Source organism: Sinocyclocheilus grahami, unplaced genomic scaffold (assembly GCF_001515645.1).
Source record: "Sinocyclocheilus grahami isolate Dianchi unplaced genomic scaffold, SAMN03320097.WGS_v1.1 scaffold594.1, whole genome shotgun sequence".
Lineage (NCBI taxonomy): Eukaryota > Metazoa > Chordata > Actinopteri > Cypriniformes > Cyprinidae > Sinocyclocheilus > Sinocyclocheilus grahami.
The window spans coordinates 514,567-586,655 of NW_015505773.1; the positions used below are offsets into that span (position 1 = coordinate 514,567).

The window sequence follows — 72,089 nt, forward strand, 5'->3', positions numbered from 1 at the left end:
ACTGCTGTGTGTGTGCACTTTGGATGGGTTAAATGCAGAGCACTAATTCTGAGTATGGGTCACCATACTTGGCCACATGTCACGTCACACTTCACACTTATTAACCATATGGGCAATTGGGCAAGTGCCCAGGGGCACCACGTCCAGGGGGGCACCACGCAAATACATGTACTGCGGTAAAACAAGCGATTCTCAAACGTCTATCAAAAACTCGTTTAAAACTAAAAATTGTGTTATCATTGGGCAAATAACAAACTGAAACAACTAAATAGTCTTTATTCACACATAATAACCGAAAACTAATAAACCAAAAAATATAAATAGGCTATTTTATTTTTAATTTTGTATGGCCTCCTTTGGCCTTGATAAAAGCTTGCATTCTTGCTGGCATCATTTTCATGCACTTTTCCACAGTCTCTGTTGTTACTGATTCCAAATAGTTTCTAGTTGTTCCCAAAGACTTGCTTTTAAATTAAACAATATGGCATAAGATGTGGTAACAGGGGCATAACATGTTGGAAATAATACAGCCATAGGCGGATCAGGAATTGTAGGTGGGGGGAGTGAATGTACAGCGCTCTCTCCCACCTTCAATACCACGACTGAGGTGCCCTTGAGCAAGGCGCCGAACCCCCAACTGCTCCCCGGGCGCTGCAGCATAAATGGCTGCCCACTGCTCCGGGTGTGTGTTCACGGTTTGTGTGTGTTCACTGCTGTGTGTGTGCACTTTGGATGGGTTAAATGCAGAGCACTAATTCTGAGTATGGGTCACCATACTTGGCCACATGTCACGTCACACTTCACACTTATTAACCATATGGGCAATTGGGCAAGTGCCCAGGGGCACCACGTCCAGGGGGGCACCATGCAAATACATGTTCTGCGGTAAAACAAGCGATTCTCAAACTCGTTTAAAACTAAAAATTGTGTTATCATTGGGCAAATAACAAACTGAAACAACTAAATAGTCTTTATTCATAACCGAAAACTAATAAACCAAAAAATATAAACAGGCTATTTTATTTTTAATTTTGTATGGCCTCCTTTGGCCTTGATAAAAGCTTGCATTCTTACTGGCATCATTTTCATGCACTTTTCCACAGTCTCTGTTGTTACTGATTCCAAATAGTTTCTAGTTGTTCCCAAAGACTTGCTTTTAAATTAAACTTTTGATAGTTCTTTAAAGGTTCTTTAACTCTCTGAATAAAAGGGATTCGAAACAGCATTTGCCATTGTAGTAAATTCCCATTCATAGCAAACATATGAGAGTGGAGTGAGATATCAAAAATCTAAGGAGGAGAATGGGGTTCCTCTTATGGTTCTACATAGCACCATTTGACACAAATCAGTGCTATATAGCACTTAAAGTGGTTCCCGTATGATTTTGAAGCAATTAACCACTTTTAGTGCTATTTAGCACCATTTCATTTTAGTGTACACTGTTGACCCCACCTGTACCCCTTAAACCTAACTACACCACCAAACGTGCACCAACCTTACCCGTATTCTGCCTAAATAGCAGCAAATGCAATTCAACATGAATACAATACATACACTTTACCTAACAATTTATTAGTTTATAATAAGTACATAGTATTTATAGACAGCTAATATAAAGTGGGACCATGAAGTGTAACCAAATTATCTTTCCAACTCCAGGAGAACTGCTGAAGACACAACTTTTCAATCAGCATATTGCACCCTAAGCCTAGCCTAACAGTCTTTTCTAGTTAGTTGACATGTAGACCTAGTTGTAAAGTTACTTATAGTTAGTAGAATGTCTAAAGTGGAATATTGAAATAAAGTTGATATAGGCTATATGTATATATATATATATATATATATATATATATAGCAATTTAAAAATAGCCACTATATAATATAATCTGATATTCTTTTAAATGGTATGGAGGTGATGACAGTTCTGTAGATTCATATTTTATATTTATGGAACTAATGTTTCACTGAAATACCATCCCAAAGTTCCAGTTCAAAGTCCTGCAGATAAGTTATCATGAGTTATTGTGAGTTATAATAAGATCTTACTGTAATGGGTTTGACATTCTAATCATCTTTTAACCCATTTGTGCCCAATTTTTTTCTGAATGGTTTCATGCATATAGTCATGTTAATAGTGTCCTATGTGAACATCTTCTGCATTTATTTTCCCCAGGTTTTTTATTTCTTTTCTTTTCTTGAAAATCGTTGTATGCACCCCTTCAATGTCAAATTTGAATAGGAGGAGAGCATTTGGCATCTAACTCAAAATAACTGCTTTCAACAGATCAATCTTTATTCATAAACAAATTTATTATGTATAAAAGTCAAAGAACATTCGATGCAAACCCCAAAAAAGTTGCATCTAGCTTATAATCTCTTGAATATGAAAACACAACAAATCCATTTGTCTTAAAGCGGTGGAACATAGTGCAGAACTAAGTGCGGCCATTAAGTAAATACCCAACAGGGTATTGTGTATCAAAAAGTTAAATGGAAAAATAAATAAATAAATAAATAGAATGAAGAAAATATTACATCTAAAAGAAACTACCTGAAAGAAAATTACGCATTTAACTGTTTGGTTACCAACATTCTGCAAAATATCTTCTTTTGTGCTCAACAGAAGAAAGAATCTCATAGGTTTGCAACTTGAGGGTGACTAACTGATGACACAATTTCCATTTTTGGGTGAACGTTCCCTTACATAAGCAGTTTTAGTATATGTAGCCTACAAGGAGTACTGCAGTGAATGTACAAGTAGTTTTATAAATGTACATAGGCATATTTGCATACTATACTTTGTGATGTAAATATGTAAAATATCACATATTTTATGAATAGGCACATATTGATTAGGTCAAATTTAACCCTGGATTAACCCTGACAAAAGTCCTTGATATTCATGAAATTAATGATATTCTTTTTTTAAATAAATGATTATTTAAATACTTATCATGTGTAGGCTACACCCATGATTGTTTGTTTATTTATTTACTTATTATTGAACATGTAGGTATTTCCATTCTTAGAGGTGTGTTAGTTAAATGAAAATAAATAATTAAAAATAAATAGAATGAAGAAAATATTACATCTATATAATAAAAAAGGTATACCTGAAAGAAAATTATGCTTTTTTTTAGGTCCATATTATTCAATGGCTGACTGTAGTAGGTGATTTCATATAATAATGTAAATGTAAACTCATTACTTGTCTGAATTTCAACATTATAATGGAATCATAAGCTACTAGTCATAAAAAGAATTAGGGTCCTTGACCAGTTAGAATGAAACGCATCCAAACTGGATAAAGGGGACTCAATAGTGTGCCCCTTACAAGACATAATGTCATAAAGGGAGAAAAAGATAATCTACAGCAATTAATCCCATGCTTTATCTTTCCATTCTTCCTTTTGTGTGACTGACGGAAGTTTGTAAACTGCTGCTGTCACTTGAAAACTGGAAACCCCCCCCCCCACACACACACCCATGGCAAAAGCAGACACAGAAGTGGGGCAGTAGAGCTGTGGAAAGATTGCTCTCTCATCTCCTCCTTTTGACAGATTTATTCCCTATCAAATTAAGGTCTACTGTACAGTTGATATGTCAGTTAAAGGGGTAAGTTATGTTTTAGGTGGGATATTATGTAAGGAAAAAGCACTAAACAAGACCAATAACCTTGATTTATTAACTTATTAACACAGTATACCCCATTTCCCCATGATATGTACTTACAAGTAATTTGCGCTTGGACTTTTGATTAAGTATACAAAAAACTATAGATCTCCTGGAAGATTTCTTTTGTGTGGATGATTCTAGAGACCTTCATGATTATGTAGATATATATATGTCAACAAAAAATACTTATTAGTAACATGAACATTAAATTTCTTTGGGAGGGTTTGCCTTCACCATGCTTCCTGGAAGTAGGGGTAGGATCTTGACTTTTTTTTTTTTAAATCCTTTATTTGGTTGTTTGCTTGCATGTCATTGAGAAATAAAACAATAAAGTATCTAGAAAAATACTTACAAAAGGAAAATGACAACTATAAACTGTGGCAACTATAGTTGCCGGTGGGCTTAAATGGGTTCAATAAGACATACTTTAAGCACACAAAGAACTAAAACTAAATAAATCAATCAATCACGTTGCATAGTATATTTTCTATTGTTGGCCCTTCTGAAACAGGTTGTTGAATAGTGAAGCCAATGTCTAGCATTAGAAGAACTCTTTCAATATTTTTTTTAAAAGACATCCCGTGATGCACCTCACGAAGCTGGAAGATTCATGAAGAGAATAACTAAGTTTGGAAAGGGAGGCTGCTTTGAAGAAGCTAAAGAGTTTTATTTGTGTGTGTGTGTTTACCTGGTATTCCCACATTATGGTGACCAAATGTCTCCACAAGGATAGTAATACCAGTAATTTGCATAGTATAAAAACCATTGTGTCTATGGAATGTCCCCATCAAACATGGAAACCAGTGTGTGTGTGCATTTGTGTGGGTACTTGTTATTCCCTACTTACTGTACTAATGTAATGTGGACCATTTTTGACATTGTGGAATTGTTTTGGTCACCATGAGAAAAACAGCTTATAAACTAGACAAGTAAAGTTTGTGAACAAACTTTGAAGTTGGCTTGAGAAAGCCTATTTGAAGTGGTTTTAAAAGTTTGTAGCTTAAAGGTGTTCAGTTGAAGTTTGAATAAACAATAGATTTGAGAGATAGATAGATAGATAGATAGATAGATAGATAGATAGATAGATGATAGATGGATAGATGGATAGATGGATGTTAGGGTACTCATGGTGGTTGCTAGGGTGTTGCTATGCAGTTGCTAGGGTATTCTGTGTGGTTGCTAGGGTGTTGCCATGCAATTGCTAGGGTATTCTGTATGGTTGCTAGTGTGTTATATATGGTTGTTAGGCAGTTGCTAGGGTGTTGCTAGTGGACTTATGGTGGTTGCTAGGTGATTGCTAGGGTGTGATAGGTGGTTGCTAGGAAATTGCTAGGGTGTTGTTAGGTAGTTGTTATGGTACTCGGGGTGGTTGCTAGGGTTCTCAGGGTGGTTGCTAGGTTGTTGCTAGTTGGTTGCAAGGGTATTATAGGTGGTTGTTAGGTTGTTTCTAGTTGGTTATTAGGGTACTCTGTGTCATTACTAGGGTGTTGCTATGCTGTTGTTAGGGTACTCTGTGTGGTTGCAAGGGTGGTTTCTATGGTGTTGCTATGTGGTTGCTAGGGTACCCGGGGTGGTTGCTAGGATGTTGCTATTTGGTTGATAGGGTACTCAGAGTGGTTGCTAAGACATTGCTATGCGGTTGCTAGGGTATTTGCAGTGGTTGCTAGGGTGTTGCTCTGCAGTTGCTAGAGTACTTGGGGGGGTTGCTATGCAGTTGCTAGAGTACTCAGGTGGTTGTTATGGTGTTGCTAGGGTACTCAGGGTGGTTGCTGGGTTGGTTTGGATGGTTGCTATGAAGTTGCTGGTAAGTATCATCACATTGTTAGTGCTGTGTTACAGAGGCTGTGTTTATTGTAGTGTGTTTTTTTGTTGTTGTCATTTTAGCAGCCATTGTGCAGCTAAATTCAGTATTTTATAATACAGCAGCAGCCTATATGCGCAAGAGGCAAGCTGTGCTTAGAGCAATCGGCAACAAAGACGTACTTGCTATTCCTCAACATCGTGCTCATTCTTGTACCTGCCAGTGACTAGCAACCAATTTCCTATTTACACTTTTACGCGCATACCCAGTGTGCATGAATGGTCATGTGACATGCGTTTTCGTTTGCGTAGTGTGGACGGAGATCGTTTCTGAAATGCAGTGAAAACGCCAGTGTAGACGAGGATCGTTTTCATTTTAAAATGCAGTTTTAAAACGAAAACGCACTAGTGTAAACAGGCCGTGAATGGCTTAGAAATAGTACATAGAATGGCAGCTTAACTGAGTCTAATGGGCTTCAGTTGTGTTTACATTTGAATGTTTGTCACAGTTAGTACAGTAAAAAAATCATTAAGTCTATGAAATGTTCCCATAAAGCATGGAAACCAGTGTGTCTACACAAGTGTCCTACATTTCCACTTTTTTGTAATATGTAGAAAAATAGTAATACTATATTGAATGAGAAGAGGCGACTAAACTTTGGACTGGTAGTTTTGCCCTTTGTGTTTTATACAAGCTGCCAGATTTTCATCATTCAGTATTTCCTTGTTTGTTGTGTCAACAGCTTTCCTATCAATCCATATGCAGTTTTATTCCACCTTACGGTAACTTGTCCAAGAGAATCATTCACTAGAGTAATCATACATTTTTTTCATTGGATGTCCAGATAGGTGGTGACTTTTACTTTTTATACAGCACACATTCTTGAAATGTCAAATGGAAAAAGGGATGTTTAGTATTGTTGATAAGCCATTGATAATATATTATGCAAATATATTTTACTGTAGTTTATTTGTCATGCCACTGTGTGCATTTGTGTAACTCAGCGTCATAAAATTCAAAATTATACATCATTCACACAGTGGCTTTTGTGTTTGAGTTTACATGTTAATCATTTTAATTGTATTTCAATTTGCATCTGCCTCAAACTAATTCATACATCATCCATCTAGATCAGTTTCGATCTGAACATCGTGTTTGTAATACATATCATAGTAAATGACCTAAATGAACTATGGTAAAAAGTTCAGGCATGAAAAGATAACGATAAAGTCATCATAGTTATCTTTATAGTTATTGTCCTAGGTATGAACTGGCCTTAAATTTGAAGAGCAACTGCCTTAGCAGTTTTTAGTCAAGTTCTCACTGAAAAGTTGTGTCTTCAGCAGTTCTCTTTTTGGGAATATAATTTATTTTTATAGTCCACTTTAGACATTCTACTAATTATAAGTAGCTTTGCAACTACATGTCAACTAAATCTCATTAGAGTATTAGTAGACTGTAGGGTTAGGTTTAGCGTTAGTAGAATAAGCTGACATGTACTTGTAAAGTCACTTATAGTCAATAGAATGTCTGTTGGGGGACTATCAAAATAAAGTGGTAGGAGTTATTAAGCAGACAGTCAATATTCTGATGACTGGTACTGTATTTGACATGTAGCTACTTATAGTTAGTAGAATGTCTAATGTGGACTATCAAGATAAAGTGTTACCGATAACTGCACCACTGTAGTACACTAAATATAAAAGAAGAGTAATTTTGTGACTTTTTGCTGTTCACTCACTTACCACAGACTTCTGGAGTTTCTGAATTAATGTAGACTGTAGATCAAGTGTCAGTTCTACATGCAAGCCTCAGTGACTTAATCCAAAGTCCCTTTTAAGGAAATTCAGTTTACTAGTCAGGTGTACAAGACCAACTCCTACCTACGTGAAATATCAAAATCAAAAACTGCTTTCCAAACTCAAATCAGCAATAAAAACTGACATGAACAGTCTTACAAATGTTGTTTCTTATGCTCAAACACCATTAAAAAAGCATATACTTCAGGTGGGTCCAGCCAATTATGTTTATGTGCATTCCTATAAGCTTCAGGTTTATAGCCAATGGAAAATGGTGTTGTGACAAAATATGTAAACAATTGCTTACTATACAGTGCATAATAAAACAAATTGGACATAATATAATTTCCTTCACTTAATAACGGTTAATTAATAAATGAATAACCAAACCTAATTATTTTGTAATAACTGAAATAGTTGGACATTTTACACATATTTTTATATTTATTTATATAGAATATTATTGAAGTGCAAATGTGTGATGTATATGCTAAGCTATCATGCTAATTGTGCTATTCTAGTATGTAAGCTAACTAAAACAGACATTTATAAAGCAATAAGCCCCAAGGAGTTGTGGTTTGCAGGGTATTTAGAACAGTTAATAGGCATTGTTAGGCACGAGGCTGAGCAGCAGCTGAAGTGATGCAATGACTGGCAATTAACTCTTTTATTTATGTATATTATTATTACTAGAGCCACCATATCATTTCTCCCATTCACATGATGTTTTTCAGTCAGAAGGCTGCATCCTTCCTGACTTCTGAGGCTTGTAGGCTAGAGTCCTCCTCAGCAATGAATGCTAGAATAAGACAGTGGTTACAGACAGTTTAGCATTATGTGAATAATTTACAGGAAAAAAACAAACAAAACCTAAACAAAACCAACAAAAAATAAACGTAATGCTTTCATCTGCTCATTTTTTTGTCTTGCGTTACATAATGAAATTAGAAAAGCTCAGTGCCGATTCGTTTTCTGCTAATTCTTTTGCATTAATTGGAGTGCTTGCAAAGGATTGTGGGTTATTGGCAGACATAAAGGATACACTTGATGAATCCTTTAAAAAATGCTGAATGAAGGATGCTAATCGAAGGCTGCTTTTCAAGGATCGTTCAAACTGAAATGAAGACATGGAAGCCAAGATATGTAGCCTTACTAGGATGTAACATTTCAGATTAAGAAGCAATCCATTGTAATACTACGCGTTGTTCACTTATATAATAAGTGAACCATATTTGTAATATACAGTCTTTGATTAAACTTGGCAGCTATTGCAGAGATTCACAACAAGGTGTAATATGGGTTCATTGAAGTCTTACAGATGTTTGATTGCACATGATGAAGGATGGCTTAAGAGCAGTAGTGACAAGAGCCTGGGAAAAGACTTGTGCAGCATGCTAAGATAAAATGGGATTTTCCTGATGTTTTAGAGCAAATCTGTACGACTGAGAGATCTTTGCAATATCTTTCAAATTAAGCTGGTCGTCAAACATATCTGTTGTGATTGTTATGGAGTCCTGCTGTTTTATAGAACATTTGATTATTTCAGTTAATGTAATTTCTTCCCTCAGGCACAAATCCCTGATGTTGAGAATGTTACAGTAATTGGTCGAACAGAAACTGAATTAACACTTCAATGGGAAGTTAAAAACAGCAATTACATTTATATACTGAAGACAACTGGCAAAGAGGAGTTGGAGATCAACCCAACAGAAACTGATTCTTTAGTAAATATAACAGTCTCGCCTCTGTCTCCTGGGACTAAATACTTTTTCACACTCTACACTTTGTTTGAGAATGAGACGAGCAAAGGATTTAACTTATCTCAAGTAACTGGTAAGTGAGTCATTGAGGTTTAACCATATATACATTTTTTTTCTTCTAAAGAAGCTTGTAGAGCAACTTAATAATTTTGGCAATATAAATTTCAAATTCCTCTTTCATTAAAATTAAATTACACTATAAATGGACTGTAAATGTTATGTAATTTTCATTCCTAACATTTAATGTGAGTTAATTGTTGGCTCAGTGAAATGAATTAATGATCTTTCTCAAAATCTAGTATGTTCTACACAATTTCATTGAAGTTGACTAATTGCAAACAGCAAGCAGAACTAACTAAAACCTGCAATTAGGCCTCAAATTTATTTACTTAAAAACATAACAAGTATTTAAACATTAATGCACATACAAACGTATGAGAACATTCTTGGGTTTACTTCTTTGGGATATACTGTTAAAATACCAAGTATTCAAATATGTTTACCTTTAGAATAGAGTGACAACAACCACAATAACACTATAATAATGCAGGTAGTACGATGGAAAGCCACATGTTGAATAAAATTAATCACAAGTAGCCTTTCCATAATTCAAGGCAAATACCAATATAATAGTGTAACACAACACTAAAATAATCCATTAAACATTAACACTTTAACACAAGATGTAACATTTAACTCTGATGTGCATAACTGATAACAACCATAAGAAGAAATTCAAATTAAATGTACAGTTTATGGTAACACTTTATTTCGATAGTCCACTTTAGACATTCTATTAACAGTAAGTAACTTTGTAACTACATGTCAACTAGCAGTTAGTAGAGTATTAGTAAACTGTCTGCTTAAAATCTTCTTACACTTTCTTTGTCAACATTCTACTAACCCTAAACCTACCCTCACAGTCTACTCTGAGAGTTAGCCGACATGTAGTTGCAAATGAATGAGAATTAGTTGACATGTAGTTGACATGTAGTTACAAAGTTACTTACTGTTAATAGAATGTCTAAAGTGGACTATCGAAATAAAGTGTAACCCAGTTTATTTTCCAGTTTACAGTTTTCCACCATTTATTAAAAAAAAATTCTTACTTAGGAAAAAAGTATTTGCATTGCCTTGTAGATAATAATATAGAATTTCACATTAAATGTTATGGTCATTTATAAATTTGACTTATTTGACTTACTTTACCATGTATAGTGCTCCAGTATTTAGAAACAAGTAGCATACAGAAATGTTAGTTCAGACATCTAGTTTATCACATTACCTATCAACATGATCCACTAACAATTCACAAACCCAAAGTGACTGTATTTTTGACTGTGCTATTCAATATGTGCAGTCTTTCTTTAAAATAAGTGTAGCTTTCTTGATAATTTTCTAACGCAAAGACATTCAGACATGTATAGATTTACAACTACTTTCTAGGAGAACTGTACATTAACTGGTCAGTCTTTGAAGGAACTGAATGGCAGATGAATTAATGTACATGTGAATAGTAGCAGGAGCAATGGAAATACAATTTATGTTTCTGTCTTCTTTAGTTCCATCTCCTGTTGACAGTGTTTCGGTCATCACACGGAAAGAGAATGAGATACAATTACAGTGGTATAAAGTCAACGACAGCAATGATTACAGTTATAAGCTGAAATACAGGAACGAAGAAGTGCCTTCAATATTTGGATCTACCGATTCTACAGTGGAACATAATGTCACGTCTCTGAATGCTGGGACTGAATACTTCTTTACGCTCTACACTGTGTTTGAAAATGAAACGAGCAGTGGATACAACTTCTCCAATGTAACCAGTGAGTACATAATTTTAGTCAACCTACAGGGACACAGGCTACTGATTTAGGTTGAGGGTGTCACATCTACTGTTATGCTGAAATCTTGTCCCATTCTGTCAGAGGTCTGTCACACTTACCAATTAAGAAAGAAAGAGGTGTAAAAGACAACACAACTGCCTCTGACATTTCTCTCCAATTTCTGTTCATGTGCAGGAATAAGAACAGAACTACAGCTAAAATTCTAATTGAATTAGGATGCAATTCATACAGTGTATACTTCTACTGGATTTTTACTTGCCCTCCAAATATTTTCACTGGTCCCACCACAAAAACGGATACATTTCTATTGTTTTAGTAACTGTTGGATTAAGTTTTCAGAATCAGCTGAATTTGCAAAAACAGTGTAAATACACCAAGTTCGTAAATTTTTCCATGGCAGTGCAGCGCTGACCCAAAAACGGTCACAAACCTGGCAGTTGGTGTCATAGAGTTAACAGGTCCATTACTGCACTTACTCCCTCTGACTTTCTAATAACTGCTGTGTGTAAACGGCAAGCTCATTTTATAACACACTTCTCACTATATCTGCATTTGTTTCAGTGCCATCTAATGTTGAAAAGGTGACGGCGAAGCTCAATGACACCGACATGATCTTACAATGGAATATTGTATCAAACATAGACAACAACACTTACAACTATGCTCTTGAATACAGAGATGAACCGGTGAATTGCATTAATTGCATTGCAGAAAGAAATGAGGTAACATGTCATATATCAGCTTTGATTCCTGGAACAAATTACAGCTTCACTCTGTACACAATGTTTGCTGATCTGAGAAGTACTGGATTGAACTTCTACAACATGACGAGTAAGTGGCTCTTTTTAATTAGTTTAATACTAATACGTAATTCAAATCAAAAGTTGTCTCTGTTAATATTAATTAATTGACTTAACTATAACTATAACTATATGACTTAGCTAAAACGAAGCTGTATTTTTTTACATTTAACATTAACAAAGGTTTATAAATACTGTAACAAATGTATTGCTTATTGTATTAACTAACGAAACACAGAGGGATTTCATTAGTCCAACACAAGAGCAAATATTTACAAGAACATAATTTCTAATCTTTTTTTCTTCTTCTGCTGATTTAACATCATTCTCTAAGTTTAAAGCAGATTTTAATTTAGCATACACAGCATTACAAAATGTCTACTATATTATTTTAATATAACGTAATATAAGTCAGCTTCTTGGAAGGTAATGGGTTAAGGTTAGGCAAGGTTTAGTATAGTTATTATACATTATATTAGTACAAACTGTGCATGTAGAATAGGACTTTAAAATAAAGTACTACTCATCATGATCTAGTTGAGTAAAGCAAATTTCTATAGATGGCATTTTAAAAATCAATCTATCAATCAATCTGATGTTTCAACCCAAATGTAGTATGAAACATGTTTATGAATGACATTATTGCAAATTCTGACAGCACTCTTTCAGTTGAATTGAATTGGTTTGAATTGAATTGGAAAATAAAATTAAAATGTTTCTTCTGGTTTGTCTCAGTTCAAATTCAGATTGAATTGAAATGAATTATCAACCCTGCTACATACCATCTCAATGATGAATTTGTGAAGAATGTGCTGCAGTATTTGTATTAATTACTAACAGCTCTTGTTGAAAATGAATCTCTCTTTACAGCTCTATCCGACATAACTGAAGTTTCAGTCACTCGGTCACAGACGGATTTGATTATCTCATGGAATAAGTTAAACAATAATGACATCTACAACTACACTTTGAAAATGCAGGGAGAGGAGAAACATTTCACTGGATCTGTTGATAAGTTAACACATACTTACCGATCTCTCACACCGGGGACTGAACACAGTTTTAGTCTCTTCACTGTGGTGAACAATGTCATAAGTACAGGATACAGCTTTAAGAATGTCACTAGTAAGTTTTGATAACATTACTTTGATTCATCTATCTATTTAAAAAGCAAATGTATGAGTTTTAATTGAGTTTTGACAGCTTGCTAGTCATGGGAAAAAAAAGTGGTTTTGAATACTTGAACTCTTTAAACAATATTTTGGTAAAGTTCCATTTGTTAACTACATTAGTTAAAACGAACTAACAATGAAAAATACTTTTTAGTTATTTATTAATCTTGGATCATGTTAATTAGTTTAATACTAATACGTAATTCAAATCAAAAGTTGTCTCTGTTAATATTAATTAATTGACTTAACTATAACTATAACTATATGACTTAGCTAAAACGAAGCTGTATTTTTTACATTTAACATTAACAAAGATTTATAAATACTGTAACAAATGTATTGCTTATTGTATTAACTAACGTTAACTATAGTGTTAGCAATATTTTTAGCACATTTGGTAACACATACAGTATTCTGAAAAAAATAAGGAATCCACAGCATAATCAACCAACATATGTTTGATATGGGCCAAGACCAGATCCAGATCAGGAAGTTAAGTGATATTAAGTGATATTAATTAACAATGTGTATTTACTAGAACGTTAGGGTAAGGATTTGGGGTTATTTGCATCTAATTATGCATAATTTACTGTTATTTCTATGGTAAATACAACGTGTAACAACGACGCTGGAAAATAAAGTGTTACCTAAAGTCCTGTATCACTTATGCCAAGATTAAGGCCCCAAGAGTAAGACTCCAACTCAGTTTGAAATTGACATTCATATGTTTGTTTATTTTCTGCAGCTCTTGACTGTGCGTCCTTTAACTGGATAGTTACCAACTCATCAATAGAGGCTCAAGTGAATGGTTCCACATATGTGACAGCTCAAAACAGCACCGGAAGTGGTCAAAGTGGCTCTGTAGATGGCAACAGGGTGAATCTGCGAGACCTATATCCTGGAGAAAGCTACACTGTCTCACTGTTTTATGACTTAGAGTCACAGAGGCTGCCACAGTGCTCACACCGCTTGACGTTAGGTGAGTTTACAAGCTCTGTTCTGACTGTGCCGCTGAGAAGCTGACACTCAATACAATTACTTTGTTTTTTTGTCCATCTGCTTCTCTCTCAAACTAGTTCCAAATAGTGTATCTCACCTCCGCTGTAAATATCATTCTGGAGGGTATGGCCTGGCTGTAATTTGGGATCTTCCATATGGAGTTGTGAATATGGTGCAGGTAGATGTAGGCAAACAAAGTTTTAACCAATCACATAGTTCAGAAAATCCAATAAAGTTAGAGGTAAAAGGCCTGCAAGCTGCCCAGTGGTACGAAGTGACAGCAACATCATTCTCTGGAGCCATGACGAGTCAAAAAGTATCAGTCAACTGCCAAACAGATCCAGCAGGTAAACTAATGTCTAGATATCTGTAATAAAAGATCCAGGAATATTCCAAGTTAAATTACAACTTAAAGCAATAATGAATCTTAAAAAGGACAGTTCTGTCATTATTACTCAACTTCATGTTGTTCCAAACCTGTATGAACCCTGCTTCACTCATGAGCTGTCATGGAAAAACCAAGGAGAGCTTTGATGTACAACCTGTTTGCACATTCTTCTCTTGTACATTCCTGCTCATCTACATATTTATTAAGTTTACAGTACATTGTCCTGCGCATTTTATTTTTATTCTTATTTTTTTATCTTACTTTTTCCATACCTATATTTATATATAATTTTCTTGTGTTTGTATTCTTTAATAATTGCACTGTCCATGGAGCGGACCTGACTTACATTTCACTGCTGGTCAAATATTCTCTATATAACCATGTATGTGACAAATAAAACTCTTGAATCTTGAATGGATAAGATGGCCTGTTCCACACACAATTGCTATTATGTGACTTCAGAAGATTTGCAATATATTGTAAAATAATGTTTATTATTTTCATCAGTGTTGAGAACTGTTTTGCTGGTTATTATTTTTGTGGAAGCCCTGATACTTTTTTTCCAGGATTATTTTTTTAAAAGAAAAGTCAAACAACATCATTTAAAGGGGTCATATGATGCGATTTCAAGTTTTCCTTTCTCTTTGGAGTGTTACAAGCTGATTGTGCATAGATAAGATCCCTGAAGTTGCAAAGACTAAAGTCTCAAAACCAAAGAGATATTCTTTATAAAAGTTAAGACTCTGCCACCCCCCTCAAAAACGGCTCGTTCTAACATGCCCCCACATATCTACCTCACTATGTGGAAATATTAGCATAATGCCGCCCAAATGTTCACGCAAAGAAAGAAGGTGTGGTTTCAGTAACCGCAGTTAGTGTTGAAGCAGCCATGTCAGGGAGACGCTGTGTGTTTCTAGGCGAAAGCGAAAGCACTTTATTTGGCCTTCCGAAAGTAGATGCATTTAGGAATCTTTAAGATTACTTACTTACTTACTGTGTCTGTCACGCGACTCTGTTCCCCTTTCGGGCTCTGTCTTTACATTTATTTTGAAAGATGAAGCTCGCGATTATGATAAGGGGCATTACATTTCCGACAAGTGCTTGCGGTGTTCGGTCAATCACAATGCACTGGGTCAGCTGGCCAATCAGAGCAGACTGCGCTTGTCGGAAGGAGGGACTTTGTAGAAAACGAAGCGTTTGAGAGAGGCGGGGCATAGAGGACCTACAATGATGTACAGTATTTGAAAAATAATGTGTTTTTTGAACATTAAAGCATGTCAACATATTCTGTTACACCAACTACACCAAATAATGATCTTTAAAAAAGCATCATATGACCCCTTTAATTAAAACAGAAATCTTTATTGTCTTACTGAACTTATTGTGATCATTTTATTTGATCAATTTAATGCATCCCTGCATTAAATTTAAATTGCATTGTTTTTTTGTACTTTTGTATGGTAATATATCATGGTTTCCACAATATATTATTTAGAAAAAACAGTTTTCATCACTGATAATAATATAACCATATTACAACAATGATGGATGTTTCTGGAGCAGCAAATTAGCACATTAAAATGATTTCTGAGGAATCATGTGACACTGAAGACTGGAGTAATAATACTGAAAACTAAGCTTTGCATCACAGGAATAAATGACATTTTAAAATACATTAAAATAGAAAACAGTTATTTTAAATGTGAATTCTGTTTCACAATATTATTGTTTTTATTGTATTTTTGACTAAATAAATGTAGCCTTGGTGAGCATAAGAGATCTCTTTTACAACCATTAAAATATCGTAATTATTCCAAACTTTTGACCAGTAGTGTGTAAAGTGTTTTACAATGGCATACAATGTGGTTCAGAAAATAAAGGACAAAAATTACCTATTTTATACAACTTGAAATGTTAAAGAACATATTATATACATGCAATATTAACATTAATCAAGATTATTAAATGCTACAGTATTCATGATACCAATAAGTCAAACCACTTATTGACATAATGTGATGGCAGTGCTAAGAAAGTCTCCTTGGTAACACACAGTATTTAACAGTGACCAATGATATGCTGCCATGAGTGAAACAGCCTCACAAACTAATATTTGAGTTAGTTACTGCATGAGTTGATTTGGTACAGTATGACAAAGCCTAGAGGCCTGTGGTGGGTAACAGAAAATACTGGATATTGTTTATTGGTCCTCTGCATTTCGTCATTCTGATGATGTGCCCATATATGAAAATGTCTGCCTTTAAACCCCCATAGGCTTCAGCTGCATAGAGCTTAACCTTGTATTTATTTATACTAGTTGAACATTGCATTGACATGTTCAGTGTTTGTTTGTTTTTTGCAGGTGTTATAGCAGGTGTTCTTGTGTTTTTTCTCTTGGTCATCATTATTTGTGTTGCTGTTTTTGTATGGCACCGCTATGGTTCTGCAAAGCATAATAAGTATGATTTTTATTTATTTATTTATTTATTGTCTGGGTTTTTTTCATAATATAATGCAATATGAGCTATATTGTTTATATATATATATATATATATATATATATATATATATATATATATATATATATATATATATATATATATATATATAAATATATATATCTAATGTCTTTTTCTCATCTTTAGAATGCCCAAACCATCTGTGGAGTCAAAAGTGCCTAATAAAAACTACAAGTATGTGTGAGTCCATTATATGAGAAAATTGGAAAATAAAGTGGCCCAAAGCATTTAGAAGTTCACCTTAAAATTTCTCCCCTATGTCATTTCCAAACCTGTGTGTCTGTCTTATGTGGAACATAATAAATATAAGATATAAGAAGATATTTTGAGAAATGTTTTTCTCTGTACAATTGAGGTCAGTGATCACCAAATCTGTCTGGTTAACCAACATTCTTCATAATATATTCTGTTGTACACTCTTAAAAACGATGCCATAGAAGAACCTTTTTGTCTAAATGGTTCCATAAAGAACCTTTAACATCTGAAGAACCTTCTGTTTCACAAAAGGTTCTTTGTGGCGAAATAAGGTTCTTCAGATTACAAAAAGGTAAGAAAGAGATGGTTATTTAAATAACCTTTGACTGAATGGTTCTTTGTGGAACCAAAAACGGTTCTTCTATGGCATCGCTTGAAGAACCTTTTGAAGCACCTTTATTTTTAAGAGTGTATTCTTCAGAAGAAAGAAAAGCACACAGGTTTGAAATGATGTGAGGGTGAGTAAACAATGACAGAATATTCAGTTTTATGTGAACTTTAGGTGAAACTGCATGTTTGATTAGATATACAAATGTGAAAGTGTCATGTGCAGTAGTTTTTATACAAAAATGCACTTACAGTGGGTACGGAAAGTATTCAGACCCCCTTAAATTTTTCACTCTTTGTTATATTGCAGCCATTTGCTAAAATCATTTAAGTTAATTTTTTTTCCTCATTAATGTACACACAGCACCCCATATTGACAGAAAAACACAGAATTGTTGACATTTTTGCAGATTTATTAAAAAAGAAAAACTGAAATAACACATGGTCCTAACTATGTCATTCAGACATTTTTTTTTAGGTGTGCCACTGGTGTCATATTAGTGACTTATATAACCGTAAACAAATGCAAAATCTTTTTCAGATTGATTCCCTTGGATAAATTTCCTGAACATTTTCTAAACATGATTCGTGATGAGAATAGAGGTTTCAGTGAGGAATATGAGGTAGGGTTTATCAAATATGAAATTTAATTTTTAATATTTTTATCTCTGTCTGAATTTTGAGTGGCATTAAAACAGAACGAGGCCTAGTTGGGACTGTTGCAAAAAATTTATACGCTGAAAATGCCAACCTGCTTTTATGTTAGAATCATCAAGTTAAGTCTCGATATTCAGAGCGTTTGTTGAGTATGTTTTTACTTAATATGTTTTAACAGGACTTGAGTTCAGTGGGTATAGAACAGTCCAGTGTTGCAGCTCTTCTGCCTGAAAACAAGGACAAAAACCGATTTTCCAATGTTTTAGCCTGTGAGTGTTTACACACACACACACACACACACAGGTTTGTTTTTATGGTTTATGGGGACTCTCCATAGGCGTAATGGTTTTTATACTGTACAACCCTACACCTAAACCTACCCCTCACAGGAAACTTTCTGCATTTTTAGATTTTCAAAAAAACTCATTCTGAATTATTTATAAGCCTTTTGAATTACGGGGACACTGAAAATGTCCTCATAAATCACCTTCTCTTTGTAATACCTATATCGTACCCATGTTATTATACACATTTGTGTCCTCATAAACCACATAAACATGCACACACACACACACACACACTGATTTGTGTGGGATTTTCCATAGATGTAATAGTTATACTGTCCAAACTTTATTTTCTATCTCCTTACCCTAACCCTGCCCCTAAACATAGATCACACACAATTTTCTGCATTTTTAGATGTTCAAAACACTTGGTATTACTATCCTTGTGGGGACATTTGGTCCCCATAATGTAGGGAATACCAGGACCACATAAACACACACACACACGCACGCACGCACGCACACACACACACACACACACCCACACAGTGTTTGTCTAAAAATGTCATTTTATCCTCCTCTCTCTGTCTTTAAGATGACTCCTCTAGAGTGCATCTCACCACAAATGATGAGGGTGATTCTGATTATATAAATGCTAACTACATGCCTGTAAGTACATTAAATAGTAGTGAACATCAGCTGCAATTCATTACACAAGGCATTACCTTGCTTGTATCTCCAGAGAAAATGTTCCTGGTGGATTGACATTCGTTTATTGTTTATGTGCATATCAGGGCTACACCAATGCAAGCAGACAGTATATCGCTGCTCAAGGTCCACTGCCATCCACTGTCAATGACTTCTGGAGAATGGTTTGGGAGAAAAGGTCACAGGTCATCGTCATGGTAACCAACTGCACTGAGAGTGGAAGGGTAAGGCAATGTTCAGAATAGAAGACTGCTTACTGTTGTATGAAGTGTTTACTGAATTCCATTCATTTAATAATCACTACAGTATATGGAACTATACATTATGTAGTGATGTATGAAACAGTGTTATGCTACATTATTGTTGCATGATGTTTAATTAAATTATCAGGGCTGAAAAAAATGTTTGTTTGACATTTTTATTCCAGTTTTGTGTAAAACACCATATTCAGAGTGGTCTGGTTGCATAATTTCTGTAATAACATTGTTAACACTACAGCAGATTTGTCCTCTGCACTTGGTGCAGCTATTTGAACATACTATATATATATAATTATTTTTTTTCCTGATTTAACTTCTCCAGGTCAAGTGTGAGCAATACTGGCCACTGGACTACATGCCGTGTCTTTATGGACACCTGCTTGTCTCAGTGAAATCGGAGGATAAATTTCCAAGTTGGACTCTGCGAGAATTTAATGTCAAAAATGTGAGCTGAGATATTTCTATCCCTGTTTCAAAAATAGATGTAACTTGTAAGATGCTACACACAGTCAGAAATAGCAGAAGCTTTGACAGACTTAATCACATTTTACTTGTATCATCAGTTACTGTTCACCAAATGTGAACTTGTCAAGGTTCAAAAACGCGTTTTTTTTATATATATATATTGAACTCATTTCAAAAGATCAAGAAAAACCTTATTCCTCCTGATATGAGTCATTTAACTTGAATATGAATATATTAACACATTACTGGTCACATTAGCATAAGATTTATTTCTGTCTATATTTGCATATAACAGAAAACCACCTCTGAGACACGAACAGTGAGGCACTTCCACTTCACAGCATGGCCGGATCATGGCGTACCCACTGGCACAGAGGAGCTGATCCAATTCAGAGGACGCATCCGTCAGCACGTAGAAAGCTCTTTCTCTGCAGGGCCAACAATTGTACACTGCAGGTGACCACTGCTCACTTTGAAATCCACCTCAAACATTAACTTAACATGAATAATGACAGTCAATCAACTGCTAAAAGCTGACAGCAAAGCAATATGAAAGTGAGCATTAATAAATAACTACATTGACTAAATAAATAAAGCAACATTTGAATCCTTCTGTATTTGTCACCATCTCTGTACTCTAGTGCCGGAGTGGGCCGGACAGGTACCCTGATTGCGCTCGATGTTCTGCTGCAGCAGCTGGACAAAGATAAGGCAGTGGGAATTTCAGCATTTGTCCAGCAAATGAGACTCAGCCGGCCACTAATGGTGCAAACTGAGGTAACAGTTTCAATCCATTATTTTAAAAAGCATTTATTGTGATAGGTTTACTGGCAATTTAGCATAGAATTGGGTTCTCTGTGTTGTTATTATCATAGTGGTGATTATTTTGATGATGAATATAGCCTATTTGTGTTATGGCTAACTTTTTCCTGGAGGATCCAAATAATATATATAATATATATATATATATATATATACACACACACACACACACACACACATACACACACACACACAGGCTGCTGTGGTCAAGTGAATTTTACTGTAAAAAAGGGTGGCATTTGGGAGACTGTATATTTTCCAGTAGCTAACCATATATCAAATAATAATGTTAAAATATCAAACTACTTAAACGTTTATGTACTAACAACCAGTGTGCTGTTGGAAGTTTATTCACTGCATTCAAGCAAATGAGTAAAGTATATATACAATAAAATACAGAAATAACTAAGCAACATTAAATGAAAACACTGCAATTTATATAACTAACAGCAATAAAATAAAAACATATAAGAAATATAATTTTACTGTTTTTTCCCCCATTATTCCATATATACATACAGTGATATTACTGCTAATTCTACAATTAGGTATTAAGACTTGACAGCAGCTTCCAGAATTAATAGCAAAGTACAATAACATGTAGTAAATATTTATAACAGCACTTCCTATCAGCAAGTTATCAAGGTATGCTTCTTTTGAGTTCAAAGGACATTTCAAAACTCTTTGGTCAAACAGGGTGGCATCTGTATTTTTTATGATTACTACATATTATTTAATTACAGGTAATAATTTTATCACTAGGAAATAAGGAAATGCATATTCCTGGCAGACACTCTTTACTTTCATGTGTGTTATGCTTATCTCTCTGTCTCTTACAGTCTCAGTATGTGTTCCTGCACCAGTGCATCATTGATACTCTACAACCCAAAAGTGTGCCCAAGTCAGAGCCTCTCTATGAAAACTCAGACATGATTTATGTCAACGCAATAGCATTAAGAGAATATGAAAAATAAAGTCAAATATGAGCAGAAATATAAGCCATATCATATGGTCCAATGGCCCATACACAGCCTTCTATAAATAAACACTGAAAGCCTGGATTATACGGGTATTATATACACTAAAATGCTGTTATTGTTATTATTTTATTTAAACACAGTCTTCTGCTAATAAGACTGAAAGATACTGGCCATGGTATTTTGAGCCTAAGCTATAAAGCACTAAAGGTTTACCATTTAAACTTAACTGCCAGTCTTTATTTAACTAAATAGCTGTGTATAGGCTTGTTTTTAATGTTCAATTTTTGCTTGATAAGCTGTGCTCTCTGAAAGGAAACTTTCCTTTGAGCTGTACTTAGTGCTGCTTATTTTGCACATTGCTTTTAAATGAGATTTTTGTTGTTGTTGTTAAAATTGAAATAAGAGCTGGTCTATTTAATATCAGTTGAATTCAATTTGTTTTAGATTAATAGAGAAGAAAAGTATTTTTCCATTATTTTTTTTTTCTATTTCGCCAGTGTCATGTATTCTCAGCTGCCTGTCGTTTAACATGCTTTAAAGGAACAGTTCATTTAAAGACGATAATTATTTACATCAGGACTGGGTACCCTGATTTAAATCATTTCAAATCTGTATGCAAAATAGAGAATGATTTTTCAGAGCTGCCAAGAAGTGATAAATTATAAAGCTTCACAGATATGGTTTCTGCAAACTGTTGTTATATGGAAAGAGCTGTGTAAACATTCTTCAAACATTTTGTATTTCTTAAATTACCAATCAGAGTTTAAGATTAAGTTGCGGTCACATTAGTGAAAATTCAGTCAAATTTAAGTAATTTTCACATTCGCCTTCACATATTTGGGTAAATACTGTTGTGTGTTACCTGCTTTGGTATTTGCTGGTCATGTAATTTTTTTGCACTTTAGTAAGAACAGAAATGTAACTGAACTTTAAATTTTGAATACATTTGCATCATGTCCTAACCAGGCATAACATATGTTTCCATCCACAAGCAATTTGTAATTAATTAACTTAAAAAATATATATATATTACCGGCTATTAACATCTGGACATGGTACCATGGTAATACATGTGTTCAACTCTTTTGGTGTATATATAAATATGATAATCATTCACTATTTTGTTGTATTTGAAAGCACTATGGTATTAACTGCTGATAGCATCACTGAGACATGGTACCGCTCCAATACCATTTCTTATAACAGACTTGTATTATTAAGAGAGTGCCATTTAAAGTCTTTCATACATATTTTGTTTTTATTCACATCACTTGACAAATATTACTGTATTAGCATTAACTTATTTCGATCAATTATTGATTAATTGAATAAACTATGTGAAGAATCAACTGGCATTGGCATGCATTTGTCTGTGTTCATTTCATAACCTCTAATGGTTTCTGGCTTTTTGCAATCACAACTGTTCTTTTACATATCTGGTCACATCTTGGCCTTCATCTTCTGCAATATTAAAAAACGTTTCTATCATTTCATCTTTAGTGTCTTCCATGTAGTCAAATGGCTGCTCTGCCATTATGTTCACCACCTCAGATGGTGGATGGAGTGGCTCTACGCTAAAATCCAAGGGTAACGGAACGGAGAACTTCTTGCAGATGTTGTGCAGGACACAGCAGGCTTTGATGGTACATTCCACTGACTCAGGTGACTGAATGGATCCAATGTCACGCAGGCACTGGAAACGGCTTTTCAAACTGCCAAAGACCTGTTGTGCTCGGCCGTGTAGCTGAGCATGTGCTTTGTTAAATCGCAGCGCTGCGTTGCTTTTGATGCGAAAAGCCTCGGCAGGTGTCAACACATGTCCACAACCGTGCAGACTTCTGCTACCTGTGGGACACAAAGACAAAAAGATAAGAGGGGGAAGAGGCATTTCCTGACTGGAGTTTATTTTAAATCATGATTTTATTCATTTTACAGCATAGTATTGCAGGTCAGTTATGTTTATTATTCAGAAGTGTTTGATAGCTGAATTCCATAACTGACCCACAAGAAGTATTACAGAAAGCAATGTAGTAAACAACGTAATATTAAAAAAAAAGAACATTATGGTCAATATATTTTATTTAAAAGGATTTAACTAATTAATTAACTAATAATAGAGCACATTACAATGTCTCATGCTAACTAAGAAAACAGCATTTATTTGATCAGAAATGCAGTAAAAAAAAAAACAATTACATTGTGAAATATTACAATTTAAAATAACTATTTTCTATTTGAATTTAAAATGTCATTCAAAAAGCTGAATTTTCAGAAGCCATTACTCCAGTCTTCAGTGTCAGTGTCTTCAGAAATTAATCTAATATGCTGATTTGCTGCTCAAGAAAAAGGTATTATTATTATCAATGTTCAAAACGGTTGTGCTGCATATATATATATATACAGTGGGTACGGAAAGTATTCAGACCCCCTTAAAATTTTCACTCTTTGTTATATTGCAGCCATTTGCTAAAATCATTTAAGTTAATTTTTTTTCCTCATTAATGTACACACAGCACCCCATATTGACAGAAAAACACAGAATTGTTGACATTTTTGCAGATTTATTAAAAAAGAAAAACTGAAATATCACATGGTTATATATATATACATACATACCTTCTCCTTCCCCCCTATATATCTCCATCAAATTCTTTCACTTATCCCAGTATTTTTCAAATAATTCATTAGGAGACTATGTATTTCCCTAGACATTGTTTTCCTAGCAGATTTCCCACTGTTATGTTTTGTTTTCCAACTTGTGTTTCTAACTCCCTTCTTTCTTCTTCATACCTTTTACAATCTAATAAAATATGTTTTACTGTCTCTTGTGTGTTGCAGTGGTTGCAAAGACCAGTGGGGTGTTTTTACATCGAAACGTGCCTGAGTTGATCGTGTTTAGACATCCGGGTCATGGGGTTTTCATTTCATAATAAAAGTCCTAATAGCAGCGAAATGCGAATGAAGAAAATACAGCACAACAACATAAAACCAAAATAGATTTATTACCGAGACCGAAATCAATTTATTGAAGCTAAACACGATTTACCTTGGCAAATATTAGTTTCAGTCACATATTTGCATACACAGTAGGCAGCTTCATTTTTCATTTTTTTTATTAAAATGCATTTTGAATAATGTGTTAACATTGCGTGTGTTTAGAGAAAATACAAGAAATTATATCCTGTGTAATAAAACCTGGCCTTTTTTAAAGGTAGATTTTACACTTGGTTAAAATATTTGGTTCAGCCAGGCAGATTTGAGAGTTTGTATATAGGCTAATATATTAATTTATTTGTGAAGAGAGTGTTTCTCTAATTTGTAGAAATATTGAGCATATTTTAGTTTTCTGGGAAAGAAGTGGAATTCTATTTGGATCCAATGCGAGGTCTATCATTTACCGTTTGGAAACGTTTGGTGTCATTTCTTATTAAGGGTTAGAATAGAGGGGGTGAGTGTGGCTATGCACGAGTTTGTAATTTATTAGCGTTTTCTGGGTGGGTTTTTACCAAAGACTATAGAATACTCTTGCAAGAGTAATAAAGGGACTTTGATTTTTACTTTGGTATCCTGAACCACTGATTGTTATTTCGTTTTATGGCAACGTAAAACAGTGAAGTTTGACACAATCTACCACTGTAAACTAAAACAAAACAACAGATTAAAGGCGCATTAATATTTTCCCCTAAATTATGGCTTTAACTTTAAGAAGAATATCAGTTAATAATAGCTTTAGGAGGGCAATTCACCACGTGACTTTAAACTCAGTGAAAGGGCAAAGATTGTACAGCAACATGTCAAAAGAAGAAAGAAAAGGCGCTGACCCAGGTAAGAGTTTCTCTGTGAGCTGTAAGTTGGACTTCAGAAACGGGTGAAGCCTTTTATCATAGTTTATTTTTGACAGAAATCCAGTTTTACACATAATGTCAGCGTTCACAGTGTGTGTATGGTTAGAAACGACATGTCGCACACATCCAGTGCAAGTGTGAGACTTTGTCATATTTATTAATTATCTGTGAAACATGTATTACCCTTATTAATTACAAGAAACATTTATTATTATAAAATTTATTGGTGAGCATAAGAGACTTCTTTCAAAAACATACATAATAATAATAACAATATAATAATAATAATAATAATAACATTAATAATAAATGTTTTTAAGCAACACAAACATTTATTAGACTGATTTATGAAGGCTCATGTGACGCTAAAGACAGCTTTGCCATCACGGGAATAAATTACATTTTAAAAATATATGAAAATAAAATTTCAAAAACATCGTTTTTTACATTGTAATAATATTTCTCAATATTGCTGTTTTTACTGTATTTTTGATCAAATAAATTCGTGCTAAGTGTGCATAAGAAACTTAATTCAGTAATTCAATTATTCCAAACTTTCCCCAAAAAGCATTTGGACAAACAAATAAATAAATAAATATTATCTATTGTATTGTACCTGTCAACTGATTCATTCAATGTTCATGCATTTCCTGATTGTGGAAGGTGCTGGTGGGACAGTGATTTCTGAGAGAAGGGGTACGGTGATGGTTATTGGGATTAACCGTCCTGAAGCGCGTAATGCAGTAAATCAAGAGACTGCTCAGAGACTGACTGAGGAGCTGTCAGCCTTTGACCAGGACAACAGCCTTAATGTGGCAGTGCTTTATGGAGTCGGTAAGTTTACTCACGCACTACTATTGATGTGAACTTTGGTGCACTTTGATGGTTAGTGAAAAGAATAAATATGTCATCTGATTGAGCGGTAAAGCAAATAAATAGTTTATACATGCACTACCCCCCCCCCCCCCCCCCCCCCATGAAATATATACTTGGTTATGTCTAAAGCTTAATAACATTTTCTTCAAATTTGCCTATATTCTAAAAGCTGTTAAATATTTGACTAAGTGGGCAGCATATGGCTACAAGAGTTCTGTGTTATGTCAAAGCCTGTAATGACAATATTACCACATTGAAAACAATTATCCCAGGCCATCAAATTGCACACCCTCAATAGAAATAATTTGTTCTACCTGGATCAACCATCGCTGCTCAAATTTCCTAAATCACCTTTATCATGGTCTAATGAGAGGTTTTGCTCTCTCTCACACTCTAAACCTGGAGCTCAGCCAGAGGACTGTCTGCAGGTGAACTGAACACAGTAGATAACAATACATAGACAGCAACATAAAGAATGTGTGATGACAGTAATTGCTTAAGCTTTGAAGAGGTGACAAGAACACAAGAACTCCCTTATTTCACCAGAACACAATTTCAGGTCTGTGTTAACATCTACTATATCTTAGATGTTTAAATGGACATTAAAATGTAATTGAGCACTCCCAATCTCACTTACTAGTCTATATTTTACTAGTCCATTAGGAAGTCATTATGAAAATATGCTCACATTTCAGCTAAATTATGAATAATTGCTATTTTATTGCTTAGTTCAAGCTGTGATTTGTTAAAGTACACTGAAGGACTGGTAACTTTTCTCTGGAAAAAAATATCATTTGAAAGTTTAAAATGACTCTTGTAATTAGTATGTTTTCCCATCCCTTGTGAAAAAGAAGTGTGCTTAATTGTGGTAAACATGCATTTGTAGTGTACTTTTAAAGTATATAAAGAAACTGTAATATATATATAATATTAATTTTGATCAAATAAAATAAAGACATAATGTATTTAAAGAGAGAACACTTTAATAACTATTTTTCTTTACACACTTAAGTACACAAAAGTGCTCTTTGTAGTAATGTCAAATCAAAAGTTCTACTTTAAAATGAATTTTAAATCATTGTTTTAATAATATTTTGTTGTGCTTTACAGAAGTACACTTATTTTTAATTTGACTAACATAAGCACATGGAAAGTACTTGTTGTGTAATTTTGCATAATTGACTTTTGCTACTTTAGTAAATCCATGTAACATCTTTAACAATTAAAGATTAAAATAAAGGTGTACCGTAAAGTTAATAGATTTTTTTATGTATTAAATTGCAACTTCATCATTACAAATTAAAACAACATTTAAGTACAGGTTTCATTAGAAATTACATTAAAGTATATTTTAGTTAAATGCCTGTAATACACGGAAAATAACTTTTCTGTTTGAATATTTTTGAAAATGTAATTTTAATTTCCTGTGATCGCAAAGCTAAATTTTAAACAGGCATTACTCCAGTCTTCAGTGTCACATGATCCTTCAGAAATCATTCTTATATGCTGATTTCTGAAGGTTCAGATATTTTGAAGAATGTATGCTGCTTCCCCATTGACTTCCATACCGTTTTTTTTTCTCCATACTATGGAAGTTAATGGGGACCAGCAACTGTTTGGTTACCCACGTTCTTCAAAAATCTTCTTTTATGTTCAACAGAGGAAAGAAACTCATACAGGTTTGTAACAACATGTTGCCTTCTCAGTTAAATAATCAAGTTGTTTGTTTCAGGAGGGAATTTCTGTGCTGGTTTTGATCTGAAGGAGTTGGCCCAGAGCTCTGGTTCTCTCAAACTGGAGGAAGATGTCTCCTGTTGTCCTAGTCCCATGGTACGGAGTGGTCCTTCTTAGATGCAGTATTGCACAGTAATACTAGAGGAGTCATTTAATACATTACTTTTAAGTCTTCTATAATGTTATAAACATTTCTTGTGCCAAAAATTGTTTTCATGACTATTTCCCACCATTTCTATGACCCTTCATGCATTAACAGACACATTAACAGCCATTAATTAAAATTAAAATGTCTACCAAAATGTTCATAATGAAGCAAACATTGCAGTCATTGCAACAATTTTTCCCCCTTTGCATTGCGAAAATGCTGGCCAGCCAAAAAGATTTGTGCTTTTGTGCTGTTACATAAAACGTCTCCAGGTTACGTATGTAACCATGGTTCACCGAAGGGAACGAGACGCTGCATCGAAACGCTTTGGGAACGCCCCCGGCTGAAGCATGTATGAAATCAGTCCAATAGAGAAGCGAGACGTCATGAGCGGGGTGACATGAGCAACCAGGAAGTATAAAAGCGCATCCTGCCAACGCACATGTTAGCTTCTGCGGAAGCGAGTGCCTGCAGTGATGCAGGGAGTATGGCAGAAAGACGCAGCGTCTCGTTCCCTTCGGGGAACCATGGTTACATACGTAACCCGGAGACGTTCTCCTTCAGGAACTTGAGCTGCGTAGAAACGTTTTTGGAATACCCACTGCACCATATGAGCAAATCCCTGTCAAGTGTGTATCTGGTGACCACATCAAGACGAGCTTGGGACCCTGGAGTAGATGTCAGGTCCAAATTGTAAAACGGACAAATGTGTGTGGAGAGGACCAGCCCGCTGCAGCACAAATATCTTGAAGGGCCACGCCCACTGATAAGGCCTTGGAGGCAGCCATACTCCTAGTCGAGTGCGCTCTGACCCCGACAGGTGACTGGAGGCCAGAGGACTCGTAGGCCAGTGTGATCGTCTCAACCACCCACCTACTCAAAGTTTGCTTGGTCGTTGGAGCCCCTTTCTTAGGTGGACCAAGCAAACAAATAACTGATCTGCCTTACGCCACTGGGCAGCTCTGTGAACATAAGCGTGCTCGCACTGGACAAAGCAAATTGAGTCTTTCCTGGCCTGCTTTCTGGAAGGGAGGAGGACAAACCTTAGGGACATACCCGGACCTCGGGTAAAGGAACGCCCTAACCATGCCTGGGGCAAACTCCAGGCACAATACAGCGAGTGCCTGAAGATCCCCTATACTCTTTAGCGAGGATATGGCGAGTAAGAAGATCGTCTTCAGCGTGAGGAGCTTGTCAGAGATATCTTCAATGGGTTTGAAAGGAGCACTGCACAAAGCCTCCAGAACCACCACCAGGTCCCATAAGGGCACCTTGGTGTGCTGTACTAGCTTTAGCCTCCGAGTGCCACGGAGGAAACGTGTAACTAACGGGTATCTTCCCAATGACTGACCATCTAGAAGGGTGTGGTAAGCAGCTATGGCTGCCATGTATACCTTCAGACTGGAGGGCGATAACCCTGCGGAGAAATGCACCTGCAGAAACTCCAGAACTTTACCAACTCGGCAGTTGACTGGGACTTGCAGTCGCTGTCCGCACCAAGAAGTGAAAAGTCTCCACTTCAATGCATACAGTTTCCTCATGGCAGGAGCTCTGGACTGGAGTATGGTCTCAACAACCTCAGTAGAGACACTGGATGCTAGGAGCTGTGCCCCCTCAGGGGCCACGCCCCCAGGATCCATAACTCCAAGCGGGGGTGAAGAATGGTGAGAGGAGCCTGAGAGAGGAGATCGTAAGCAGCTATGGCCACCACGTATACCTTCATAGTGGAGGGAGATAACCCTGCAGAGAAGTGCTCCTTCAGAAACTCCAGAACTGTACCAACTGGGCTGTTAACTGGGTCACGCAGTCGCTATCCGCACCAAGAAGTGAAAAGTTTCCACTTCAAGGCATACAGTTTCCTCGTAGCGGGAGCTCTGGGCTCTGACCCCCCCCCCCCCCCGGCCCCCCCCCCCCCCCCTTCTTTTTTTTTACACAATTTCCTTATTTGTATATTGTATAGGTTGTATTTTATATATATTTAAACTGTATTTATCTGTATTATGTCTACTGTTAGTGTTAAGTGTTAACTGTATGCACCAAGGGTCTGAGAGTAACGCAATTTCAATTCTCTGTATGTATGTGCTGTACATGTGGCAGAATTGACAATAAAGCAGACTTTGACTTTGACTTTGACTCTGGACTGGAGTATGGTCTCAACAACCTCAGTTGAGCGACCGGATGCTAGGAGCTGTGCCCCCTCAGGGGCCACGCCCACAGTTTCCATAACTCCGGGCGGGGGTGAAGGATGGTGCCCCATGCCTGAGAGAGGAGATCCCTCCTGATCGGAATCTCCAGCGGAGAGCCGTTGAGGAGTGACACAAGGTCCGAGAACCGGCCAGAATGGGGCTACTAACAGAAGATGGACCCCGTCCCGACATATTCCAGAACTCCCGGGAGCAGAGCGATCGGGGGAAAAGTGTACAGACAGTTCCTCGGCCACGTCTGCACCATGGCGTCCAGCCCAAGTGGATCTGGATGCGTGAGGGAAAACCAGAGTGGACAGTGTGTCGTTTCCTGCGACGCAAATAGATCCACTTCCGCCTTGCCAAACTCCCTCCATAGGAGCTCCACCACCTCTGGGTGGAGCCTCCATTCCCCGGGCCTCAGCCCCTGTCTAGACAGGATGTCTGCTTCCTGATTGAGGTGCCCAGGGATGTAGACTGCTCTGATTGAGAGGAGCTTTCCCTGAGCCCACAGGAGGATCTGGTGCGCTAGCCTGTAAAGTGCATGACCACTCATGACCGCTCCCCAGCCTGTGAGGGAGGCGTCCGTTGTTAGCGACAAGGAGCCCCCAATATTGGGCCTTGAGACAGGAACCAAGGTTTCTTTCACATGTCTAAGGCACGTAAGCATTGATCATGCAAAGCGGATTCCCCCTTGGGGAAAACCCCTTGGTCCTGAGCCACTACTGCAAGGGTCTCATGTACAGCAGGCCAAGAGGTATCACATTGGATGCAGCTGCCATCAGACCCAACAGTCTCTGAAACTGTTTGACAGTGAGCGACTGGCCTTCTCTCACTCCTCTTATGGCTGTAAGAATTGCTTCAATACGAGCAGGAGACAACTGTGCCTGCATCGTTATCGAATTCCACACCACACACAGATAAGTGGTCCTCTGAAGTGGAGAAAGCACACTTTTCTTGGCGTTGAGCCGTAACCCCAGCTTTTTCATATGGGGGAGGACGACATCTCGATGCCGAGCTGCCAACTGCTCCGATTGAGCTAGTTTCAACCCATCATCGATGTAGTTGAGTATGCGGATGTCCTGGAGTCGCAGCGGAGCCAGAGCAGCATCCACACACTTGGTGAAAGTGCGGGGTGAGAGTGACAGACCAAACGGAAGAACCCGATACTGGTATGTTTCGCCCCCGAAAGCAAACCTCAGGAACCTTCTGTGTTGAGGAAGAATGGATACGTGGAAGTATGCATCCTTGAGATCTATCGTGCCAAACCAGTCCTCGGACCTGATTTGAGACACTATCTGTTTGATAGTGAGCATCTTGAACCGAAACCGTTTGATAGCACGGTTCAAAATACGTAGATCTATGATTGGACGCAACCCTCCATCCTTCTTCAGAACGATGAAGTAACGGTTGTAGAACCCTGACTCTCTCGAGAGACAAGGGACACATTCTAAGGCCTCCCTTCTCAAGAGAGTGTCTACTTCCTGTTCCAATACCAGAGCCTGCTCGGGGCCTACTAATGTAGGAATGATCCCGTTGAAGTGAGGTGGTAGAGAACCGAACTGAATTCTGTAACCTCTCTCTACAGTGTGCAGGACCAATTTGGCATTTGGCAGAAGTGTCCACACTGTCAGAAAGTCTACTAAGGGAAACGGTCTCTCGAGACTGGCCTCTGGTGTTGCTAGAGGAGCCACTTCGGTGCCCTGGAGCAGATGACTGGCAGGGAACGACCGACCTGACTGCTCTAGCGCCCTCACTTGAAGGCACAAGCTTTCCTGTGCTGTACCATCGCCTGGCGGCAGCTGGTAAGTTCGCTCGTCAGAGCTCACTGAGCCCTGAAGCACCGGGGGTGTGAGGGGTATCAGTGAAACTCCCTGAGGGCACTGAGGAGGATCGGGCACCGTATACCGAGGTGTGTACCTCTCCTCTCCAGGGTGGGCTGACCTCGGGGTCCTGACGATGGAATTGTCAGGGCCGCTTCTCCGAGGTCCTCTTCGATAGAATAACGGTCCGCAGATCCGCTTTCTGTTTAGAAGACCCTGACCGAGAGCGCCGCCCTGCCCCCTGCTCTCTCTGCGATGGGGTACGGGTCGAAACGTTCTGTTTCTGGGTCTGGCAATATAAGGAGAGGAACGGCTGGGACTGCTCCCGCTCAGCAGTCCCAAAGACCTAGGAGAGGCAATGGAGGAAAACGCTGGAATGCCACCACATGATTATTTGCCTCCTGAAACCTCTCGACGACAGTATCTACTGTATCGGAGCGGGAGAAGCTCACAATCATGTACAGTAGAGAGTATCTACTGAGGCTAGAAGGCAATAGCAGGGCACCAAGCAGAAAGAATCTGTCCTTATCTTGTAGCTCAGACAGATTCAACCACAGGTGCCGCTCCGTGGCCACCAATGCTGCCATTGAACGGCCAATGGCTCTGGCCGATTCTTTGGTGGCCCGAAGCGACAGGTCTGTGGCCCGACGTAGTTCGGCGACTACGTTGGATTCTCCTTCCTCCCTTTTATCCAGGTATTTTAGCAGGTCGGCCTGGTACGCCTGCAACACCGTCATAGTGTGCAGACACTGACCTGCTGCCATGTATGCTTTCTCAACCAGGCTGGATGTCAGCCTTACTGGCCTGGTGGGAAGCTTCGGGGCCTTCAGGGACAATGCTGAGGACAGGGAGAGATAGCCCCATATCCCTTCTCATTCAGCCCCGAGATGTCAGAGTAATTTGACACAGTGGGGCTGAAGAGTCGGGACGAATATGGTTTCTCCCACGATCTCAATACCTCAGCATGGAGATCAGGGAAAAACGGAAGGCCCCGTTGTGAAGGCTGTTATTTTGATCTTAGGAAACGCTTGTCCAATTGGCTTTTGGGAAGAGCGTCCTGTTTCTCGGCTGGCCACTTAATATTTAATTTGGCTACAGCGCAAGTCACAACCTTCACAAGCTCCTCATATGCAAGGGACTGTGGTGATGAGTCCACAGTCTCCTCCGTGTTGACGCTCATCACGTCAACCTCCTCAGAGGAAGACAGATGAAGCGTTTGGCTCTCTCTCCGGGTGGAAGAAACCATGGGGCGGGCTTCCAATCCCTGAGAGAGAGCCGTAGATCTAGCGGGTGAAGACCGAGATAAGGATGAGCCCGTCTCGGATCCCTTAGCTAAATCCACTTGCGACCCTCACGATAACAGCTCGGGCAAAAGCGGGGCCGGACCCAGCAGGATTGCGAACCTGGCCACTTTCATCGAGGACGGCCAGGCAGGAGCGGAGCACACAGAACGAGTAGAAGCTCACAATCATGAAAACCAGCCTCCTCAAGAGCTGACCGTGCATGCTCCGCTCCCAAACAGACGACGCACAAATTTTTATTTGTAAATGAGCTTTGTTGTTATTGATCATCTTCTTTACATGTGAAATGAGTAACATATACCACATAAGCGAATTGGTACAAACTATTGACAACTATCAACAGTAGAGCAAACTGTGAAGCTCATGCGATCTACCATATGATACAGTTGGATGATATACCCACTAGTAAAGATTAAGTCACTTTGAGTGTACATGTTCTGCATAATGGACATCTGACACTCATGTTTGCAGACCTACAGCTTGGTTCACAGGGTAGAACAGCAATATACTGATGTGTGTTGTTTGCTGTAGGGTCCGTCTCGTATGAGGCTCTCAAAACCATTGATCGCAGCAGTCAGTGGGTATGCTGTGGCTGGGGGTCTTGAGCTGGCCCTGCTGGCTGACCTGAGGGTGGTCGAGGAGAGCTCCATCATGGGTGTATTCTGCCGCAGATTTGGTAGGTATTGTTTTCGCTTTTATTGTACTTAGATGTGTTATTTTGCTTAAAGTTGAGGTAGGAGTTAGTGATGTCCGGTTCGCGAATGAATTGTTCTATTTAACCGGATCTTCGAGTCTCCAGTACGCATTAATCCACAAATTACTTAAATTATTCGGTCTACAAACGTGCCTGACACTCCCTCTGATGCGAAATAAACCAATATCCAGAGTTATTCAGTAACTCCAACAGTACATTGACTGAACTGCTGTGAAAAGAGAACCGATGATGGGATGAGCATGAGCAGAGCAGCTGAGTGCAGCGAACGTACACGCCCACTGCTAGTGGTTCTCGTTCTCGAGTCAAGAACCGGTTGCATTGGTTTTCGGATCACCGTTACACTCAACCGAGAACCGTTTCTTTTGGACATGTCAGATTTGAGAACCGATGAGCTGATGATACTGCGCATGCATATAATTTTTCAAGAGGATGAAAAGTATGTTTTTTGTTAAACATCAGAAAGTGTGATAATATAAATATATATATATTTTTTTAAATGATTGTATCTAATCTGTGTACGTACTTTGTTCAAGTGATCTGTTAGGTAATAGGCCAAAGGGGTTTGTCAGGGATGTTGGACCATAATTAAGACTCTTTCTTTAATAGGAATAAGGGATGATTTATGAAATACCTGTACTGTAATTATAGTTAACGATGACACATTCACAAATTGAGTTTGTAGTAAATAGAAAGTGTGATAATATAAATATATATATATTTTTTTAAATGATTGTATCTAATCTGTGTACTTTGTTCAGTTGAGGATTCTGTTAGGTAATAGGCCAAAGGGGTTTGTCAGGGATGTTGGACCATAATTAAGACTCTTTCTTTAATAGGAATAAGGGATGATTTATGAAATACCTGTACTGTAATTATAGTTAACGATGACACATTCACAAATTGAGTTTGTAGTAAATAGAACTGATGAACACGAGTAGAGCAGCTGCAGAGTGCCGGTTAGAGCGGTTCTCATTCTCGGTTGCATCGGTTTTCGGATCACCGGTACACTGAACCGAGAACCGTTTCTTTCGGACACGTCCGATTTGGGAACCGATGAGCTGATGATACTACGCATGCGTGATTCAGCGTGAAGCTACCGAACAGTACATGATTGCCTACCAGGGCCGGATTTACCTCTTTTTATGACATAGGCAAAACAAATTTTTGGGCCCCCCTTCCCTATTAATATAATAGGCCTAATATTTCCACCCACACTCTTAAAAATAAAGGTGCTTCAAAAGGTTCTTCAAGCGATGCCATAGAAGAACCATTTTTGGTTCCACAAAGAACTATTCAGTCAAAGGTTCTTTAAAGAACCATCTCTTTCTTACTTTTTTATAATCTGAATAACCTTTTTTCGCCCCATAGAAACTTTTGTGAAACAGAAAGGTTCTTCAGATGTTAAAGGTTCTTTATGGAACCATTTAGACAAAAAGGTTCTTCTATGGCATCGTGAAGCACCTTTATTTTTAAGAGTGCAAGCAAACAAAAATATTTCTTAACCAGTGGAAATCGTTTACAGTGTTTACTATCGCAATAAGCGCTTGCGTTGAATGTAGTTCTTAATTTGTTTGAGAACTGAGAAAGACCATTCCATTGATAGGCGCGGTGACGTGGCCACATAACCACTTCGGGAGTGCATTATTTCTCTAATAATTTTAACGGCCTGGAGACACAATCACACATCAATTGTTCAGACGATTTGTTTCAAGACATTTGACATGTTTCTCTCCTGAAATCTCATGTGTGTTGAACTAGATTATTTTTACGCACCTCATCCCAAACCTTCCATTGCAAATTCCAAAACTTCATTTTAGAGCTAATAACAGAGGCTTTAGCCATTGATATGCAGGCTAACGAAGTTATTAATGCAGTCAAACACAGTTAATAGAGAGAGAAAGCAAAAGAGAGAGAGGGAGAGAGAGATTAAGTGCGTGTGAATACGTGCGTCTGTGTGTCTCTCAGCAGTACTCAGCAGCAGTGTCTACTAATTAGCGTATCTTTAAGTTGAACTGCTTCAAGAACCTCGCTACTGAGAAATGTCATGTATAGCTTTCAGCTGTGAAACTATTTTATTGATAAATTCGCAGGCAGCCGCAGCTCTAACAACGAGTTTCTGTTCACGTCTCCGCGTGTGTGCGCGAGTGTGTGTCTGTACTCTGTGTGCGTCTGTGGGAGAGAACGGGAGAAAGAAAGCGTGATTGCCGTACATAAAAAAAGGTTGAAGACATGGAAATACATTGTCATTTTTACCCTATTGTTTGTAATATTTATTTGCTCAATGTCTTCTGGGGTTTTGGTTCTTTTACTGTTGCCCCCCTGGACGAGCGAGCATAGGCATGTGCCTATAATGCCTATGCGTAAATCCGGCCCTGTTGCCTACTATGAGTGACACAGCATGTCTGAACCGAACTGGTTCTTTTGGACAACTCATTCTGTGCTAATGTTATGAGCTTGAGTAAACCGAGGACTTGAATGAAGGGCAATCTGGCGAAATATACGTTTATTTAATAACAAATAAATCGCATGGATTATGTATAGGAAGTGGATTATGGTTTCTGCGCTGATGACAACTAATTTATTCACTTTATATCTTCAAGACTTAAATCCTCATGCACATCACTGCCTGTACCTGTATTTGGCTGCTTAGTTGCAAAACGTAATTATAAAATTTTCAGATCATGATTATATATTTGAATGTGTATTTTTATCCCGGCCGGGGATGATAGACTTGATATCATTACGTCATTGCGAATGACATCATTACGTTAGGGTGTAAAAAACCAATGAACCGTTTTTTTGAACCGGTTCATTGAAACGAACTGTCCGATAGAACCGGTTCGCGGAAAAGAACCGGACTTCCCATCACTAGTAGGAGTTGTTTGTTTGTTTGTTTGTTCATACCTACAACTCTTTGTAGAAGGGGTTTGTGTTTGGGAATTTTTTCTTCTAAAAAAATCTTAAAGAAAATCCTGATATTAATATAGAATTACTTGTTGTTTAGGTAACAATGTTGTTTGAAACAACACCGATATATATGGTAACATCTAAAACAGTTAAATGTACATAAAAACTACAATTTAAATAACTTTATTACATAAATTTTTATGACAAAAACAAAACATTTTATAAAATCATAAACCTCACATGATAATATAACATACAGTGTATGTTATATTTGGTCTGAACAAAAGCAGTGAGTGAAAATGCATATTAACTCTTGCTTAGTAATAAATGTTTACTACAGTGGTAGACAGTGACTTCTTTAATCCCCAAAATCAGCATAACCAAACAGAGTAGATAAATGGTACAGCGCATCAGCTTATAGGACACACTCAAAGAAAAGCATCAAAATCAGAGACAACAAATAAAAAACACCAGCATGGCAGGTGTTGATTTAGAAGGATGACACTATTGATTCATAACAAGGACAGGGTCAAAATTCAGGGCTGTTGCCAGGAATAACCAGGTGGCAGTGAGACATACAAGAGATGCTTACACACATACAGTACATGTACACACGTCACACATGCAAGATTGCTAAGCATGAGAAAAACAAATGGAACAATATAAATCCGCCAAAATATTCACTTAGATTAGTTAAGTGAAAGCATGTTGCCAAATAACATGTACCTCCAGCATACTTTGTCTATGCCAAAAAATGTGAGAATATATCTTTTAAATGCTTCAAACTTAAAAAAAATTGCTTTGCGTGAGAAAACATAGAAATATACAGTTACAATTTTTAGTTTTTCATTTGATTTAGTTATGCTAGTTTTGCATCAAAAACAACATGATTTTTGGTAATCAAGATCTGGCAGCAACAGCACAGTTTTCCGGTTGGGCGAGCAATTCATGGACAGCTTTTCTTGCATGAAATCACCCACATGACAATAAACAATGAGAACTTGGAGCAGTAATGATGATTCATAGCAGTTGAGTGTAGGTGCCAAAGCGGTTGTGGATACACTTACCCGAATCCCTCCATAACTGGAACATATTTGCAGAAAATTGCCATTTGGCAAATAAATACTTTACAGACAGTCACATATGTAATTATGTAAGCTTTATGTTACACTTCAAATGACAAGGGAATTTATACTATTGTTAATATTGATTAGCTAGTCCTTTAGCTCATTCTCTCAAATGGATTGGTTATGCAGAACATTCACAGCTTATATGGACTGCATGCCCCTGGATTACCATATTCATGTACTATGATATTACCACATTGTACTGTGGTACTTGCAGGATTCTAAAAATGGCTGTATTATGAGTAATAAAATAAAATGTATCAATTTCAATCCAAACATAGTAAATTAAATCCTACAATGCTAAACTATTGTAGACAGGCTTTGCAGTACGTAGAAAGAGAAGAGAAATTTGATGCAGTTTAATTCTGCATGTACTAGTTTCTCTATGCTACAGATATGACCACAGTGTATATAAATATGCCAGCAGTGCTATAATTTACTGCCAGGAACTGATTTTTCCAGCTGCTCGTTTAAAACATAGAGGCATCATCATGACCCTCTCTCTTTCATTAAACCAAGCATCCGGGCATTGCCCACATGTGCTTGTGGACCTGTTCCTCAGACTGTCTGCCTCTACTGTACTTGCGCCACCCAGGAAGACGTGACGCCTGCAGTCTTTATGTCTTCACCAGCATTCTACAGTAATGATTAGTCAAATTGTTTGTGAAATTAAAAAAAATTGTGGTGCTTGCTAAGAAAATTGTCTGCATTAATATTGTTTTTGTTTAGGAATTTGATGATCAAACATATAACCCTTAAAAAACTGGCATGTAACTTTACATGCACTACTTGTGAGGCTTGAATGATACCTCAAATCATGTTTTGGTGAGGTATGCTATTACTTTTCTTATTAGACTTATAATTATCACATGGACGAAACAATTATCAAAATCACATATACTCACTTACAATGATGAACACAATCCATATAGAGAGCAGAATACAGTATATATTACTGAGAGTTAGACTCTTTTGAATTTGACCTTTAAGTTACCACCTACAATAACCTAGAAACTGCGTAGTAACATTCTAAAAAAATCGAAACCGCTTAGTAACCACATATCAAGTCCCTGGTAACTACGCACAACACCATAACAATGGCATGCCAGAATTACTACAGTCACAAGATTCTGACTTGCAAAAAGCATCTACAGCCTTGTAGAACTTGTAATTACAACTCTGACATTACAGTTACATTACAGTTTCATATATCACTTTACCAAATGATTTCAAATATTCTTACAGTGTATGCAAATGAGCCAAAACCCACAAATACAATGACTGAGCAAACATTGACAAACAATGACAATCAAAATGATAAAAATTACAAACACTTTCCACATTTTTCCCACTAAATTACTCTCTCTCTGGTAATCTTTCTCTTGTTTTGAAATTAGCAACAGGTTTAGGATGAGATGTGTAAGAAAATTGTTCCTAAACAAAAGAGCATTTTAATGACAAAAACTTGACAAATGACTTGGGCTTCTTTTAACCAACTATAGTTTCATCAAACGCTAATAAGAGTTTCAATAAGAGTAAATGAAACCCTACTTACAATCAATGCAACATCTTTAATTTGAACCATTTCACATTCTTAAAGCTGCAGTCCATAACTTTTTTTTGGTTAAAAATGACCCGAAATCAATATTTGAGCAAGTACATAACCAGCCAGTGTTCAAAACTATCGCCTTACTTTAGCCTGATTTACAACAGTTAGCTTATAATAATGTTTTCTAATTTGAGTGGTACCGGTAGGTTTTCGCGGGAAATTCGAGCATGCTGCTGTGTCATTACGTCACGTCTGTAAACATAAAGAAGTTGTCCCGGCTACTAGGCTATCGCATGTGAGGATCCTGCCGGTGCGGATCGTTTATAGCCGTTTTTCACAGCAGCTAGAATAATTACATGTATCATTTTGATGGTGGATTGTAATCCAGAAAGGATTATGTGTTTATGAAACACATGTGAATTAAATGAAATGATATTGCAGTTTTAAATTTGCTTCTGATTACAGATAGCCTGGGATTACAAAATATTTGTATTTTAAAGACAACCAGTTCGAAGGGAGCATAATTTGCTTTTTGGGTTAAAAGAATTTCTTAATATGAAAATCGAATAGTATGACAATTAGAGATTAGACTGTACAGACATTGAAATATACACGCTAATACACACTATACTCATAGTCACGCAATGCTGGTGTTGCTAACATTAATAATTTGAGAATAAAGTATAAATAACAATAATAATTATTTGCATGGTTTGATGTGATATGAGCTAACCCATCTTTAGATTAAATCACCATTGGTAGCGTGATTTATTGTAATGCTTTTTTCCACAGTTGGTCAGAAAAAAACGTGGCAGACTTGTTACTTACTTGTTCAGATGACAATATACGGTGAAACTTCTTATTTGTGTCATGTATTCCAAGACGTAGGCTAGAATCTGTGATTGCGAAGTGCAGTAAATATCCACACCGGTGCGGTGACTGACTGCCACACATACTCCTCAAAACATTAGATTCATCCGCGCTGGAGCCGTACCGACGCACAACCCACGCAAGAAAGATAATTCCGCAAACAGCTGCAATTGCAGGTTTTCAAACAAAGATGGCGACAAAGAGGCAAAACTTATGCAGCTTAAAAAAAAAGAAAGAAGGAAAACAAACAAACTAGTTTTCAACCGATTTATGAATAAAACCAGGAAGATACCATTCCACTTCACATTGTCCAATGAAATTTTAGCTTGTTTAAAATGCACACAATCTATAGCAACTCAATGGCAATAACATCTCAGACTATAAATAAAAATAAACAGGCATTTTCCAAAACAGAAATTTTGAGCCATTCATTACTAATTTTGAACATGTTCATCATAATAATTATGATTCAAAAGCATGTTGTTTTATTGACCACAATAGTATTGTTGATAATTGTTGAAAGAGGGGCATATTTGATTAAATTGGGGAAAAGGGCAGGGGCTTGAGCCCCCAAATCACCCCCCAGCCCCCGCACATGCCTGCTGCCAATAAAATATGTGAACAATGACTTGAGGTGTTTTAACCATGATGTAAGTAGAATAATTGGCCTGTCGTCAGTTGCAACTTACATATTTCTGTTTAATCATTCCTATAATTAATCTGTAAATAATCAACATGAACAGCTCAGAGTCTGGGTTGTCAGCTAGTAATGCACCTTATCATCCATATAAACATTTATAACTATGTATGCAAATGCATAGCAACTTCCTAGAAACATGCAACTGTATAGAAACATGTTAAAAACCACAGCTATGCAACCACATAGCAACCACCCACAACATCCTAACAATCACACAGTAATATAATATACATCACTCAGGACATCTTGGTTAAATATGTAGCAGATATGTAGCAAATCCCTGGCAATCACCTACAACACTCTATCAACCGCATAGCAACTTGCTCATATATACTCAGTACAGCTTAGCAACCACTAGCAATATTCTGACACTGAGGCAGCGACTTGCACAGGCAGACACCACACATTTTCTCCAGAAAATTTTATTTATTTCTGAAATCATGAACAAATCAAATAGATTACAGGATATGATATATTTATAGTCACATTACACTTCTGATTGGAGCATCTAACATGTAACCATTCCCTCAACCTACCAAAATGTTTTTTTTTCCACAGTTGGTCAGAAAAAAACGTGGCAGACTTGTTACTTACTTGTTCAGATGACAATATACGGTGAAACTTCTTATTTGTGTCATGTATTCCAAGACGTAGGCTAGAATCTGTGATTGCGAAGTGCAGTAAATATCCACACCGGTGCGGTGACTGACTGCCACACATACTCCTCAAAACATTAGATTCATCCGCGCTGGAGCCGTACCGACGCACAACCCACGCAAGAAAGATAATTCCGCAAACAGCTGCAATTGCAGGTTTTCAAACAAAGATGGCGACAAAGAGGCAAAACTTATGCAGCTTAAAAAAAAAGAAAGAAGGAAAACAAACAAACTAGTTTTCAACCGATTTATGAATAAAACCAGGAAGATACCATTCCACTTCACATTGTCCAATGAAATTTTAGCTTGTTTAAAATGCACACAATCTATAGCAACTCAATGGCAATAACATCTCAGACTATAAATAAAAATAAACAGGCATTTTCCAAAACAGAAATTTTGAGCCATTCATTACTAATTTTGAACATGTTCATCATAATAATTATGATTCAAAAGCATGTTGTTTTATTGACCACAATAGTATTGTTGATAATTGTTGAAAGAGGGGCATATTTGATTAAATTGGGGAAAAGGGCAGGGGCTTGAGCCCCCAAATCACCCCCCAGCCCCCGCACATGCCTGCTGCCAATAAAATATGTGAACAATGACTTGAGGTGTTTTAACCATGATGTAAGTAGAATAATTGGCCTGTCGTCAGTTGCAACTTACATATTTCTGTTTAATCATTCCTATAATTAATCTGTAAATAATCAACATGAACAGCTCAGAGTCTGGGTTGTCAGCTAGTAATGCACCTTATCATCCATATAAACATTTATAACTATGTATGCAAATGCATAGCAACTTCCTAGAAACATGCAACTGTATAGAAACATGTTAAAAACCACAGCTATGCAACCACATAGCAACCACCCACAACATCCTAACAATCACACAGTAATATAATATACATCACTCAGGACATCTTGGTTAAATATGTAGCAGATATGTAGCAAATCCCTGGCAATCACCTACAACACTCTATCAACCGCATAGCAACTTGCTCATATATACTCAGTACAGCTTAGCAACCACTAGCAATATTCTGACACTGAGGCAGCGACTTGCACAGGCAGACACCACACATTTTCTCCAGAAAATTTTATTTATTTCTGAAATCATGAACAAATCAAATAGATTACAGGATATGATATATTTATAGTCACATTACACTTCTGATTGGAGCATCTAACATGTAACCATTCCCTCAACCTACCAAAATGTTTTGTCAACAAATTGTATGTGTTATTTTTTGCCACACATAGGTTCCTGTGGCCATTCTGCTATGATTGAGTTTAAATGAGAACTATCATTTGGAGACTTTTTCACCCAGAACAAGGCTAACCCACTTATTTTCTCTGAATTTCCCTCACTCTCTCCTGTACTCACCCACAGTGCACAGCAGGCCCTTAAACACCATTCATCTCACATAATAGATGTCTTGGCCACCATCAGTGAAAAAGGGTTTATTTTAACATCCTGCTTGTGGGTTTTATTTTACCTAATCTTGTTTTGGCAAGTTAATTTTAGGGCTGTATTTGGGAGACCAAGATGGGAACAGCCATGGGGAATCCCTCGGCTGTGAGAGACGAAGAGAAATAAATGAGAAAGAGATGCAGATGGGGGAGGTTACCCTGGGAAAGGAAAATATGCTACCAAAACTGACTGAAATCTCTCTGATGTGGCCAAATACTTCCTGTTGTGTCTTCAGATACTACACTGAGCCACCAAACTGAAAGAAACAGCCCTTTTAAATGATTCAGCTAGTGCAGTTACAAATTAAAACCCAAGGGAAATAGTGTTTGACTGAGTAAAACGTTATGTAGTCTTTAGCACATTGGCCATATAATGTGCACTTATTGTGCACAGTTTAACAGTGCATGTTATACCAAAGAAAAAAAAAACTTTATAAACTTTCATTTAAAAGTAATAACTTTGGCCACATTTAAAACTACTTTCTTTTTTGGCTGACATCATATATAGCTATTTAGGCTTTGCCGGTAATTTGACAAAAAGTGTTACCATTGGGATATGTCAAAATGTCCTAACCTGACCTAGGTTTAAAAAGTTTCTGGACGGGAACTTCACTGGAACGTCACATTCAAGTCTGATTCCATTATGTTATGGAATGCCTGCTTTTCATGGTCCAGTTATTGTTTTCTCATTGAATATTCTGTTTCACTTGGACAGTTTGTTCCCAGCTCAAATTAAATGCAGTACATTTATCAGAGACCAGAAGATCTGTGAAATCTGAGTTTATAATTTTTAAGAGGCCCTGACTGCACACATTGTATCTAATCCAACAGCCCAGGTGGTCAAATCCAGTTGTTCTGAATGCAGTTTCCATTCGTCCACCTCAGCCACCAGAGCGGCTGCCAACAACTGAAATGACTCGACCTTTCTCCGATTTTACAGACATTCTCCTTCAACCTTCAGATCCTTCCTTGGCCTATAGTTCTTGGACTCAGAAATGCAGATTTCATCAAATATGTTGACGGTTTTAAGTTGTCTTGAGAATGGAAGACTTTCTTTAATGCGTTCATTTATTTGAATTGAATAGCGTAATCTGAAATGAACTAAATTTCAGGTTTATCCATTAGGGATTAGGGATATAATTAATAAGGGACAGGTTTTGTATTATTGTCGTGTTGGTTCTGATTTCACAGACATGTAGACCATTTCTTAAAGCTTCTCATTTAGCTTTTGTTGCGTTTGTGTAATTGTATAGTCATGTGTGCGTGTAAAGGTTTTTTTCCTGAGCTCTAGTGTGGTACTGTGGTCTAACACGGCATTAACCCAACACCATTGTGTGTGCAAGCCATTGTCGTGTTGGTTCTGATTTCACAGACATGTAGACCATTTCTTAAAGCTTCTCATTTGGCTTTTGTTGCGTTTGTGTAATTGTATAGTCATGTGTGCGTGTAAAGGTTTTTGAGCTCTAGTGTGGTACTGTGGTCTAACACGGCATTAACCCAACACCATTGTGTGTGCAAGCTTGCATCGTAGGCCTTATTGGGACTTTGATGTTCTGTGGATACCAGTATCACCAGCATGAACACGTACAGGAAGACATAAAAGTTCAACCGCAGGCTCAGGCTTACACAGACAAATCCATTCAGTCAGTCAAACACCTGAGGTGAACTGAAATCACCCAGGTGCTAATGTAGGACTAGTGACAGGGAGTCAGTCGGTTGATTTCTGTAAAGCCATTGTGCAACTTCAGTGTCTCCTGTGTGTGAGAGCAAGAGGATTTTGCACAATAGTGAAGGTCTGGGCATAAAGGTAGTGGATTGATTTGAAGAGATGCACGGATTACTTTAACTCACAGTCACATCATTTTGACCAATAAATGTGCCTGTGAAACCTCTAGTCTCTTAATAGTGCCTGTACACAGTGGTGTTCACACAAGCTTTGTTTACATGCAACCCAATAATCTCTTTATAATCAGAATGATGTCTCAATCAGACAGATTCTAATTGGCAATCACCTCCATCAAACTGACTAAACTCAGTCCAGCCTTATGTGTACACAGAACAAGCAGTTCTGTATTGGGTGACGGGGATGCCTGTCCCAGGAACCAGCCAGTCCATCCAATCCACCAGCATGAACCGGGTGCTAGTTCAGAGCCAGTGCTATTGCCGGTTCGGAGTTGGTTTAACTGGAGAGCCTTCTAAGAACCGGTTTGCCTTTCCACGGGCTAGAGAGCCACCACAGAGCTTAAACACACAATCAACAATGGTGGACGTTGCATTGCTATTGATGTTCATGGCTGTACGAATCTACATCAGCATCCAAATATGGCGAATTCAACGTGTTCGTGTTTAGCTGCTATTTCAAAAATGGTGGTCAAAAGTTTCTGTTCATCTTGTTGGTCACGGTAACCCCTGCCCCTGACGCATGCAGTTCTTACTTCTAGACAAGCAATGTTATGGTGCTACTTACGAACCACTTTTCCTTGTTCAGAGCTGGTGCTTTGTGTGTCGAAAGACAAATAACCAATTTGAAACTAGGCCCTGGCTCCAAACCAGCATTTAAACTGCCTTGGTGGAAAAGGGGTAACAGGGATAACACACACAGACATAAAGATTCACACTCTTACTCATATTCAAAGTCTTGGGATTGTGGGGAAACCAGAGCACCAGAAGGAGAGCCACAGCAACATTGGAGAACGTGCAAACTCCACACAGAATGGCCTCCAGGACCCGATCCTGGAATCTTCTTGCTGTCAAGAGACAACACTAACCACTGAGTCACCATGAATCTGAACTTAATTTTGATCTGATTGAAAGGGGTTATGGTTAAATATTATGTTTAATAGGAAAATTGTTGCCATGTAAACCCTTGTATCAGACTACTTTCTCAATCAGATTAAAAAATACCAGAGCAATGATAGCTTAAATGCGTAGCTTTAGGGTACATATAACAGAATTTACAGAAATTTAAAATTGGATTAGATTAATTTGGATTGACAAAAAAAGAGTGCATGCAAACATTATATATGGGGTGGTATACTCAGAGGTACATGTTTGTACCGTACATACCCCTAAAGGTATCATATATACTCCTCAATGTACTAATACTGTGTGTACTCTTAAAGTATTAAAGGGGTCATATGATGCTTTTTTAAAGATCATTATTTTGTGTATTTGGGGTAACAGAATATGTTGACATGCTTTAATGTTCAAAAAACACATTATTTTTCAAATACTGTACATTATTGTAGGTCCTCTATGCCCCACCTCTCTCAAACGCGTCGTTTTTTTACAAAGCCCCTCCTTCCGACAAGCACAGTCTGCTCTGATTGGCCAGCTGACCCAGTGCATTGTGATTGGCCGAACACCGCAAGCACTCATCGGAAATGTAACGCCCCTTACCATAATTGCGAGCTTCATCTTTCAAAATAAATGTAAAGACAGTAAATAATGTCATTAGTTTTACCATCAGTTCAAGCCCGAAAGGGGAACAGAGTCGCGTGACAGACACAGTGATGAAGCTGGTATGTATGCAGTACACAAGCCACGGTTAAGACAGCTGACTCCACTGTGATGTGACCCTGTCTCTCTACTTTCAGAAGGCCAGATAAAGTGCTTTTGCTTTCGCCTATAAACACACAGCGTCTCCCTGACATGCTGCTTCAACACTAACTGCGGTTACTGAAACCACGCCTTCTTTCTTTGCGTGAACATTTGGGTGTCATTATGCAAATATTTCCACATAGTGAGGTAGATATGTGGGGGCGTGTTAGAATGAGCCGTTTAGGGGGGCGTGACAGAGTCTTAACTTTGATAAAGAATATCTCTTTGGTTTTGAGACTTTAGTCTTTGCAACTTCAGGGATCTTATCTATGCACAGTCAGCTTGTATCACTCCAAAGAGAAAGGAAAACTTGAAATCGCATCATATGACCCCTTTAATATGCACATTGCACACTGTAAAAATGTACCTTTGAGGGTTTGGCTACACTGATTCCTAAATGCACTTTTTTCTTGTTTGTCAAAAAATCCCTTGGATACTTTTAGATGGTCAGCTGGTCAAACTTAGATTTGGCGACTCTGGTTATTTAATTAATATTAATGTGAATGTACCTTCATTCCTCATTTGGATTTCTTCAATTTATGGATCCTACACTACCTCTGCTTTAAAGACTTTATAGGTTTGTCTTCTGAAACAGATGCACCTCATCACGTCTGATGTGTGTCAGCTGCATGCTTGCAGATGTGTAATAGAGATTGAGGACTGACTTTCTGAACGACAGACTTGAGTAATAGGTTAAAAAAGAGCAGAGGGAATATGGAAGCATGTGCTTACTGAAAGAAACTCCCTCCCACCTCAGCTCAGGCTGCCAGATGTGTAGTGTGTTGACTGAGAGGACAGATGATTGGTAGCAGATGCATCCACTCATTATCTCTCACCCTCTCAAGCCACTATAGAGCTGCACTATTCCCATAACCTACTAAAAGAGGACATTAGGAGAAAATATAATTTATAGAATGTGGCAGAAATTATGCTAGTTTGAATTGGCAGAGAAAAAATAGAGCAGAGGGATTGCTGGCAATTAGACATGTATTCAGAACCCTTTGTTTTGTGCACTGGTTTGGGTGGTTTATGAAGACACAAATTTGTATAATGACATGGGTATGACACAGGTATTACAATATGAAGGTGGTTTATGAGGACACTACCTGTGTCCTCTTAATTCAAAAGGCTTTAAAAACATACTAAAAAGATTTTTTTATTTTTTTTTGAAAATCTAAAAATGCACAAAGTTTCCTGAGGGGTAGGTTTAGGTGTAGGGTTGGTGTAGGGCGATAGAAAATACAGTTTGTACAGTATAAAAACCATTACGCCTATGGAAAGTCCCCAGAAACCACCAATACCAACGTGTGCGTGTGCATGTTTATGTGGTTTATGAGGACACACATTTGTATAATAATATGGGTATGACATAGGTATTACAACGAGAAGGTGATTTATGAGGATATTTTCAGTGTCCCCGTAATTCAAAGGGCTTATAAATAATTCAGAAGGAGTTTTTTTTTTTAATCTAAAAATGCAGAAAGTTTCCTGTAAGGGGTAGGTTTAGGTGTAGGGTTGGTGTAGGGCAATAGAAAATACGGTTTGTACAGTAAAAAAACCATTACGCCTATGGAGAGTCCCCATAAACCATAAAACAAACCTGTGTGTTTGTGTTTGTAATACAATGGTCTATGTACATATAAATTATATTAATAATAATAATTTTATTGGGGTTGCTCTCCTATATTCTGACTGATACTTGTTACAAGATAAGTATTTTTACATATGTGATCCTGGAGCACAAAACCAGTCTTAAGTCGCTGGGGTATATTTGTAGCAATAGCCAAAAATACATATGGGTCAAAATTATTGATTTTTCTTTTATGCCAAAAATCATTAGGATATTAAGTAAAGATCATGTTCCATGAAGATATTTAGTAAATTCCCTACTGTAAATATATTAAAACTTAATTTTTGATTAGTAATATGCATTGCTAGGAACGTAATTTGGACAACTTTAAAGGCGATTTTCTCAATGTTTAGATATTTTTGCACCCTCGGATTCCAGATTTTCAAATAGGTGTATCTCGGCCAAATATTGACCTATGCTAACAAACCATACATCAATGGAAAGCTTATTTATCCTTCATGTGATGTTTAAATATCAATTTCGAAAAATTGACCCTTATGACTAGTTTTGTGGTCCATGGTCACATATTGTCAGGCACCCACAGAGGCTGATATTATTGTGCTATATTTAAGAAAAAACTAAAATACCTAAAACCATAATCTAGAATTTGACATGCTACAAATGAAACTAGACTGCAGAGCTGAATGTAGAGTTTAAATACAACTTAAAAGCTCATAAATATTAATTGATTCCCTGATGTCACATTTGCCTAGTTGTCCATAAAAGTAGCTAGTAGTTAATATCAATAGTGATTTAATCAATTGGGTGTGATTTGATCTAATCTTAATCTAAATTAGATCTACAGTATATATTAGTAATTCTTAACAATATAAGTGATTTAAAGGGTTAGTTCACCCAAAAATGAAAATTCTGTCATTAATTACTCACCCTTGTGTTGTTCCAAACCCGTAAGACCTTCGTTCATCTTCGGAACACAATTTAAGATATTTTTGATGAAATCTGAGGGCTCTCTGACCCTCCCATAGACAGCAAGGTAACTACCACGTTCAAGGTCCAGAAAAGTACCAAGATGATCGACAAAGTAGTCCGTGTGACATCAGTGGTTCAACTGTAAAGTTACGAAGCTACGATAATACTTTTTTTGCACAAAGAAAACAAAAATAATGACTTAATTCCACATTTTCGTCTCTACTGCATCACTTGTGGACACACGTTCACGACAGTATCATAACGGCAGCGCCGACGCAGCCACACGCTCGCGTTATTTAGCATATAAGTCGTTATTTTTGCTTTCTTTGCGCAAAAAAGTATTCTCGTAGCTTCGTAACTTTACAGTTGAACCACTGATGTCACACAGACTACTTTGTCGATCATCTTGGTACTTTTCTGGACCTTGAACGTAGTAGTTACCTTGCTGTCTATGGGACGGACAGAGAGCCTTCAGATTTCATCAAAAATATCTTAAATTGTGTTCCGAAGATGAACGGGTCTTATGGGTTTGGAACAACACAACGGTGAGTAATTAATGACAGAATTTTCATTTTTGGGTGAACTAACCCTTTAAGTCTATGTTAAATTATATATAAAATTAGTCATATCAATATGAATTATGTTTTACTAATATTAACTAATATTGAACTAATATTTCATATTTTTGAAAGTCTGCTAATTCTCAAGGCTGCATTCATATATATGACCACAATTACCACAATTGAAAATAACTGCTTTCTACTTTAAAATACTTTAAAAGCTGAATGTTCACCAATTACTCTAGTCTTCACTGTCACGATACTTCAGAAATCATTTTAAAATAATCATTCAGATTTGGTGCTCAACAAATCAATGTAAAAAACAGTTTTGCTGCTTACTATTTTTGTGGAAACAGTCACACCGTTTCAGGATTCTTTGATAAGTAGAAAGTTCACAAGAAATACAGAGTTCTGACATGAAACTCTAGATGGCGTAGTCCGATAGGTCTAGCTCAATCTGACCTAGTGACATCATTGTCACATGGAAGCTGATTGGTTTTCTCCTGTATCTGAGCCAATCGCTGCTCAATATTCAAATACCTGTTTTTTGTTTGCTGTAGCAGTTGGCAGCGCACTTCAGAAACCCTCCACCTTCCCCAGCTCCACCTGTATAGATCTGCTATGGTGTGATTCATATATGCTATATGGGGGTTATTCATATGTGTTATATGTGCAGCAGCAGTATTTATTACATGCTTACAGCAGCATGTTGTGGATGTATTGGCAGTAGCAAGTCTCGGTACTTGCTCTGCCGCAGCAGCAGCAGCATAGCAGATCTATTCCGCTAAGACCAAATACATTAACATTGTAATGTACATTACCATGCCAATCCCTCTGAGAGTTGTCATGACAGAACAACATTTATTTATAGTTATAGTTTTTAGTTTCAAGTTTATTTGTCATGTGCGCAAAAAGCCAGTGACAAATTGTACATTGAAATGGCATGGGTATTCAACAGCAGTACAATGCAGGAAAAATAGATAACTTTTACGACATCATAAACATCTTTACTCTTATTTTGATCAATTTAATGCATCCTTGCCTAATAAAGTATTTTATAATAAATAAAGTAATATCTTTCAAATAAAAAAATCTGACCTCAAACTACAGCTGTAGTATATACTGTATCTGTGTGTGTTCATTCATAATTCACCTCCTACCAGTTAATCCTCAGCTCCTCTGTGTCTATAAGCCTTTTTCTGTTTGTCTCACACAGGTGTGCCATTGATTGATGGGGGTACGGTGAGATTGCCACAGCTGATTGGTCTCTCGCGAGCACTAGATCTGATCCTCACAGGCCGACCGGTGAAGGCGCAAGAGGCTTTAACATTTGGACTGGCAAACAGAGTGGTGCCTGATGGCCAAGGTACACATACAGTACGCTCTGAAACTTGCTTTAGCATGATGAAGCAGTTGATCATAAACCACTTGAAATATATTTTATCTATGTTGAAATAATATCATTGATAGTTAATTAGAAAAATGTGTTAGTGGGTGTTCTTGTCACATGACTAATCATAATGTGGACAGTTTTAATATGCAAAAGCAGAGAATGAGAAATTCATTTTAATTTAGGTCTGTTTCTCAAACAAACCTGTTGTTTTGCTTCAGAAGCTTTGGAATATACAGGTAGATAATCGCTGTATGTATTGTTACAATTTTTATATTATTACAAACTTTAGAGTGTGCTTGTGGTATTCTGCTATTCTATATTTTTACACTTTATGAAAAAGAACAGTGTGAAGTTGAACATTCTGCAGTATATCTAGCCTATTTTGTGATCTATACACAAGAAAGTCGTACAGGTTTGCAACGATGTGATTCCCTCTAACTCTGTCTACCTTTTCTACAACATGCCAGTGCATCTTTTGATGCTGTACTGTATACTGTATGTACAGCGAGGTTAGATGAGATGAGCTCAAAGCTGTTTAGAAGTACTGTTAAAGTAAGCGCTTCAGTTTCAAAGTCACTCGAGTGGACTAGAGCTGGAGGCCAGAGCTTTCATGTGCTACACAGAAGGACAAAATGAGTTCATATCAGAAGGAAATGAGTGATGATATGGAGGTCACACATTATGGTCAGCTGAAAAAAAAAATTGTTTAGGAGTGTCACATCTTCTCAGTGTATCTTCACATCTAACTGTCAGTCTGTGTGTATTTGTCTTAGCACTTCAAGTGGCTCTTGAACTTGCTGAACAGGTCAGCGCATTTCCACAGCTCTGTCTCCGTGCTGACCGTAACTCCGCCTACCACGCTGTCTTTGACTCCTCCTCCTTCACCCAGTCCATGCAGTATGAGTTTGACCATGGCCTGCCAGTCATTGTTGCTGAAGCAGTCACTGGAGCAACAAAATTCACCTTAGGTGCTGGGAGAGGTGGGACGTTCTCTAAGAGTAAACTGTAAATGGGCAGATGAACGGACGTGAGACAGTGTGTAACTAAATAATGCTGTATTCTGTAATTGTTATGAAACCAGTATGCTGTGACAATTTAAATATGAACTTGGCCATTTTAAAACTTGTATATCATGAAGAGATGTGCACTTGCCTCAGATCAAGTTCTCATTAGCATTTTTTTTTTTTGCTAATCAAATATATTAAAGATCATACTGAAGATTTCTTTTTTCAGGGGATTTGTCATGCAGGTTTGTAAATGCAGAACATGAGGGGTTTATTTTGCAGATGCTGTTATGTACTGCACACTTTCACTGATCAGCCACAACATTAAAACCACCCGCCCAATATTGTATAGGTACCCCTCGTGCTGCCAAAACAGCTTTGATGCAGAAAGGCATGGACTCCACAAGACCTCTGAACGTGTCCTGTAGTATCTGGCAACTAGATATTAGCAGCAGATCATTTAGGTTTGCAACTTGCAAGGTGTGGCCTGGCCTCCATGGATCGGATTTGTTGGTCCAACACATCCCACAGATGCTCAATCAGATTAGGCCACGGCAACACCTTGAAATCTTTGTCATGTTCCTCAAACCATTCCTGAACAATTTTTGCTGTGTGTCATGGAGCATTATCCTGCTGAATGAGGCCACTGCCATCAGGGAACACTATTGCCATGAAGGGGTGTATGTGGTCTGCAGAGCTGTAAAGAGTACCTAAAAACCATACTTGAGTAAAAGTACAGATACCTTACAGTGAAAACTACTCCATGGTTTATTTTGCAGATGCTGTTATGTACTGCACACTTTCACTGATCAGCCACAACATTAAAACCACCCGCCCAATATTGTATAGGTACCCCTCGTGCTGCCAAAACAGCTTTGATGCAGAAAGGCATGGACTCCACAAGACCTCTGAACCTTTTGCAGTGTGTCATGGAGCATTATCCTGCTGAATGAGGCCACTGCCATCAGGGAACACTATTGCCATGAAGGGGTGTATGTGGTCTGCAGAGGTGTAAAGAGTACCTAAAAACCATACTTGAGTAAAAGTACAGATACCTTACAGTGAAAACTACTCCACTACACGTTACAAGTCACCAATTCCAAAAGGAGCCAAGGATCTATGTGCAGGTATTTAATGGAAAAATTAGAACAAACAATAAGCCAAAAACCAAAGGGAACAAAGAACAGAATGACTGACAAACAGACAACCATTACATTCGACAACTCACAAGGAACTAAAGAAAAACTAGGGCTATATATATACACAGGGGGCTAACAAGCTTAACAAAATAACAAGACACACCTGGGGAGACTAATCAAGGGGAACCAATGAACAAACAGACTACAAACTGACTACTAACACCAAGGGAGACAGGAAGTGACATAAAAGTCCAGGGCAAGGCACAGAGAGTATGAAACAAAAACAAGATGGAGAGCAATCAAAATATATTTTCTAAAACCCAAATAAAACTGAAGACCTCAAAATGACATAAAAACAATATCCTTCAAAAAGGTCTCTTCAGTGTAATGGATAAATAAAATAATGTAATAAAGTAAAATTAAAAAGCCGAAGCCTTCTTGCAGTGGATGTGCTGGTTTGGGCCTCATTGCCGGCTGCAGTCTTGTCCTCATCTCATATATAAAGCACCTCTGATTCACAAATACTTGCTAGGGAACTCGCATTCACATAAAGTAGCCTTGTTGAAAAGTTTGGGTGAGTAAGGGCAAAACGCACAAGATGCAGTATGTTCAGTGACCTTTAATAGGCAGTATAACGTCTTTTGTAGCAGAAATAAACTGCTGCAGAAAAAGCTAGGTCCATGCAAAATGTAATGTGTAACTGCAACACTCGTTTCAAATGTAGAGTAAAGAGTACAGATACTCATTCAAAAATGTAGTGAAGTAGAGAGTAAAAGTTACTAATATCTTTACACATACTCCTGGCCATCCATCTGATCTGAAACGTGATTCATCAAACCATGCAACCTTCTTCCAGTGCTCCATGGTCCAGTTCTGTCGCTCACTTGCCCATTGTAGGTACTTTCGGCAGTGGACAGGGGTCATCATGGGCACTCTGACCAGTCTATGGCTATGCAGTCCCATAAGCAGTAAATTATTATGCACTGTGTGTTCTGACTGCTTTTGTATTATGGCCAGCAATAGGTTTTTCAGGAATTTGAGGTACAGTGGCTCTTCTGTGTGAACGGACCAGACAGGCTTGCCTTCACTCCCCATGTGCATCAGTGAGCCTTGGGCACCCATGACCCTGACACTGGTTCACCAGTTGTCCTTCCTTGCACTACTTTTGATAGGTAATAGTAACAACTGCATACCAGGAACACCCCAAAAGACTTGCCGGTTTGATAATACTCTGACCCAGTCGTCTAGCTATCATTTTTTGGCCCAAGTCACTCAGATAATTTTGCTTACCCATTTTTCCTGCTTCCAACTCATAAAATTCAAGAACTGACTGTTCACATGTGGCCTAATGTATAATCACACCCATTGATAGGTGCCACTGTAACAATATAATCAATGTTTATTTACTTAACCTGTCAGTGGTTTTAATGTTGTGGCTGATCAGTGTACTACAGTCTCAGTCCTCCAGGAGCAACCTGGAGTTCAGTGTCTTGATCAAGGGCATAATGGAAATGATCCTTACAGTGCTCAAACCTGCAAACTTGATTACCAACTCTCAAACGTGTGTTCTTAAAATCTTTGTATTTGCAGGAATAGAGGGGTCAAGCAAACATTGAAAAATAAAAACATGCATTGTCTTCATATCCTTCCTATATATATATAGAAAAGAACAAATATGTGTGAGTGCATGTGTCTTTAAAGTGAGGCTTTGTCTAGACAGTATGATGACAGGAAAGTTAGTCTGTTAACCGACCCCACACAGACTCACGCACAGGTCATTCATCACGCTACTGACAGCCGATTAGCAACTGACCCTTGAAGAATAGATGAGTTCAAACATGAATGCTGCACTTTTGCATTCCTTAATGCTGCACTTTCCTCTCATCCTTTCTGTGATCGTACCCCCTGAAATGAATGTGCCACTTTTTGATCATTTCAAGTCAACTTGTTACAGCCATTTATTTTAAAGTGAACATGAAAACAAACAACTACCACAGCATCTTGCTGTTGCAGATGGTGCAATGGAATGTATGAAATGGCGTGCTGTACGCACATTTTGTCTTATGGCGGTGTGCAAATGTGTGTTTAACACTTTCAGCTATCATTTGAAATGCATTTGCAGAGGAATGCTCAGCTTTTATCTTGTCACTGTCTGTTTCCTTTCACTGTCTGAGATTATTTCTGTCTTAAAGGACTAGTTGACTCAAGAATGAAAATTATGTTATTATTAATTTTATGTTCCTCCAAACCTCTATGGTTTTTTTTTTTATTCTTAAAAAAATATCCAGTGCTTTTCCACAAAAGGGCAGTTCATGGTGATGCAATATGTAAGGGAATAATACAGGTTATTTTCAAACATTAAAAGTTAAAACAACAACATTTGTGGCGTTATGTTGATTATCACACACACACACACACACACAAGGGTTATGTTGAGGCACTTACAAGCATATGGAACCATTTTTTGGAAGAAGTAATAGCAATGTAAAACATTTAATATAAGTTGTTCTTGTCATTTTTACACTCATATGAGTTTACACATTCTTGTGGCAATGAAGTTTTAAAAGTTTATATCAATTTATACAGAGAAGCTATTTTTCACACTGTCACACTAACAAGCATATTTTTTTACATATTATGCCTATATATTATTGAAACAGTAAGTATTTTAACTTTTTTTTTTTTTTTTAAGAAGAATAAAAATGATAATTGAACAATTTATATTGAATCCAGAAATTGTATTCATTTCAACATTTTGTTTATATAGTATAACTATATCTGTTGTATCTTATTATTTCAAAAGATTTTGAATATAGTGCACAAATCACATTAACTACTTTTATGGTGATAAAAGATAGAAATTGAAGTCTATCCAGCTTCTGAAAAATTATATTATTTGTTCAATTTAAATTTTGCAAAAGTGTGTGTACCTGGTATCCCCCCGCTATGAGGACCAACTGTTCCCGTGAAGATGGTGACCTAATTTCTGACCTTGTGGGGACATTTTTTGGTCCCCATTAGGAAAACGGCTTATAAATCATACAGAATTCTAAAAATACTGGAGAAAAACAGCTGGTCAAGATTTAACAATACAGTCAGGTTCAGTATACAGGTTGAGTGACTTGTCAAACATCCACATTTTCCAGAAAAAAATATATTTCCATTTACAATATATCTTTTTTAGTTTTCTTCAGTCTCATGCGGTTATTTTCTGTGTCGTTAGGGGTCACGCTTCGGCCATAAAACGACTCGATTACATAGCGTAAGTTCATTTACGATTTTGTGGTGAAATTTATAGAAAGAAGAAGAGCTGTAATCACTTGGATAATTACCTACAATTCTCATTTGATTTATGGTATTCTCTCACAGGCGAATTTCGGTTTATTGGCATGCATGCGTCTTCAAGCAACACAACTAGAACGCTTTTGTTAGTCTAGAATGAATCAAACTGTCTACATTCTAATCAATGCATGAAGCTACGATACGGACAGTAAAGTGTCCTACACATAGTTCGCGTTGTAAGTGTGATGCGTTCGGTAGTTGCGTCCTGTAGCTGATTTTAAGACGACATTAAAATAAAAGTAAAATTTGAACGCCTCCGCGACAAAACTAGAACGCTTTCGTTTTAATAGACGAACATGAAGCGCAACTGCAGCACTTACAATGAATGAAGTTGTATACTGTATGACATTATCATCGACGCGCTATTTTAAGTTGAATACGACCGCGTCGCGTCGCTCGTACGCAAACTGTAGACACCTGACATGAAAGCTGAAATTGTCATCTACATTTATGAAAGAAGACACGTCTAGACGTGTACGTAAAGACGGGTTTGAGGATGTTAAATCTGTCTTGTAAAGCTCCACCTCTGGACGCAAGCACTGGGGCGGGCTCGAGACGCACCTGCTTCAGCCCCGTTATTTAAAAGCCTCTGAGACAGACGCGCTGTCCACTCTACAACACACTCTGTAGGAATCAGAGACTGATGTCAAATCAAAGAACCGAACGGAGAAGATATATAGATCGTAAGGAAATAATTGTTTGGAAACGTGACGGATATATATATATATATATATTGTGTTCTTTATTTATAGTTGTGATACCTACACTAAACTTAACAGTTACTTTTGATGGGACACAGGGACGTTTCAATCTGTCTTCTGCCTGGAACGAAGCATCACGCCGAAGAATTGATGGAGATTTTGCGCATTGGAAAAACAACCTGAACGACAACTGCATTCGTTTGGCACAGGATAATAGTGTTTTGCAGAGGCAGTTACAACCCAACGGGTTTTTACAACCTGATGCCATAGAATAACCTTTTCAATAGCTTGTTTTATTCTGTAGTTCTTCAGAAAACCATCTATGCACTAGTGCTTTAAAAGAACCCAGAAACCAGCACAGATTTGAAGATTCTATAATGCAATCATGAACCTTTCAGGGAACCGTGCAGTCAAAATGGTCCTTAATAAGAAGAGGGTTCTTCGCTGAACCTAAGAACCACTAAGTTGTAAGATCCTATGGCGTGAAGCAGAAGAGTAGAGGGGAAAACACTGGCTTCCAAGTGGTTTTATATTTAGAAGTGAATACACCCTCATCATCATCATCATCATCACAGACTGGATGTAAAGATGACAAGCGTCTGGTTTGCTCTGCTGGGTTTTTTGTGGAGCTTTTATTTGTCAGGTAGCAGTTCTGTACTGGACGGATCTGAGCTTCAGCCCAACTTCATGCATCGGAGGTTACGGACTCAGGAGAAGAGAGAGATGCAGAAAGAGATCCTGTCCATACTGGGACTGAACCACAGACCCAGACCGCATCTGAACAGCGGCAAATATAATTCAGCACCCCTCTTCATGCTGGATCTGTACAACAGCATGTCCACTAAAGAAAAGAGCGACGTGGATCAGTACAGATCACTGCTCACCACCACACGACCCGCTTTAGCTTCACTTCATGACACAGAGTTCCTGCATAATGCGGACATGGTCATGAGTTTTGTCAATTTAGGTAAGATGAACTTTTACATTTCCTTTTTTTGCTCTTGCATCCATTTTGTTAAAGATATTGCACAATGATCTCAGTATCCATATGGATCACACTTCAAACCCTTTTATAAAAATGATAGCACAAGCACTCTTCAAGCAAATATTTCACAAAAATGTACAGTAAATGATAAAAAGTAGATATGAATATTGTTTAACCCTCATGTGGTGTTCGGGTCCTTTTTTGCTCTGTAACCTCGTAAGTGTGATAGGGTTCTGAACACAACACAAGGGTTAATAAATGGAGATATAGTATTTGGGCACTTTTATAGTTAATGTGAAGAACTACACCTGTGTTTGCTCTGTTAAGACATCTAACACCTGTGTGAACTTGAGAACTGACTTCATACAGCCACTAAAAAAACGGTTGTCTAAAAGTTGTTCAAAATGGCTCTGAAAACTAGTTTGTTATCTAGTGTGATTACATTTAGTGTGTGACTTTAGTGAACAAATACTCATTTTGAGTTTTTATTTTGAGCAGGATATTTGCTTTGACTATTTAAAGCTGAACAAACATATTTTTGTTGTGCCGTTTTTCTTATCTTTAAATACAATATGCTTGCTTTTATATTTTGTTATCTAATGCAATGCCATTCACACATTTTTAAGTTGTGGCCTTTCCCTTTGTAAAACTTTTGCATGCACGTTAAATTATTTTATATGAATACATTCTTCTATATTTATCCTAATAGTTTAAATGTCATTTTTAATGTATTTTTTTCTGCAGCTTGTAGTGCTAATGTTTGATTTCATTTAGATTTGTCTGTGACATTGTTTACTGTAGCTTGTAGGACTTTAAATTTTAGTGTTATAACCAAGAACTTTCGTTGGAGTGCATATTGTATTGTCAAGCACTGTCATGTCTCTTTGAGCTCACTACAAAAAAATATCGTAAATCATATTTTGCTCATATATCGGGGTAATTAAAGTAGCCTACCTCGGAGTACCATGATATGTTCATCTGTACCAGATGACTGATGGTGCTGCCTCAGTAGTTTTTTTGTAAGGTTTTGTTGGATATCGCCCTTCAACACTTTTTTTAACTGACATCTATCAAGCTCATAGTGACCTTGAGCACAGTGTCAAACCACGGGTCTGTTTATGCTCAGGGATTCTGTGTGGTTTGCTTAAGTAAACACAGAGCTCATTAATGGAGGGAGCATTCGTGTCCAAAATGCACTTGTTTATGTGAACTTCCCTCTACGAGGGCCAGGAATTGCCCAATTAAGTTAATTATAACAATACAAACTCTTCTGGCTCTGCTCACTGCAGCTATGGGCCAATTGTTGGGTCAGTTGCCAGGGATGCTTTTGTGTGAGTTGTGACATTCTAGTTGTTGGCTGGGTTCATTTCAATGCTCATTTGTCTCTGTCAGTCTGTTTTATAAGACAATAAATGTGGTCATTCTTGATCTGGTAGCTGTATTCTGCAGTCAGTTGACGGATATTTGCCATTGACTGAGACGATAGCCACATTTTCAATTCTTTTTGGAAATAAGCAGAATTTCGTTTCAACTGACCACCAATTTGTTACCCGAGACAGACTTGAAGTGGTTTTAACTCTTTTCAGTCAAAGTTTTTGGACAGGACAGATCATTGTGCACTAATTTTTTTTTTAATACGGTTTTGTTCTAGACTCTTGTAAGGGAAGTCATATAACTTGTTTTATGTGATTTGTCTGTGATTCAAGTGGAGATTCTTCATGGTCATTCACTGCAGTCATCCGTCTAGAACACCTGTGACTCAGCTCCAAATGTAGGAGAAAAAGGAAGCATATTGGCATTCAGAAACTGACCAGTGTTGTGACACATCCAGAAATAGCCAGGCTTCTTCTCACAGACATTTGGATAGTCAGTGTATCCTATGTGAATCACCTTATGACTGTAGGAACAGTAATACAAATGTCCTTTTTATGGTGTGGCTTCATAAGTAGTCAGGATTTTCGCCCTAAAGAGAAACATCACTGGTATGTTGTACACGATTATTACCTAAATATTGAACAAAAGCATTGTCGTTGTGACACAAAATGTCAGTTCTGTCACAATTTACTCAAATGTTAATCATGTATGACTGTTTCTTTTGTGGAGCTCAATGTTAGGCAGAATCTTCACAGTGCTCTTTTTTCACAGTGAAAGAATTCAAAAATGAAAGCATTATAAAGCATATGACTCATGTGATATATTGGAGGTTTTCTATTTTTAAAATTGATCTGGTCTAAATTGTATCCTAATTGACAACGTCACATCATACACATGGAATCATGCTACATGCAGATATTCACTTGAGCCGAATTCTGAATTTGACGGTTTTAAGTTTGAGTGATGTTTGTGACAGATTCAGGTACATTTAGAGTTCTTGATGTTCCTAATACTCCCAATTCTTCCTGACCAGTCTTGCTCTGTTTATAGTAGGGTAGAGGATGCCCTAAGCTTTTCTTGGCACAGAGAATTTTGAGGAAACTCCCATCTCTTGTTTGCACTGGTAATATTGTGTATTTGTCTGTTTTCTGGATAAGGGGGGATCTTCCAGTAATCCAGGGAAAATCCATAGGGAAAAAAGCGTTCCTGCTTTCTCTCCTTTGGTCCATCATTGCCTTTTTCCACAATGCTTTTAAAAAAAAAATCAGTGTTCAATCTTTCCTTGAATTTCCCCAGTGGTACCTTTATAATAATGACGCGTCAGATTTTGCGGTAAATATCAATTCCGTGTCTTTCCTTTTTGCATCACATCTGTAAACAAAGAGAAGGAGGTCCGGTTATTGCAATTTTACCTCTGTAATGTGGTGTATGTTTTGAGAAAAATTAATATTTAACAAAATAATGAGGGTACTTGATTGTATCAATCGTGAATTGGAAAGTGGTCACTTAGATGGATGTGACTTCAGCCGAAAACGAAAAGGTGAAATAAGTTATTACATTTTGATGCAAGATTATGAAGACAAACATTTTTTTCCTTAAAAAAAAGGTCCCACTTTATATTAAGTGGCCTTAACTACTATGTACTTACATTTAAATTAATCATTTGGTACAATGCAATGTGTACATACATGTTTTTACATTGTACTTATGTAATTAATTTCTGTAATTACATTTATAATTACACTGTTGACCCATCCCTTACACCTTAACCCACTCTTAAACCTACCCATACCACCAAACCTGTCCCTAACCTTACCCGTATCCCACCTCAGTAGCAGCAAAAGTGTTTTGCAATACAATATGAACACAATAAGTACACTGTACTTATTTTTTGATGTAAGTACATAGTAGTTAAGGCCACTTAATATAAAATGGGACCAAAAAAAAACCCCCTCCTGATAAAATGTTGGAATGTGTATTGATAAAGTAAAGAGCCCTTTTTGATTTCAGGTTGACTTTAAAGCAGTTTTATGTATGCAGGCCAAAAATGGCGTAGTTATAATACTTGTCCTTAAACACTACATTTTTCTGAGACTTTGTGCACATGGTCCTTTCTTACATCCAGAAATGCGTTTTTTTGCTTTTTTATTTTTTTATTTTAATGAACAAAATGGGATTTATTGTTCTTCTCCCTTAGCCTGGGGGCAGATCCCCTCGTTCTCTGAACTAAACATTTTTGGACAGTGATTATCTGACAAGGAGTGCACGTTTTAATTTCAGTTAAACAGACACGCTGAAGTTGATGATCGTGAGGTCAGGAGATAAGCTTCTTTCAGGGAATGTCCTCTTAGCTTCAGTGTTAGCTATGATGTCCTGATGCTATCTCTGCGTCTCATGCCATAGCCGTCAGACATGCCCCCACGGCCGCCGGTTCCTGCGATCAGTTCTCAGGAATGTGCCGTTCTCTGCAGGTAGCTGCTCTCTTTGACTGAAGCATCTCGTGTTATCAGGGATCATATTGAATATGGAATAAATAAGGATCTCGGAACAATAAAACTTGCCGTGTTGTTGCCGCAGGGCTGTGAATTTGTCAGATAAGAAGGCGTTTGTTAAACCGATGTGAGATGATAACCATAAACCCAAAATCTGATTACATGATAAATCACTTGTTGGATGGATCACATCCATGTAGCCATTTAGAAATCTCACGTCAACATCCGAGGAATAACCCACACAACAAAAAAGGGACCATACTGCCACCCCCTGCTTATTCCTACTAAGCCAAGTGTGGTATTTTTCTCTATAGCATGCTGATGGCCTGATATCAAACACGCTTAAAGCCAAGACTTCAACCAAGTCTGTGCTTGAAAGTGAAACGCTCATGCACAAAGTTAGAGATGTGTGGACAGCAGAGAGTGACCTCCCTGTCAATCCTCTCGGGTTAACTTTTGACCCCCAGATGAGGATACAGCTACTCACTACTAGGTTCAGACCTACAGGTATACAGCATTTGTTACCATACAATATTATGAAATAGAATGATATTAGTCAGGGTAATTAAATAATTGAGTCATTTAAAGTATTAAAAAGAATAAGAAAAAGAAAGAAAAATGTCTAAAATATATTATAAACAAATTTGTCACATAAATTACATATTTTCAATTAAAAAACAACAAAATTTGATAAAAAATACTGATGTAATTTGTAGACGAGTCATTAACAGCCGTTTTTGGCATATTAAGCACAAAATTAAGAGTGCATATATGCATATTTAAGAGCCGTCACTACTAGGTTCAGACCTACAGGTATACAGCATTTGTTACCATACAATATTATGAAATAGAATGATATTAGTCAGGGTAATTAAATAATTGAGTCATTTAAAGTATTAAAAAGAATAAGAAAAAGAAAGAAAAATGTCTAAAATATATTATAAACAAATTTGTCACATAAATTACATATTTTCAATTAAAAAACAACAAAATTTGATAAAAAATACTGATGTAATTTGTAGACGAGTCATTAACAGCCGTTTTTGGCATATTAAGCACAAAATTAAGAGTGCATATATGCATATTTAAAAATATTGTTTGCAAATAGTTCAAATGGATTTGTTTATAATACATTTTTTAAATTTTTCTGTCTTTTACTTGTTCACTTAAATTATTTTAAATGCTTAAATTGTTAAATTACTCTGACTAATAACATTCTTTATAACATTATAGCCTATATGTCGTTTTAACGTTCTATCATAAATCAGTTGTCAAATATTAAATGGTTAACTACTTTTTGCTCCATCTTTCCTCACACTCCTTCACTGTTAAAACCAAAGGGTTGTGCTGGAATTCACACTTGCCTTCTTTGATTTGAGTTCGATTTGAAGCTAATGAACATATGATTATGGCAGTATATAATTTGTATGTGATTTTAAAGGGGTCATATGATGCGATTTCTATTTTTCCTTTTCTTTAATGTGTTATGTAGCTATTTCTGCATGTATAAGATCTGCAGAGTTACAAAGCTAAAAGTCTCCCACAAAAGGATTTATTCTATCTAAAAGAGAAGGTTGATCCAGACCGGGCTAAAATGGCTCGTTCAAACACGTCCCCACATCTCTACGTCACAATGTGGAAATATTAGCATAATGCTGTCCAAGTGTGCACGCAAAGAAAGAAGGCGTGGTTTCAGGAACCGCAGTAGTGTTGATGCAGTCATGTCAGGGAGACGCTGTGTGTTTCTGTGCGAAGGCAAAAGCACTTTATTTGGCCTTCCGAAAGTAGATGCATTTAGGAATCATTGGTTAAGATTTATTTACAACAGAGCAGCACAACCCAGATGTTCGAATTTGTGCAATGCATTTTATAGACGACAGTTTTGTGAACCTAGGAGAGGTTAGCTTTCAACTTTTAAGGCTACAAACTTTGCACCCTACTAGGCTGGCTGTGCAAAGGCTATTTCTAAAAAAATGGGTCAATTCCGACTTTGCTGTGACAATCTGGCGCTTATTCTGAATCAGCTACTGTAAGTATGTTTTCTTAATTGTTTAAGTTTTTGCTATTGACTGTTCAAATGCAGAGTTTTGCGCCGTGTAGAGCATTGCGTCGTGTGTGTGTGTGTGTGTGTGTGCGTGTGAGAGAGAGACAGGGTCACTCACAGTGGAGTCAGCTTTCTTATTAATCGCAGCTTGTGTACTGCAAATACATACGAGCATCATCACTGTGTCTTGTCACGCGACTCTGTTCCCCTTTCGGGCTTGAACTGATGGTAAAACTAAGGACATTATGTACTGTCTTTACATTTATGTTGAAAGCTGAAGCTCGCGATTATGGAAAGGGGCGTTACATTCCCGATGCATGCTTGTGGTGTTCGGCCAATCACAATGCACTGGGTCAGCTGGCCAATCAGAGCAGACTGCGCTTGTCGGAAGGAGGGGCTTTGTAGAAAACGTGTGTTGAGAGAGGCGGAGCATAGAGGACCTACAATAATGTACAGTATTTGAAAAATAATGTGTTTTTTGAACATTAAAGCATGTTAACATATTCTCTTACACCAAATATACAAAATAATGATCTTTAAAAAAGCATTAATGACCCCTTTAATGTTATTTGGGTTAATTTTACAAGAACAAATTATGTTTATGTAAAATACTAAGCAGGTGAAGTGATTAGCTTATTCTAAAATGCTTAAAATGACATATTTCAGCCTCATTATATGAGCAAAATCCACATTAGATTGCAATGGGAAATTATTACAAACACTTAATGGTTATTTACAGTGAGTTTTGAGTACAAGTATTGCATGTACACATGAGTTGTGACTCACTTATGGACAGTAACTGTAATATTTTTACTGAAATATTATTTGTAATTAGTTCCACTACTCATTATTATTACTGTAAAGCGTTACTAGTAACAGGTTACTGGCCAACACTGGTCAACATTAAATGCAACTTGAACATAATTAAAAACAACAACAACAAGGAAATAGTGAGGACTCTGCCTCCTCATTCCAGAACATCACTGTACACCACTGGTCTGTTACAAATATTATAAAGGTGTTCCATCCGCATCAGTGGAAAAATGCAGACATTCAAGAACTATTAAAATAACTTAATGTCATGAAAATGATTTAGTTCCTGTGTTTTTAAACAAATAAACAAAATTCTGGAAGAAACGGATCCCTCACTCATATTAAACACATACTCTCTCCACCCGTGGCGGAATGTCACCCAGTGCCCTCCACAAGTGAATAGGAAATGTGTGAGTGCTCTGGATTTATGGCTACAATGTTTTCTTCAGACAGCAATGAATGTGTGTTCATTTAAAGGTCAGTAGCACAATGAAATGTCTTGTGGTGTGCTGAATCAGTCATCTAATGGGGTTACATTGTTTTAACATTTAATAACTATCAGACGAATTGCAAAAAAACACATAAGTTGAATGTTAGTGGATGTGCTAACCTTGAGAACATACAAATATATACACACATGTCTACTGAGGCTGGCATTCACAGGTGTGGGGAAATTAAGGGCACTTGACAGTTACCGAAATAGAGCAATATTTATGAGATGTTGGACTGGTATTAAACGAGCGTGGGATTGGTTAGTATTTACACTTAGAACATGTCCTACCTAGAGTTTCCAGGAGGAAGAAACCTGTGGAAGTGGATGTCAGAGAATACACACAGCAACAGAGAGAGAAAGGACTTTGGCCATTGTACTTGCTGCTGTGGAATGCAAGCCACCAATATTTTGACTTCTCCTTTGGAAACAGCTGCGTTTCCTTTTTCAAAGATATTTTTCCTTATTTATCAGATCCCTTAGGGGAGATCCATCTCTGCTGTCTGACACAGACTTCCTCCTCTAAATCTGTGTCTCTAGCCAGCCCTGAGCTCACACACACCTGCTGCAGCACACACAGATGGCTCTAACAGGTCTCTGCCTGGCATGCTCACACAGACATAGACACACAGGTAGACACAGTTGTAGGAGACACCGCACACAATGGCTCAAAACACACACCAGAGGTATATCAAGACCAAATAGGTAGCAGATTTGATGTTTCGCAGTGATGGAAAAAACACCACGTGGCATGCCACAATGGCCAGAAATGGTCCTGTAAAATAGTTTCAAACCCCTATCCCTAATCTTTCAAGTAGGCGTACCAGTTCTAATTAAAAACTGGTGGAAAATTTCCATTTGTTTCCATTTTTTCCTATACTGTTCAAAATGGTTTGTACCAGTTTGTAAGTTAAAGTGTATGTCATGAAATGCAGTTTGTGTAGGTAGCTGTTTGTGCATGTAAACAGTCTGCAAAGTATGGACTTCCAATACCGACAACATAGTTATAGATATAATACTGTTTACAGCTTTTTTAACACACACTCTAAGCGGTTGGCCAGTCACAACAGACTGGACCAGCTGACCAGTCTGAGTAGACTGGGCTTTTCGAAATGGTTTGCTGCAGTATGGACAAAAAAATACTATGGAGGTCAATGGGGACCAGCAACTGTTTGGTTACCCACATTCTTCAGAATGTCTTCATATGATGCAAGTTGCCATTGTTGCCTTTTGTCCAATATTAATGCCAGAGAGGCTGGCATCTCCTCATATAAAAGACGCACACCTAAACAGTCAAATACATACAAAAATATTTCAAAATGCAAGTCGAATAGTGAGCATTCACTTAAGCAGTTCATAAACAGTTCAATATTAATTTTACTTTTTTACCTACACTACTCTACACTAATCGAAATCGACATCAAGAATTGTGAAATTCGCTGGTATCTAAAATATTGGTATTGTAACAACCATATTTTAGCAAAGAATAACACTTAAATGAAAAACGTATTTTTCTACTGTAGCCTATTCTGCTCAAGATAAGGAAAGAATGGTGATGGATGGCAATACATATATTGGTCTCCAATTTTTCATCATTATGTAATTCTCTTAATAAAGATATGCTTAGTTTTTCTGAAACTAAAAATTGGACAGATTTTGTTTATGTTTTGATAACATATTTGTTTTTACGAAAATAAGCCCAATAATCTTTGTTGTGTCATTTCTAGGCTGTGAGTGCTGAGGCCTGCATTCTAGTACTGTTCACATATCTCTTTTGTGAGTTTGCCAAAGCACAAAGTACCATTAGTCTATCCCAAAATGTTTTGTCAGCTGTTCTCATGGATTATGCCTTTATTAATGTTTCTATATGCCGAAAAGAAGGAAAGAATGGGAATGTTTATTTTCCAGACCATTTCCTCCATTTTATGGAATTTCCTCCTCATACAAACATTATAATATTTGTTGACAGGTTATTGGCTTGAGTAGGCACTCAAGTGAAAATGGATTTGTTTTATGCCTGTTAAAGATGGAACAGCTGACTCTTGTAATGTCTGTTAGCCTGTTGCATACGCATATGCAAAACCTAAACCTGACTTTAACCTGACTTTGTGCCTGAACTGTTGAAAACACACACACACACACAATTCCTTTCTGTTCAGTATTCTCCTGACATGCAGGTATGACCATCTGACTACGGCCATTCACCATGGAGATGATTAGCTTCAGATCGATGGCGTTGGTTACAGCGATGAAGAGATTGAGAGACATCAAACATCTTTTAACAGTTGCAATCATCACAAATTAGTGCTATTATCTAAATATCTTGCAAATACAGAGCAACACAGACAGATTTATTTTCTTCCCATCTGAAATGTCAGATCAGTCCAATGAAGATTTGGTCCAACATACTATAAAAATACATTTTCCTAAAGGTCAGTACCACAAAATAAAACTGACACGGTAATTTAATGCAAAATAAACCTGACAGTCCCTAATGTGAAACAGAGAAAATATTACAAGGCAACTTGCCAAATAATAAATAAATCATAATAACTGGACATGAAATATTGATGTGAGTGTAAATTATTTTATTATGTAAGAATAAAGAAAGTGTAAAGAGACTTTAGAGAATTGAAACTAGCACAGCTGCAGGAAAGGACTTGCTTGGGACAACTGTCAGTTATTGACCAATCAGAATCAAGTATTCCAGAGAGCCATTGAATGATCTTAATTAACTATTATCAGTTAGTGGATTCTGTAACACTTTATTTTAAGGTGTACATGTACTTACTATTATAATAACAATTAATTACGCATGATTACATGCAAGTAACCCTAAACCAAACCCTAATCCTAACCCTAACCATATAGTAAGTACATGAAGTTAATTAATATTACTCAGTACACAAATGTATAATTACACTGTAACAAGGACACCTTAAAATAAAGTGTAACCGTGGATTCCAATTTGAAATATATTTTGTATTTGCATGGAACAAGAAATACAACATGTTGTTACAATGCTTCATGTTCCTTCATAAACCACTTAGTGCAACTTGATGTATTTCATAAGGGTTCTCTTAAGGGAAGAGCATCAATGTCTTTAAACACAAAATCTAGTAAGTTTTAGTTCTAGTAAGTCTAGTAAGCATGATCTCTATCCTAGTTCACACCAACCAATGGATCTTTATGACCGTGTCATAAAGTTTGACATAAACTGTTGCACCTCTTGCTGACCTCTGCTCAGAGCTCTGACTCCTGTAGTTGCGCCTTTGATGATTTGCATGGGTCAGAGACTTAGATCATGGTTGTAGGAAATACCCACAGAATGCTATGTCAAACCCCTGCCATCTCCCAGCTTCCCGAATACAAAATTCCATGAACCCCAACCTTTTATCTACATGCAATGACCATTTTAAAACTGGGCTATTGGATTTTCATTAACCTAGTGTTAGTCCTGGGAATTTGTTATATTGTTCTTCATTTCCCACTTTTCATATACCACTCAGGGTTAATAAATAATATAGGGGTGTGTCTCCCAAAAGCAGTTGTTCCACTGTTAACAACATAGTTCAACAATTTGGTTATTCCCAAAACCATAGTTTTAATGAACATTCACAAATATAATTGCAAAGTTGTGTGGTGAGAACTACAGCTTTCGACTTGTGGTTAGAAGTAGAGCCAGATTTTTTTCATTTTCTTTTTCTTTTCATTAATCGGCTCCATTATCACTTTTGACCAGCGTTACAGCACTGTGTGTGAGGGGAAAGTTTAAGCTTATAGTTTAAGCTTGACGCTACATAAAACAGAGACACACTCAGAGTCGTGTAGTGGAAATAAAACTCAAAGTCCCAAACACTTTAACTTTACATTAATGTAACAAAAGAGATCAGTGCATACTAGAAATAAAATTCTCAGGTATGTTTAATGGAATGACCACTGTTTAACTTGTTTAGTCCATAAAGTCCCTAAATTATATTAACGCTTAGTGTTCATTTGACTATAAATCATCATTTATGTACTTGAAGCTCTGTGGAAATAACATCTTTGCAGGTGATTGTCATAGCATTTGAGTAAAAGTTTTGTGTAAATGCATAGAATTGTAAATGCGTAGCAAAATACACATTATTACACATGAAAAATGTAATACTATGACAGCATTGATGAGATGTGTGTCACTATAAAATTATCACAATAATAAATCGAACAGAAACAAATAAAAATTTAATAAATATTGGTTCTGCGTATCGGTTATCAGATATCCAATAATATCCAGTCCAGTCTATGTCTTTCATTCCATACCTGTATATACAGTATTTTGTTTAATTCCATATCTGTATATACCCTTATCCTAATGGTAACCTGTACATATACAAATGTATATATACAAATTCTACATCTTTTAGAATGAAAGCGATATTTTTGAAGTGCGTATGTATGAATGTGCCCTAGTACCTTGTAAGTAGGAGTATGATGTAAGTACCTGGCATTTACATTTGTATTTGAATATTTCTGAGATTAAAACATTTGACAAGTAGTTTTATCTGTTTCATTAGTAACTTTCACACATTAAATCAGGAAACACATCTGCTGTTCACACAAACAACGGCTTTTCATCTCCTTACCGTTAAGATATCATTTACACATCATCAGCAAAATCTCTGTAAACTATGTGATGTCAGTCATCTGAAATTACCTGTAAATGCTTTGCCATTTTTCATCATCTACCCAAATATGGAGAATCACTGCTTGTGGTGACATTTCTGCAAGATTATATTCTGCTGCTTCTTGCACATTTCGTGACACTGGTGCTAAAAGTACATTCAATTTCCCCCCAAACACATGAAAGTGAATCTGCCTACGTTTTAATATGTTAGTTATTATACAAATTGTTGCAGTTTGGAAATGAAATGTCTGGTGCATGGCGCTGAAAGATTAATGCTCTCCCACATTTTGAAAATAACATTCCACCTATACTAAATCCTAAAACCTAACTGGTGATGTTTAACAAAAGCAAAAATATAATAATAAATAATATTATTAATATTATTATTATATAATATTAACATAATAATAAAAATTCATATATCAATCAGGGTTAGTAAATTATCTCGGGCTATTTCACAAAAGCATAGTTAGCAATCTATAATTTTAAGTTCTGTCATTAACACTCAGGACAAGTGCAGTGCTCTACCAGGTGAGCTACAGTAAACTTTTTCTATATAGTGATAATGCAAGAGGACAATAGAAAACAGTCAGTTTATCAGTTAAAGTCAGTTCATTGTTGATTCAGTAATGTCATCATCCAGCTCAGTTCAGTTCTCTTCAAATAGTGTATGTGCAGTGAAGTCAACAATGTTGCCAGAAATTGTGTCCCCAACTAAGCAAGCCAAAGGCGACAGTGGCAAGGAACCAAAACTCCATCACTGGCAGAAATGAAAAAACATCTCCAGGTTACGCATGTAACCATGGTTCCCCGAAGGGAACGAGATGCTGCTTCAAAACGCTATGGGAACGCCTTCAGTGTGACCACGCTCTGAATCACGTGTGTAATCAGTCCAATGGATGGGCGAGACATCACGGGCGGGGTGACGTAGTGACCAGGATGCTTAAAAGCACTGCAGTGGATACAGCGGCAGGGAAATCTTCAAAACTTCTGGGAAATTAAGTAAGCGCTCGCAGGCAGTGCTTAATTTGTAAATGAAACATTGCCGGATCCAAATCAGCAGTTAAAAGGCGCCGTGACTGACACTGACAATACAACTTCAGTTTCGCCGGAACATTCAATGACGTCACTAAACGGTGATGACACAACTATAAGAGCATTGTTCACAAGTTTCTGCATGGACCTAACTATACAGCCTAGGTTTTCCAGCCCTGGGTCAAAAATGGGTCGCCAGGATGATTTAAGGCAAATATATGTAAGTTACATTATAAATAACAAAATTTGTTTCCATAAAAATAAAATACAATCATAATCTATATAGAAAAGGTATAAATATGCAAAATATATCTGACATAAATAATTAACAGATATAAAACAGATGTGAGGTGCGGCGATCCGCAAAAAAAGTTCACGGAAAGGAAACCGAGAACCGAGATGACAGAAAGCGATAAAGGCGACAGTGGCAAGGAACCAAAACTCCATCACTGGCAGAAATGAAA

At 37.3% G+C, this 72,089-nt stretch overlaps 3 protein-coding genes across 5 annotated transcripts in view; all 3 read left to right on the top strand.

Moving 5' to 3' along the window:
• The first annotated feature begins 10,639 nt into the window (after positions 1 to 10,639).
• LOC107557238 (receptor-type tyrosine-protein phosphatase H-like) lies at positions 10,640 to 22,549 on the top strand. Its single transcript, XM_016240585.1, has 15 exons — positions 10,640 to 10,861; positions 11,444 to 11,713; positions 12,553 to 12,807; positions 13,600 to 13,833; positions 13,931 to 14,200; positions 16,604 to 16,700; positions 16,887 to 16,940; positions 17,884 to 17,965; positions 18,178 to 18,268; positions 18,879 to 18,952; positions 19,078 to 19,215; positions 19,574 to 19,696; positions 20,012 to 20,172; positions 20,358 to 20,493; positions 21,378 to 22,549. Coding segments are annotated over exons 1-15 (2,121 nt in total). The 5' UTR covers positions 10,640 to 10,860; the 3' UTR covers positions 21,513 to 22,549.
• A 2,544-nt stretch (positions 22,550 to 25,093) lies between these two features.
• Positions 25,094 to 53,302, top strand: LOC107557244 (2,3-dehydroadipyl-CoA hydratase-like). 2 transcript variants are annotated; one of them, XM_016240595.1, is made up of 6 exons: positions 25,094 to 25,343; positions 26,027 to 26,197; positions 27,972 to 28,069; positions 33,960 to 34,104; positions 51,364 to 51,513; positions 52,314 to 53,302. In XM_016240595.1, the coding sequence occupies exons 1-6, from the start codon at positions 25,208 to 25,210 to the stop codon at positions 52,547 to 52,549; spliced, it is 936 nt and encodes a 311-aa protein (XP_016096081.1). In that variant the 5' UTR covers positions 25,094 to 25,207; the 3' UTR covers positions 52,550 to 53,302. The 2 variants fall into 2 exon arrangements, with proteins under 2 accessions (XP_016096081.1, XP_016096082.1); XM_016240596.1 differs by having other exon boundaries at positions 26,033 to 26,197.
• A 4,356-nt stretch (positions 53,303 to 57,658) lies between these two features.
• Positions 57,659 to 72,089, top strand: part of LOC107557245 (bone morphogenetic protein 7-like) — a 58,015-nt gene continuing 43,584 nt past the window's right edge. For both annotated transcript variants that reach the window (XM_016240597.1, XM_016240598.1), the window contains exon 1: positions 57,659 to 58,693. In XM_016240597.1, coding sequence (XP_016096083.1) covers positions 58,315 to 58,693 — 379 coding nt within the window. In that variant the 5' untranslated portion in view covers positions 57,659 to 58,314. The remainder of the gene's footprint in view (positions 58,694 to 72,089) is intronic.

What these genes read in the sequence shown, in the direction of transcription:
- LOC107557244 (XM_016240595.1), top strand. Translation starts at nt 25,208, where the DNA reads ATGGCTTTAACTTTAAGAAGAATATCAGTTAATAATAGCTTTAGGAGG. An exon ending in GGCAGTGCTTTATGGAGTCG is followed by an intron (nt 26,198 to 27,971) that starts GTAAGTTTACTC and finishes TGTTTGTTTCAG; the next exon opens with GAGGGAATTTCTGTGCTGGT. An exon ending in TGTATTCTGCCGCAGATTTG is followed by an intron (nt 34,105 to 51,363) that starts GTAGGTATTGTT and finishes TGTCTCACACAG; the next exon opens with GTGTGCCATTGATTGATGGG.
- LOC107557238 (XM_016240585.1), top strand. An exon ending in GTTTCAGTGAGGAATATGAG is followed by an intron (nt 17,966 to 18,177) that starts GTAGGGTTTATC and finishes ATGTTTTAACAG; the next exon opens with GACTTGAGTTCAGTGGGTAT. An exon ending in GAGAATTTAATGTCAAAAAT is followed by an intron (nt 19,697 to 20,011) that starts GTGAGCTGAGAT and finishes TGCATATAACAG; the next exon opens with AAAACCACCTCTGAGACACG.